We start from the raw sequence: 62,416 nt of genomic DNA, 5'->3' as shown, positions 1-62,416 counted from the left end.
GTCCTCCCGTCCACCTGTCAGCGCTGGCTTCAGCGCTGAGAGATGGGCGGGAGGATGGGCGTGCATATGTAATGAGCGGGCCCACGTGGTCACGAGCAGGCTGCTATAGTAGCCTGCTCGTGTCCCCGATGACCTGCTCCACCACAGCACCCTCGTTCCCGGCCGTAGCCCTATAGTCAGACCATAAGACGCACCCCCAACTTTCCCCCAACATTTGGGGGGAAAAAAGTGCGTCTTATGGTCCGAAAAATACGGTATACTGTGCCATAGTAAGTAACTTTATTAAATAGAAGGTGATGGTAAAAAAAAAAAAAAACACTCAAGTTAAATTACAAGTGAGACAGGTGTGACAGCAATATAATTATAAATAAGTGCAACTGCTGGGCAGAAGATGAGTATATGATATCTATCAAGATCAAATTGCTCAAATAGGTACTAAGCCATGTAAATACAATAACAGGCAATGATCAAAAACACCATGCTCATTAACAAAAATAGGTTATCAAGTGTACATAACATTGTCAATAGAAGTACAGTGTAAATCAAGCACTGTCACCACCGAATCACAGACCCCAACGTACGTTTTGCTTTAGATAAGTAGATTCACTGCCGTGGCAATTCTTCATCACGGAGCGGAACATTCACTGCACATTGTGCACAAGTTTTTATAGCCCTCTTTTTTTTTTTTTTTTTTTGGAGCGTTTCTGCTTGAATTTGTGTGCAGGACGTCAGAATAGCCTCCCAGAGCTGCTAATGTGATGTGAACTGACTCTCACCCTCAGATCTTTTGCTTGAAGATACTCCAATGGTTCTCAGTACGGTTGAAGTCATTGGAGACTCGTGGCCACACCATGAGTTTCTCTCCTTTTATGCCCATAGCAGCTAGTTATTATAGCCAGTATTCTTTGCAGCATGACAAGGTTCATTATTATGTATGAAGTTGATTTTTCTCTCTGATGGCGCAGTTTTTTTTTTTTTATTTTATTTTTATTTTTGACCATGGAAGAAAACGTTGTCATTTTCGTACCTACAGGGGCCTAACAGCTCCTATAACTCCCGCCCAAAATGTGACTCCGCCACCTCCTTACTGACATCACAGCCTTGATGGGGCATGGTGACCATCCACCAACCATCCACTACTCCATCCATCTGGACCATCCAGTGTTACATGGCACTCATCAATAAAGACAGTTTTCAAATAGTCTTCACTGAACTTTTTAACGTTTATTGGCAGTAGATGGATCGTTTTTCTTTCCCATATTGCCTGAAACCTGTGGCGTGCTTAATCCTTTCATGACCTTGCCATTTTCCTTATTTTTTTTTTTTTTTTTTTCTTTTCTGTTCTTAAATGTTATATTGGAGGCACTGCATAGTTTTACTGATCAGTTAGGTGTCTGTGTCCTGAGACCCATATTGATGGCTTATAGCAGAGCAGTGTACAATCTAAGTAGTAAGTCTCTGCATCTGTACACTGCATTGTAAGAGTGAATGTACAGACCCAAAATTGGTTTTCTGCGCGCTAGTCTTGATTAGGTCGCGTGCTGGCGCCAGATGCTCATGATCCATGAAGATGCCATGACTCTGGAACGTCTGTGTGGCGTACACATCTGTGCCAAGTCAGAAAAATCACTCCGGTCAGGTACTGGAGTTAAATTTCTGGCGTTTGAAACGCCACAGCTCGATATCAGTTAATGAGCTGTCACCCTGCTCCAGCTCCCCCTAAACTACTTCACGAAAACCCCATAGTGACTCCCGGGGTAACTTAACATGAAATAAACGCTTAAAATATCATAACTTATAGATAAAATCCAAATCCTTTATTGAAAAACAAATAATTTTATCCAAACAGAAGAATACACCACAGAGGAATAGGTATTATACTCATATTTAAAACGCTCAAGGTTAGCCAAGGAATAGTTTGCCAAAATTTTAGAAAGACAAATTTATAGAAAAAACAAAAAATACAACAATACGAAAACGTTCACAGTATAATATATTGTCACACAGTTGATAATATTATTGCAATTGTTTGCATAATTTTTATCATGTAAAGCTAAAGTAAATAAGTGCCAGCCACAATATTATAAATACATTTCATAAATACACTATCAATTGCTGTATAAATATATGTAAATATAAATACAAATTATCAATGCATAATCTTCAGTGTTGGACCAAAATATTTTTTTATAAAGTGACCGCTTTCTATCTTTAATCAAAGTGTATAGATATACATATAACTACACTGTGAACATTATAAAGTTAAACAATACTATCTAAATAACTGTTGATACAATTTTCTTATTGGACCTAATAGGAGACCTGCATGGATATGTTCACCCTCAATAAACTTCAATGGCCGCTGCACATGCAAAGCGTTACACCGATCAGCTGGTGGGCGAACACCGCCTCAACAGCTGACCTGTCTAGTGAAGAGCATAGGCACAAAAATCGCACCATATTGCAGTGCTCCTAATCAGTCCAGTTGTAATGATTAAGTATCAAAGAAAAAAACAGCAAGCCACCATGCAGCATCCCATTATAGATTAGTATAAGGCTAATTCAATCAAAGGGCATATTTACCTGAGCGAGGGTTAAACCTTTCAAGACCCCCTGACGTACGTTTTTCGCCTGCATTTTCAAGAGGGGCGTGTCCAGGTGGGAGGATGCTGCCTCAAATATACAGGTATGCCGCCAATGACATGAGCATGTTGCAAATACGGGGCGTATCAAAGTGTCCGAGATATATCTGGGCTCCCTTAGCGCATGACTGTTACCGCCTACCTCACAAAGTGAACCTCCTGGTACTTCTCTATGTACAATGTCTGTAGACAGTGAGGTACTAATCAGAGGGGTCATGGTCACACTAGTTTAGACTGGGCAATGATGATCTCAGATGATAAAACCTGCAATAGGTAAACGCTACACAGCGTAATAAATGACCTATTGTGTGTCACAGCCTCCATCTTCTGCTATCTTCAGATTACATGGCAAAAACCTGCGGACAGATTTCTTTTAAGGCTATGTTCACACATTGTGTTTTTGCCAGTGGCTTTATGCAAATAAATGCAGATAAAAACTTTTCTACCCGCAAAAGCAAAGATTCCAGAAATCTCATGTACTCGCAGACACACACTTGGTTTTTTTTTTGTTTTGTTTTTTTTGTTCATTTCTCACTGAAATGAAAAACTGCGGTGTTTTTGCTATGTCTTTGTGAACATAGCCTAAAGTAGCATAAATGCAAATGTAGGAAATCACTCTTTGCATTATAGTATTAAACATATATAAGAAAAATGTCGTTTTATACAGTGCTGTGTACGTTTTAGGTAAATGTGGGAAAAATCCTGTTAGAAAATGCTTTAAAAAATAGAAATGTTAAAAAAAAAAAACAATTCATAAAAAGGTGAACAAACTAGAGAAATGTAAATCCAATATTTGATGTGACCGACCTTTGCCTTCAAAACCGCATCAACTCTTAGGTACACCCACAAAGTCAGATTTTGTCAGATTATAGTCAGGTATATGAATAACCACTTATATCAAACAAGTGATAATGACCATCCTTTTCATATGTGGGTTCACACAGTCAGTGACTGAAACAGAAACAGCTGTGTTGGAGGTTCAGGTGGGTGACTGCAAAAGTGTTTTCCAAGGTGAGGTTGTGGAAGATGGTTTCATATCGCAATTCATACAGCATGGCAAGACACAAGGTAGGGTACAGAAAAATGGTAGTATGTGCTGTGAACGGTAAATTTCAAATGCTTAACTATAACAGAAGGACATTTGTGTGCCAAATACCTGCAGACACTCCTGATTGTACTGCTCTGCATCCAACCATGAAGCATGGGGAAAGTTCATAGCAAGTTTGTGGCTGCATTTCTGCAAGTGGTGTTGAGGATTTGTTTAATACTGAGAAATATGAGGGGCGATCCAAAAGTAATGATAATCCATAATAAACAATGAATATATTAAAAAAAAATAATTTATTTTTCAACATAGTCTCCTAACAAGTCGATACATTTAGTCCATCTCTTTTCTAAACTTAGAATTCCCTTCGAAAAAAATTCTTGATCTTGACCCTCAAAAAAAGCGGTTATCACGTCGCTATTGTCGTCAAATTTCTTGCCCCGGAGGTGTTCCTTGAGGCGAGGAAAGAGAAGTCACTGGGGGCTAGATCTGGTGAATGGGTGGGTGTTCTACCAGTTCAAAACCCGCTTCTTGAATGGTTGCCATGGCAACTGCAGCTTTGTGAGCCGGCGCGTTATCTTGGTGAAACAGCACTCCAGCCCGCAGTTTGCCGCGCCTTTTCTCCTTGATAGCCTCCCGCAATCTTCTGATTTGTTCTGCGTAGTAGGAGCCCGTAATAGTGGCTCCCTTCTCCAAATAGTCCACCATAATAATTCCTTCAGCGTCCCAAAAAACGGACGCCATAACCTTCCCCGCTGAGCTTGACACTTTGAATTTCTTCGGCGTCTGTTCGTCGGCTCGTTTCCATGTCATCGATTGTTGTTTAGTTTCGGGATCAAAGTGGTGGATCCAGGTCTCGTCCATGGTCAAAAAAGTGACAAAAAATTCTCCTTGTCTGCTTGGAACTTTTCGAGATTTGCTATTGAAATGTCAACTCGTTTCTTCTTTTGCTCGTCAGTTAACATTTTTGGCACCCAACGCGCGGAGACCTTTCTCATATGCAATTCTTTTGCAAGGATTCTTTGAACCATATGAGATCCCTGTGACCTCAGCTACATGTCTGATAGTCACTCTTCGATCTGCCAATACAACTTCTTCAACTTTGTATACGTTTTCTTCATTGTGGGGCGTGGATGGGCGTCCTTCACGATGTTCATCTTCCGTCGATGTTCTTCCCAGCTTAAATTCCTTCGCCCAGTATGCAACTGTGGAATATAGAGAAGAGTCCCCCAATGTTTCCACCAAGTCACTGTGTATGTCTTAGGTAGTCATTTTTTTCAAGTAGAGGTATTTGATGACAGCTCTGAGCTCGTTTTTTTCCATTTTGATGTTCACTCCTCGGCAGTTCATATTCAAATGAATGTAGCTCCCGGGAATCGTGGCCTATTTAAGTGATTTTTTTTTTTTTTTTTTTTTTTTTTTTTATTCCTCCCCCCCGGACTAGTGGGTACCTAAGAGAGAAGAAAACATTTTATTTTAATTTCTGTGTGCAATAGAAATAACCGATTATCATTTACTTTTGGATCGCCCCTCGTATAAGCAGATACTTATCCATTATGGAAAATCATCAAGGAGGTGACCACTTGGCTGCAAAGATATAGCTACTGTTATTAATGGTTATCTTGAAAAGTAAAGAACAGAGTCCTGGAAGTGATGATTTGGCCCCCACACAACCCTAATCTCAGCATCAAGTTTCTCTGGGATTACATGAGACAGAAGGATTTACATAATCCACATCCACGCACAATCTCTCCCAAGATGTTTGACAGAACGCCTCTGCCGAGTTACTTGAAAAATTGTGCGTGTACCTAGTAGAACTGATGCTGTTTTGTTTAGAAATTGCACGGTCACAGTAAATATTGATTTGATTAAGATTTCTCTTGTATTGATTTACTTTTTACTTTTCTAAAAAAATTGCTTTTAACACTAGATAGACATACAGTACAGACTAAAAGTTTGGACACACCTTCTCATTCAAAGTTTTCTTTATTTTCATGACTCTAAAAATTGTAGATTCACATTGAAGGCATCAAAACTATGAATTAAAACATGTGGAATTAAATACTTTAAGGTTCTTCAAAGTAGCCACCTTTTGCTTTGATTACTGCTTTGCACACTCTTGGCATTCTCTTGATGAGCTTCAAGATGTAGCCACCGGAAATGGGTTTTCCAACAGTCTTGAAGGAGTTCCCAGAGATGCTTAGCACTTGTTGGCCCTTTTGCCTTCACTCTGCGGTCCAGCTCACCCCAAACCATCTCGATTGGGTTCAGGTCTGGTGACTGTGGAGACCAGGTCATCTGGCGTAGCACCCCATCACTCTCCTTCTTAGTCAAATAGCCCTTACACAGCCTGGAGGTGTGTTTGGGGGTCAAAGTAGTAATGCAAGCAAAAAGTTGTTTCACACTTTAAGTATTTCATTCCACATGAGTTAATTCATAGTTTTGAGGTCTTCAATGTGAATCTACAATTTTCAAAGTCATGAAAATAAAGAAAACTCTTTAAATGAGGTGTGTCCAAACTTTTGGTCTGTACTATATATAGACTATATTATATATTTTTTTTGTAATGCATTCTTTCTTGGCAGTGGTTTTATTTAATTTTTTTTCTTTTTTTTTCTACCACCACAACCACCTAAAACACTTACACAGTTCTGTATGTCTCTTAGAATCACCACCATCCAATGTCTGTATAATGTAGTTTTCACATGCTGCTCTGTTGTCATTAGGCATAAAGACTGCATTTTAGCTGTCAGGTTATAATTTTGTCAGATACCAGGACTGACACAGTGGTGTGCAAAAGTTTGGGCACCCCTGGTCAAAATGCTGTTGTGAACAGATAAGCATGTTGAAGATGGTCTCTCTCTAAAAGGCATAAAATTAAAGATGACACATTTCCTTTTCTATTTTAAACAAAAATAATCGTTCCCATTTTGAAATTAACAAAAAGGGAAAATTGGCTAATGCAAAAGTTTGTGCACCCTGCATGGTTAGTACCTAGTAGAATTCCCTTTGGCAAGTACCACCACTTGTAAATATGTTTTATAGCAACCAAAAGTCTTTCAATTCTTGTTTGGGGTATTTTCATGCAGTACAGTGAGATTCCTGGGTCGTCTTGCATGCACTGCTCTTTTGAGGTCTAGCCACAGATTTTCAATAATGATCAGATCATGGGACTGTGCGGACTATTGCAAAACCCTTCAGCTTGTTGTCTTTCGTGGATTTTGGCATCTGTTTATGATCATTCTCCATTTGTAGAAGCCATCCTCTTTTAATCTTCAGCTTTTTTTTTTACAGATGGTGTTATGTTTGCATCAATAATTTGTTAAAATTTGAATCAATTCTTCCCTCTACCCGTGAAATGTTCTCTGCCATTAACTGCAACACAACCCCAAAGCATGATTGATCCAGCCCCATGCTTAAAAAGAACTTGTCACCAGGTTTTTCCATTATGACCTGCGGCCACCACCAGTGAGCTCTTATATACAGCATTCTGGAATACTGTATATAAGAGCCCATGCTGCTGTGTATAACGTAAAAATAACCATTATTATACTTTCGTAGGGGTTTGGCTGGTCTGATGGGTGTTGCTGCTCTGTCCGGCGCCTCCTCAGTCTTGTGTGATCGCCGTCCTCCTGCCCAGCCCTGTGTGCCTGACGCGTCTTTTACACACCATTACCTTCATTGCACTCCCGCACATACGCACTTTGATCTGCCCTGTTGAGGGCATCACCTTCTAGGTGAGTATATTAAGGGTGTTTTTTACGTTCTGCAGTGCGGCCTGGGCACTTATATACAGTGTTTTAGAATGCTGTATATAAGGACTCACTGGTAGTGGCCACAGGTCATAAGGGAAAAACCTGGTGACAGGTTCCCTTTAATGGTTGGGGTTATGTTCTCTTCCTGAAGTTCTGTGCCCTTTTTTCCCCCACAAATACCTCTTGATCATTGTGGCCAAAGAGTTTTATTTTAACCTCCTCGGTCCACAGGACTTGTTTCCAAAATGCATCAGGCTTGTTTAGATGTTCTTTTGCATTCTGACATTAAATTTTATGATGAGGATACAGGATAGGGTTTCTTTGGATGACTCTTCCAAGAAGTCCTATTTGTGCAGGGGTATCCGAACAGTATACCACAATTCCAGAGTCTGACAAATCTTCCTGAAGGTCTTTTGTAGTCAAGCAGGAGTTCTGATTTGCCTCTAGCAATCCTAAAAGCTGTTCTCACAGAAATTTTTCTGTAAAATAGCTGAAGTTGAAAATAGAATGGATTCTACAAATGGATAATTATCCTAAACAGGTCAAAAGCCACAATACCTCAAAAGATGCAAGCTGAAGGTTTTAAATGGCCTTCAGTCCTCTATTCTGAAAATCTGTGGCTAGACCTCAAAGGAGCAGTGCATGCAAGACAACCCAGGATCTCCCTGAACTGGATGACAAACAAGAATTGAAAGTCTCTTGGCTGGCTACAAAAAAGCATTTACAAACCTACCAGAGGGGGTGCTAACTCTCACTATTGTTCAATTGTTATTTTCTATATTTTTTACTAATGAATAAGCAAAGTTTGTTACCAAATGTGGCACTTGAACTGCATGTGTTCTTATTTTTAGTCTCGGCCCTCTTGTAAGTAAAGTAAAAGAATATCAAGTTGAGACTATTGTGGACACTCTCTGCACTAATATGTTGTCTGACAAGGAACAGCTACGTGATATATCGAGCATTGGACTGAAAACTGTAATTGGAGAGCTTCCGCCAGCTTCTAGTGGTGAGTTAGGGAGCATTCCCCTTACAATGAATGCTCAGCAGGCAGTTACTGATATTCTTTAGAAAATATGATTTGTTAGAATGGGAAAGTGCAGTTCATTACAACACAACGCGTCTGCTGTCTCTGTAATGGAGCCTGATTGCCATACTAGAATGTGCTTTAGTTACAATGAAGTTTCATGTTGAATGGCAAGTAAAGATCTTCAAAGCCATTGATACAGAAATAATATTGAATAATGGTATCCCTTTTTAGTTATACGAAGAATAACATTTGCTGAAACCAGTATACCACTTGTGATTAAATAGTGAGGCACCTCATTAAAGAGGTGGTTCAATACTTATTTTTCCAACCTCATCGATATAATGTTGAGCAACAAGGCTTCTCAGATACCTTGTGTTGCCAATAGTGCCTGTGAGCAGCGCTATTGCAGTCCGCTCACCCCCTTCTCGTGACCCCTGATGTTCTGTGACGTCAGGTCAACTTCCAGCTCACCTGACCTCTCCGCAGCCAGCCCCAATCTCTGTGAGTGACTGGTCTGTGAGCGGCGTTTCACCGCTTGTTAAAGCCCAGCATCTCCCTGCTCTCTCCTTCACTTCTGAGTGCCGCAAGCAGGATCGATGCAGGTCTGTAAGGCCCAGTGCCCACACTGCGGATTTTGATGTGGATTTTGACTTTTGATTTTCAGAAATCTGCAGCAAAATCTACATGTCCATTGTGAAGCCAGCAAAGTCTATGAGAATTCAGAAGTGCTGTGCCCATGTTGAGTATTTTTTCCCTTGCGTATTTGGTGCAGATTTTTTTTTTTTATCTGCACCAAATACGCAAGGGGAAAATAAGCAACGTGGGTACAGCACTTCTGAATTCTCATAGACTTTGCTGGCATCACAATGGACATGCAGATTTTGCTGCAGATTTCTGAAACTATGCATCAAAACTACACCGCGTGGGCACTGGGCCGTGATGAGCAGTGCAACGCTACCCACAACCCAGTCACTCGGAGACTGGGGCCGGCCACGGTGATGTCAGGTCAACTGGAAGTCGACGTGACATCTCCAGACTTCAGAGGTCACGGAGCCCGGGGGATCACGAGAAGGGGAGGAGCGGACTGCAATAGCGCCGCTCTCAGGCACTATTGCCAACACAAGGTATTTGAGAGAAGCCTTGTTTCTCAACATTATATCGATGTAGTTTGGAAAAACAAGTAGTGAACCACCTCTTGAAGACTTCACTGCTTAAGGGATCAGGTTTTTCTGAGACCCAACGTGTGCTGGGCTTGGGGGCTGGTGTACGTTTCTGGAGTAACATTACTTAATGATGTATCTTATGATGAATTTGACAGGCTGGCATGAATACACCAACCCCGTCCATGCTACGCCCATAATGGCATAGCCGGCTGTTATGGACGTGTAAACGCCAAGTCTCAATAATTTTGTACAGCTGTTCAATTGTGCAAAAATATTGTGACTTATTAAAGGTGTATACAATACATTTCTGGTGTAAGAGACTTCACCCCCAGAGTGTTTATCATTTTAAAGGAAATCTGTCAGTAACATGATCAGGCTCAACCTCAAAACTAAATAAAGGAAAGGGTGTAAATAGCGTTAAAATGATTATTTTTATTCAATAATTTAAAATAAGTATTCTTTACAAGTCCATATAAATAAAAAGCAGAAAAAAAGTCCCATAAATTATAGCAGCGGTTTTACTAGGAAAATTAAAGTGCATGGTGCCAAGATCACTTATTAAACTAAATATCTATCCATAATATATGACAAAGTGTACAGTGCAAGATTAAGTATCCAAATCATATGGTATATATGAGAGAGATTATGGTATAATGATCCTATGTAGTAAAATATGATTAACGTTTGTTTGATTTACAAGGAGAATTATACCTTAAGTGGTCTGTAAAGGCTCCAAAGTACACCACAATGCCCCGACGCGCGTTTCAGCGATTTACACAATCCTTTCCTTCATTTATTTGATCCTCACTGATTTTTATCTGAAGGCATTTTTGATATTTATTGAAATTTAATGGTGATCTTTATACGGAAATTTTGATTATCAACCTCAAAACTGTATATACGGACCTATAGGTTTTTAAATGTAAATCAGTTGGCTTGCAGGTCTTTATATCTTTTATACACAGCTGCATTCCCAATTTATTAGCGTTTTCATATGCAAATAAGTTCCTAAGTGCTCTGTGTGACAAAGCACTTATGAAACCTCTTTCCTGACCTTTTCTCTGCCCAGCATCAGTCGCTAGCTTGATCGCTCACGGTCTTTGTGATTTCTGGCCCCAATCAAGGAGGCTGGTGCTGTGCTGGGAAACAACCTTGTAAGGAAGAAGTTAGTTCTCACTCCCACAACACTTAGGGTACTTTCACACTTCCGTTTTTTTTTTGGCGCAATCCACTGTCTTGGGAATCAGCGGAATCCGTTAACGGATTCCGCTGTTTCCCATAGACTTCCATTGATGACGAATTGTGTCAAAAGTACCTGCGGTGCTTCCGTTGGCCGACGCTCCGTTGCTTCCACCGAGCGGAAGCAACGCTGAATGTAACGTTATTTGCTTGCATCAAAATGACGCCGACCAGTGGATTTCGTTGCTTCCGTTAAAATTTATAATTGCTCCCTATGGTAGCGGATTCCGTTACAAAGTGCTTTACAACGGAATCCGCTGCTGGATTCCGCTAATTTCTACTGAACATGCCCAGAATGAAAAAAATGAAAAAAAAAACAGAGCCGACGAATTCTGTTAGACGGACGCCAAACTGATGCAACGGGTCCGTTATTTCACAGGAATCAGCAAACTGATTTTTGTGAAATAACGGATGCGTTGCATCCGTTACACAACAAAAATAACGGATGCGTCAAAACGACGCTGCAATGGACCCAGCGGATTTCGCACAACGCAAGTGTGAAACTAGCCTTAGGCTGTGTGCCCACGGGCAGGTACGTCCACAGGTTTCCCGCAGCTGATCCCCGGAATCCGCAGCTATCCATTGCTGTGGGATTCCAGCGAAATAGCTCCGGTAAACCTGCGGACATTCATGGCACTTACCTGCGGAAGTCCCGGCCTCTAACTCCATGGTGGAGAGGTGGGATTTCTGCAGGTATTTCCGCAGGAATAATTGACATGCAGTTACATGCGGCTTCGGGACATTCGCAGCATGTTCCGCAGCCGCATACACCGCAGCATGGATACAGACACTCCCCATGTCCCATAGGATAACATGGGGAGTGTGTGTACTTGCTGAAACCTGCGGATTTATCTATAAAGTCAAGATAAATCCGCAGGTTTTCCATCGCAAAATCTGCGCGTACATTTTCCCATGGGCACATAGCTTTAATGCCTAGTTTATATATGCACTGATGCAACTAATAAGATATAAAGAAGGTGACGCAATTACATTTCAAAGACCTGCATACACATACATGTGGTTGGGCAGGGATGGTGACTCATTGATCTCACTGACAGATTCCCTTCTAATTCCCATAAATAAAAATAAAAATGTGCAAATTACTGCAGTTACCTTTTTTTTTTTCCCTTGAGTTTTAGACGTTAGTTTTAGCCAGTCTTACTAACCTGCTAACGATTGCCTTATACCTGGATTGCTAATAATTCCCCCCAAAATAGATCTTTTCCGACCTCTATCTTTTAGTTGTTACTTTAAGAAAATAAGATACTCTGATAACTGTCTTTTTAAACTACAGGTTCTGCTTTGGCTGCAAATGTTTGCAAGAAAATTACTGGTCGTCTCACAAGTGCTATTGCAAAGCAGGAGGATGTGTCCGTGCAGCTGGAAGCCCTGGACATCATGGCTGATATGCTGAGCAGGTACAACTTACCTTGGCCACTCTTTATACTGGGGTGAATCACTGGAAAGTATTGCCATAGATTACATTTTACATACCAAATGGTTGATATTTGGGTTTCTTTCTTCAGACAGGGCGGTTTGCTTGTTAATTTCCATCCTTCAATTCTGAGCTGTTTGCTTCCACAATTAACAAGCCCAAGACTGGCTGTAAGGAAAAGAACCATCATTGCACTTGGCCATCTGGTTATGAGTTGTGGGAACATTGTATTCATTGATCTCATTGAGCACCTCTTGACGGAGCTTTCTAAAAATGATTCCATGTCTACCACTAGGACCTACATACAGTGCATTGCTGCCATCAGTAGGCAGGCCGGTCACAGGATTGGTAAGTAGAAGACTGTAATATTGGTATGCTCTTCATGTATGTTTTCAGTATATCACAGCATCTATATATGTCATAAAATTCTTGTTGCAGGGGAATATTTGGAGAAGATAATTCCACTTGTGGTTAAATTTTGTAACATTGATGATGATGAACTAAGAGAATACTGCATACAGGCTTTTGAATCATTTGTTAGAAGGTAGGTTAAAATGTTTCTGTTGACTCCTACCTACGCATGAAGCCGGATGTAGCCTGTGTTCAGCTCACATTATGGTTCTATGTTTGGCTAAAGCTCTTGGTATATTAGCCATGTGGATTCCTAAAGGCTCTGTTAGCCAATGGAGGCTAAGAGTGTCATTTTGGCCTTTGTCCAGATTGAATTACAGTGGAACCTCGCTTAGGCTACTTTCACACCTCCGGTTTCTGCAATGCGGCACAATACGGCACTCTGCAGAAAAACCGCAACCGTTTTTTTTTTGCCGCTGGTTGCGTTTTTTTTTGCATAGACTTACATTAGTGCCGTATTGTGCCGCAGGGGCTTGCGTTCGGTCCGGTTTTTGCCGCATGTGGCAGATTTAGCCGATGCGGCGGCCGGATAGAACGTTCCCTGCAACGTTTTTTGCTCCGGCAAAAATAGCCGCATCACGCCGCATCCGGCCGCTGCGGCGCATTTTCAATGCATGCCTATGGACGCCGGATGCGGGAAAAAACGCATCCGGCCGCCGCATGCAGTTTTTTCCACTGCGCATGCTCAGTAGCGTGCCGCAACCGGAAAAAAAACGGACCGGCCGCATGTAAAAACTTATGCAAAGGATGCGGTGTTTTTGCCGCATCCGTTGCATAGGTTTCACAGCCGGATTGAGCCGCACGGCTCAAACCGAATGTGTGAAAGTAGCCTTAACGAGTAAGGCTGCTTTCAAACTACGTCTTTTTAACATGCGTCCTGAACGTTTTTTTAACGCAGAAACGGATCCAGTGCAAATGCGTTTTCATTTCAATGCATTTGCAATGGACTCGCGTTAACATGCGTTCACCTGCGTTTGCGTGCGTTATAGTGAGGATCCAGCGAGTTGCAGTTTTTTAACATCTTTCAAAAACGCTACTTGTAGCGTTTTTGAGCTGTGTCCAACTTCTGCAAATTGCTGGATCCTGACTAAACAGCATGCAAACGCATGTGAACGCTGGCATGCTGGTAGGCAGGATCCTGCTTGCTCTACTGAGCATGCCCAGAAGCCAGCCTCCGTGATCAGTCTATCTCTCTCCTCCCTCTGTCTCTCTCCCCCTCTCTCTCTCTGTCTCTCCCCCTCCCTCTCCCCCACCTGAGAGCTGCGGACACTCGTAACCAAGGTAAATATCGGGTAACCACTTATCTTAGTTACTCGATGTTTACGTTGGTAACGTGTGCAGGGAGCCCGGCTCATAGCAGCTGCAGACGCTTGTAACCAAAGTAAATATCGGGTATCCAAGCAAGTTACCCGATGCTTACCTTGGTTACGAGCCTCGCAGCTGTCAGATGCCGGCTCCCAGTCTGGCACGTTTAGTTCCCCTTACTCCCGATCACATGACTCCAATGCCCGCCCCTAAACATCCAGTGACAGGATCCTGCAAAATAAGACATGCGTTTGCATGCATTTTTTGCTGTAAAAGCAGGATCCGCTTTTGCAGCAAAAAACCGTTCAGGACGCATGTTAAAAAGACGTAGTGTGAAAGCAGCCTTACCCACTTAACGAGAATTCCGCTTAAAAAGCAAAGCTTTCTGTAAATTTGTAACTCTGTTTACGAGAAAGCTTTGCTGTACGAGCAAAATACTCACCGCACACACTTCCAGTTCCATACATCCACCGCGCTCTGACCCGGTCTTGCAGTCCACACAAACACACACAAACAAACACGCACGCACGCACACACATACAGTATTATGCTCACCTTACCTCCCGTTCCATCGCCGGCCTGATGGTTCTTGTAGTCCGCTGGTACAACGCGAAGAGGGAGGAATCCTCGCGGCGAACTACAAGACCCAGGAGGCCGGCGATGGAACGGAAGGTAAGGTGAGCATAATGTGTGTTTGTGTATACTTGTGTGGAATGGTACAATAGGGGACCAGGATGGGACATTTAACAAGTTGTGTAAGGAATTGTCTGCATTGCAATGATTTCCTATGGGAAATCTTGCTTTGCTGAATGAGTAACTTGGTTAACAAGCACAGTCCCAGAACGGATTGTTCTCGTTAACCAAGGTTCCACTGTATTAGTATATCTACAGCCTTTCGTTGGGAATGTAAATCAGGAGCTTCTTCCAGCATTATACACACGCTCAAAATGTAATGTGGACATAGTGTACTGCCAATGTGCATATCTTCAGTACAGTTCATGCTGAAAATTAATCCACTTTTAGAAAAATAAAGTAGTAGGTTGAAAATGTAAAGAGAACCCATCACCATGAAAACACCATCTGATCTTCAGACTCCATGTTATAGAGCAGGGGGAGCTGAGTAGATTGATGGATGGTTTGTGGGAAAAGATTCAGTATAATCTTGATTTCATCGTCAAACCTCTGCTCTTCTTGGGACTTTGTCCGATCAGTGACTGACAGCTGCCATTGAAAAAGTATGTATAAAGAGATGGCTAACAGTCAATTATGGGACTGCCCACCAAACCAAAAGTCCCAGAAAGAGTAGAGCATTTTAATTCCTAAAACACAGGTTTGTCTGTTACATGGTTTTGTGAATAAAACCAAACCTATTATTCCACTCAGGTTCTCTGCTCTATAACAGGCTGCACGCAGATCAAACTGAATTTTCATGGTCACAGATTCACCCTGAGTGTCCTGGAGAAAGGACAAGTTTTTTTTTTTTTTTTCCTTCCCCCACTGCTGAAGTGGCGCTTTAAATGTAAACCCCTTTAACGCCTCCAGTCCTACGGTGCCATTTTGCACCTGTAGTTTGACTGGCCAGACATCGGCTGTTACGTCACATCACGTCACAGGTGCTCAATGCAAGTCTGAGAGCCAGAACGAGGCTCCAATAGAGATGCTTTGAAGAGTGACCTCTGGCTACTTCCATAAAACACTGGAGCTGCCATCAGGTTACCTTTCAGCAGAGACCGATCACCCCCGGAAAAGGATGAAGGCGGCTGAAGGTGAGTAGAAGACAGGGCTTGGGGGACTTAGATTTAAAGCACCATTGCAGCGGTGCAGTAAAAAAAAAAAAAAACTGCTGCAATGGTGCTTTTAAGTGAAGCTTAAGGATATTAGATGACTCAGACACATTAGTGTTCCTTGAATCCCTGTGTCATAAGAGGAGCTGCTGATAAGTCTTTGGCTTTACCCAGAAGGAAACGAGATAGGATGATGAATCTTTACATTTATTCCACATAGTCTCCACTGATGTCAACACACTTCTTACATCGGTATTCCAAGTTATGTAAGCCTAGCAAAAAGACAGATTTCGGTTGTGCCTCAAACCAAGCATCCGTAGCAGTCATGGCATCAGAAATGGTGTGAAATGTGGTACCGTTGAAGGGTTTCTTCAGGTTTGGAAACAGTTGAAAGCCGGAGCGAGCTAGGTCTGATGAATAAGGTGGGTGGTCAATCAGCTTGAAGCCCAAGTCTACCAGTTTTGCCGTGGTCACTTGTGCAGTGTGACCGGAGGCGTTGTCTTGCAGGAACAAGATTCCTTTGGACAGCTTGCTGCACTTTTTGGCCTTTAGAACTGCCTTCAATTGTTCCAAAAGTTCAATGTAATACCTTGCATTGATGGTGGAACCCTTTTGAAGGTAGTCCACTAGCAGCACGCCCTCCTTATTCCAGAACACAGACGCCATCACCTTAGTGGCTGATTTTTGCACCCTGAACTTCTTTGGATGAGGAGAACCACTGTGCCTCCTCTCTTTTGACTGCTCCTTGTTTTCAGGGTCATACAAATTAATTCAGGTCTTATCCATAGTAACCAGTCGATCCAGGAAGTTCTTATCAGTCCGGAAATGCTGACAAATGGACCGGGAAGTTCTCACTCGCATGCTTCTCTGATCTTGTCAAACATTTGGGGACCCACTTTGCAGATAGCTTCCTCATGTCTAAATGTTCATGGATGACACAAACATGTTCACGCGAAATCCCCATGAGGTCTGCTATTGCTTTAGCTGAAATTCATCGGTTCTCCAGTATGAGGTTGTGCACAGCATTGAAGATCTCCGGAACAACCACCCCTCTCGATCGTCCAGGACGTTCCTCATCATTGATGCTGAAGTGGCCTGTTTTATATTTGGCAACCCAGTTACTGTGGAATATGAAGGGCTTAAAAAATATGCAATTTTTGACTCTGACATGCTTTCTTTTCATGCACTTTCAACATTATGGTCATACATCAGCTGAGGGGCTCAGAAAAAAGATAAATGAATTACAAACATTCCTGTCAGAACAAGCTCTGTGGCTGATTCTCAGTCAACTTGCAACAGAGGCTATATTACCTGCCGCCATGAAAATACAGTCCAATCTGCAGGTGCCAGTTTATAGAGTAGGGGAAGCGGAGCAGATTGCTATGGTTTTGTGGGAAAACATTCAGAATGTGATTTAATCCTTAAAGGCAATGTGTCACCAGGTTTTTTTTTTTTTTCCACCTAATCCGAGAGCAGCATAATGTTGGGACAGAGATCCTTATTACAGCAGTGTCACTTATTGGGCTGCTTAATGTAGTTTTGATAATCTGCTGATTAATCAGTGATTTTTATCATTATAGGGCTGCTTGGCGTGCTGCCAGGTAGTCCAGCATATTCATGAGGTCTGTCATTGCTAGATCTGCAGTAGAGAAAACATTGATGACCGCAAACAGCTCAAGTAAGTGACACATCGCTGGAATCAGGGTCTCTGTCTCTACATTATGCTGCTCTCAGATGAGGGAGGAAAAGCCTGGTGACAGATTCCTTTTAAACCTTTGTTCTTTCTGGAAGTTTTTGAACAGTGGATGGTCCTATTAGTGACACAGCTTTCTCGATATGTACACTCGTACAAGGAAAGCTGTCAGTCACTGATAGGACCGCCCACTGGACCAAATTGCCCAGGACTAACAGGAATTTAAATGAATGATTTATTAAATCACAGATTATACTGAGTCTTTAATAAAACTATATCAATCTACTCAGCCCCCCCACTCTAAACTGGTGTTTGCAGATTAAACTGTATTTGTATGCTGACCGCTTACTCGGGCCCCATTATACCCCATGCTACCATTATACTCTTCCTAACAAACGCATTTTAGTGTCTTCTAGATTACTGTATATACCAAAAATAATTTCATTAGCTGCGGTTGTCATATGCTAATTAGTGGGTGACTAGTAATGGGGGTGTTTTTCCCAGATCAATCGTCCCACAAATTATCGTGTGTTTGTGTAACATTATTTGCAAGGGCAACATCACCGCCGGCTATTTACAAATCTCTGCCTCCCGATCCATGACCAGGCTTACTTCGTACCCCAGCTTTATCTGTGCATGTCCATAGAATCACTGGTGACACAGAACTTGGCCAGCAATTACCACCGCCTCTGCAAATCCTGCGGCTGGCTGTTATGTCACTGCTACCTCCTTCCCTTGGCATTGTTGCTGTACCAGTGATGTTTGGGCCCAAACACCTGGCTTAATGCGCATGCAATTGAGGCAGAGATTTGGTTACATTGCTTTTACAAGACATGCTACATGCGCCCATGGGGGTGTGAGAACATGATTAGGATGACTGGCCTGGATAAACCAGTGCCAAATCTTCTGTAGTTTAACATTGGAGGTCTAAAAGAGGTGGCCCTCTAGTGGATCTCCAGGCCTGTAATGTCCTATAGTATCTAGAAAGAGATTGCAGTCATCAGCACAGAATGACACTGCATCTTAATCTTTCTTACAGGTGCCCCAAGGAAGTGTATCCACATGTTTCCACTATCATAAATATCTGTCTCAAGTACTTGACTTATGATCCAAATTACAACTATGATGATGAAGATGAAGATGAAAATGCGATGGATGCTGATGGTGTCGATGATGACGATCAAGGTATTGTGAACAAGTGATGTAAAGGTTATCCAAAATTTAAACTCCCTGCAGATCTACAAAAAACACTGACTGGAATTTCTTCATATGGTTTTTTTATGTATGAAGTGTGAACTGTTATAATGCACTGACCAGCCAAGTATAAATGAAGATTTGTGCTTGGTTTGACTTTTCATCAAGAGACTAACAAATTTCTGTGTGGCCACAGGTAGTGATGACGAGTACAGCGATGATGATGATATGAGTTGGAAGGTGCGCCGTGCAGCTGCTAAGTGCCTGGATGCCGTGGTCAGCACTCGCCATGAGATGCTGCCTGAGTTCTACAAGACGGTGTCTCCAGCACTAATAGCCAGGTTCAAGGAACGTGAAGAGAATGTTAAGGCTGATGTGTTCCATGCATATCTATCACTTCTGAAGCAAACCAGGCCTGTACAAAGCTGGCTTTGTGACCCAGATGCAATGGAGCAGGGAGAGACACCCTTGACTATGCTGCAGAGCCAGGTTGGTGACTTTATCACCTATTTTATGTAATTAATTTTATTGTATTTTGTTTTGGGTTTTTTTTTTGTTTTTGTTTTTATGTAACAGGGAAAGGTAAAAAATTAAAAGCATGTTAGGGATTTGTATTACTTTACCATCAGGCATGTAGGAATGTTATTGCACATTTGGAGGGTAGTCACCAAGCATTACATCAACTATTAAGCGCCCAGACCCTACTCTAATTGGACTCTGGCTTGATCTTTGCTTGGTTTTCTGCAGTTGCAAGTCCTCACCCAATATGTGAACGATCATGACTGTTCCTGAAGGTATTGAAAGTATCTGACTCCCTCGTAACTACACTAAGTACAAAGCTAAAATGAGTAAAGACCCCTTCATACCTGCTAATTAGCATTATGTACGTTTTTTACAAACTCATTCCCATTTATTGACCAGAGTGATCAATCACAAGCAAAACTCCAGTCTTTGGGTGATTGGATTGTTATCTATGTATATAAACCATCTTTATTGGCAGCACAGCGCCCTGTGCAACCTGCCCATAACATGTGCGGTATACATACAGAATGATCGTATTATTGTTTGGCTCACCGGCCTGTGATAGGCTAAAGGAAAACTGACTTGAATATTGTCGATCAGCGCTTGTTAATGGCCAGTGTGAGTGGGTCATAAAACAAAGATTAAATAAAAGTAACAAAAAAAATTCAATTCGTGTCAATGATCCAGGAGTCCAGTAGTGTAAACAAAGATCCGTTCAATAATAGTAGAGCGGATTTTGAGTAATTGTCTGTCCAGGCGAGCTCTATTCCCTCTGCTTATGCCGCTCTTATTTACCTTTTATGGTAAGTGCTGCAAATGAGGCTTTCCAAGAGTTCTGTAGAGTCTGGGTTGAGGGGAACTCGGTAAGGCTATTGGGGATTATCTTGGAAAGCGGAAGTGTTTACATTCTGCTCTCCATGAGGTTTTTTTGCCTTAGAAATGCTGCTAGATATCTTAAATCATCGTTCCTTGGCTTATAGTACACTCCTCCATAATGAACCTAATTTTCTTACATTAGCAAAGGTTCCTATGACTTCACAGTAGTGCTGTGCCCTCCTTTCCACTGTTGTGATCTGGCCATATAGTCCAGTCACATGGTGAATAGACACATTAGTTGAGCCATGTAGTTAAATCATCAAACCTTTTATGGGGTGCCTTATCTTGTAGTTAAAAATGCACACGTGCTGACCATGCACTTAGCTTTGTCCCTGTATGCAGATTGTCAACTGCACAAAAGTACGCCCCAAAAACATTTGACTCCTATCAACAGGACACGTCTAATGTTTCTGTGCACCGTGTGACTAGTAAACATGGTGGGGTTTTGTGACTGTTAAAGTAGTCAAAGCATACACTTTCAGCAGTAAATTTCATAGATCCTTATGAAGGGAAATGCCTGTTGAGGGGAAAATCTTTTTTTGAGAATTGACCATTTAAAATTTCTTTAAGGAAATATCTTACTGTCTGAGCTTTTGACCATGTAAATAGTCATTATAAATCCTTTTGTGTATGTAGGTACCTAACATTGTTAAGGCGCTGCATAAACAGATGAAGGAAAAGAGTGTGAAGACGCGGCAGTGTTGTTTTAATATGCTGACTGAGTTAGTAAATGTTCTACCTGGGGCCCTGACACAACATGTTCCTGTTCTTGTGCCAGGTACGTGAGCATTTCCTTCTGATATCTTTGTGACGCCCAGGCTACAAAATATTTAGCGTGGACTGAACCGATTTTTATTATTTATTTTTTTTTTTTCTTGCAGGCATTATCTTTTCATTAAATGACAAGTCAAGCTCCTCTAACCTGAAAATAGATGCTTTGTCATGTTTGTATGTAATCCTCTGCAATCATTCTCCTCAAGTCTTCCACCCACATGTCCAAGCCTTGGTGGCACCTGTAGTGATCTGTGTTGGAGATCCATTTTACAAAATCACATCTGAAGCCCTGTTAGTTGCTCAGCAGCTTGTAAAAGTCATTAGACCACTGGATCAACCTTCTTCCTTCGATGCAAACCCATACATAAAAGATTTGTTTACATGTACAATCAAGAGGTTGAAAGCTGCAGATATTGATCAAGAAGTAAAAGAACGTGCAATCTCCTGCATGGGTCAAATAATATGCAGCCTGGGAGATAATTTGGGAAGTGATCTCCCCAGTACCCTTCAAATCTTCCTTGAGAGACTGAAGAACGAAATCACTCGGCTTACTACAGTGAAAGCTCTAACATTAATAGCTGGATCTCCATTGAAAATAGATCTGAGGCCAATCTTAGGAGAAGGAGTGCCTATCCTGGCCTCATTTCTCCGGAAGAATCAGAGGGCGTTAAAACTGGGCACTCTTTCTGCTCTAGATATCTTGATAAAAAATTATAGTGACAGCCTGACTGCAGCAATGATTGATGCAGTGCTGGATGAGCTTCCGCCTCTCATTAGTGAAAGTGATATGCACGTGTCTCAGATGGCAATAAGCTTTCTGACCACATTAGCTAAAGTTTATCCATCTTCTCTGTCAAAGATTAGTGGCTCTATCCTTAATGAACTAATTGGGCTCGTGAGGTCGCCATTACTTCAAGGAGGAGCTCTCAGCGCAATGTTAGAGTTTTTCCAAGCCTTAGTCGTGACATCAACTGCAAGTTTGGGCTACATGGATTTACTGCGCATGTTGACCGGTCCGGTATATGCCCAGAGCACTTCTCTCACCCACAAGCAGTCGTACTATTCTATTGCCAAATGCGTAGCAGCACTCACTCGGGCATGCCCAAAAGAGGGACCAGCTGTCGTTGGTCAGTTTATCCAGGACGTCAAAAACTCTAGGTCTACAGACTCAATTCGCCTCTTGGCTTTGCTTTCTTTAGGTGAAGTTGGACATCATATTGATCTGAGTGGACAGATAGAGTTAAAATCTGTTATATTAGAGGCTTTTTCCTCTCCTAGTGAAGAAGTAAAATCTGCAGCATCTTACGCACTTGGAAGTATCAGTGTAGGCAACCTACCAGAATATCTGCCATTTGTCTTACAAGAGATTACTAGTCAGCCCAAAAGGCAGTACCTTCTGCTTCATTCCTTAAAAGAAATAATAAGCTCCGCATCAGTAGTGGGCCTTAAGCCATATGTGGAAAATATCTGGTCTTTACTCCTTAAACACTCTGAATGTGCTGAGGAAGGAACCAGGAATGTTGTCGCTGAATGCTTGGGCAAGCTGACATTGATAGATCCAGAGACGCTCCTACCACGGCTCAAAGGATACTTGGCTGCAGGTATGTGTATAAATAGGCATATAGCATGCGGCGTCACACCGCTCTACATAATCAGTTATATTAATGCAGTTACTGCTTCATTGTGAGTGGCTTCTTTTAAGTACCACCAGGGATTTTCTTAAAGCAACACTCCAGTGTTTTTGTTTTGTTTTTTTCTTTCACTGCTGGAGAGGTGCTTTAAATGTAAAGTCCTGCCCCCGTCTTATATTACCCTACTTGAACTATTTCCAGCGTCACTCCGGTTGTTCTCCTGTGATTTGTGACCTGCCAGCAGCTCCAGTGTTTCATGTAGCGCGACGTAGGTCACAACTCAATGTAAGGTCTTACATTTTCCATGTGTAAACACGAATGTATGACCATGCCCATTGTTCTTATGGGGTGTACACAAGTTCATGTCTCTAGTATGGGTGAAAATGGACGTGACACAGATGTGTGATGGAGGCCCAGCTCTGAGATCCTTATTTTGGCTCTCAGACTTGTATTGAGAACATATTTTGCCTTTTGTCCTTTTTAAATAGGCACTGCCAGCCTGGAATGTTAGGACATATTGCCAGTATACGGCATAACTTTTTGTTCATTTGGGGTCTAATCTTCAAAGCCTCTGCCAAACAAAGGGACAGAAGTTTTAGGCATTTGCAGTGCACAATAGCTAGCCAATCGTGTCAACTGTCCCATTTTGATAGTTTAGTCCCACAGGCTCATTCATTGACCTATAAACTAACAAACTGAGCTTTATTCATCCTTCTTGGATCCAATGCTGCCACTTGCTGCCTCTTTGGTCTTTTGATTTGGCTACAACAGTGACGTCACTTTGACAGCGCTGCAGCTAATTGCTGAGCTCAGAGGCCTATATTATTATTATTATTATTATTATTATTATTATTATTATTATTGCGCCATTTATTCCATGGCGCTTTTCAAGTTAAAGAGGGTTTACGTACAACAATCATTAACAGTGCAAAACAGACTGGTATAGGAGGAGAGAGGACCCTGCCCGCGAGGGCTCAGTCTACAGGGAATGGGTGATGGTGAGGGTGAGGACAGAGCTGGTTGCGCAGTGGTGTACTGGATTGAGGGTTATTGTAGGTTGTAGGCTTGTTGGAAGTGATGGGTCTTGAGGTTCCTCTTGAAGCTTTCCACGGTAGGGGAGACATCTACATAGATTTAACTGCTGAGCTCAGTGACTGACTGCAACCCTGTAGATGTCATCCCTACTTCTACTGGTCAAGTGCATTTGTGGTGATAAGGTAGTTTTGGATCCGGGAGGGGAATTAAAGCTCAGTATGTTATTTTAGGACAACTCCTTTTAAAAGCAACCATATAAGCCTTTCATTAGAAGGACTGCAGAAGTCATCTGTACCCTCAACACTTTTAGAAGTGATGGCATAAGAAAAAAGTAGGACAGATGCATTTTTTTTTTTATTTTAATGGGTTTATCAAGTTATCTAAAGTTAGCCATGAACAGATGCAACTTCATACTGAGTATGAGAACAGTTGCTCAAAAAATGACTGACTTGTGGTGATCCTGCACCAACACATTATTGAGCCTACAACTTTGGCATGATACTTGTTTGGGAATTTGTTGCCTCCGCCACTGTAAGCCAAATCAGGCAGGAGAGTATGCCTGGACAACCCCTTTGCAGATTTAAAACCCTCATTTTGTTTTCTTTTCTAATTCTAGGTTCGTCATATGCACGGAGCTCTGTAGTAACAGCTGTTAAGTTTACAATTTCTGATCATCCTCAGCCCATTGATCCACTGCTGAAGAATTGTATTGGTAAGCTAAACATACTGATGAAGGCACTCTCTGTATGTTTAATAGTCAAGGAGGCGAAGTTAATTCATGCAGGAGTGTGTATTTGTCTAATTCACAGAATATTCATAATTACATCTTTTTCACATCCCTACTCCCTACAGTTAGAAATTAAATTCTTTAATTTTATTATATCAACACTTTTTTTTTTTTTTTTTTTCTCTCCAATAGGCGATTTTTTGAAGACTTTGGAGGATCCAGACTTAAATGTGAGACGAGTAGCCCTAGTGACATTTAACTCTGCTGCACACAACAAGCCATCATTAATTCGAGACTTGCTTGATTCTGTGCTTCCTCATCTTTACAATGAAACAAAAGTCAGAAAAGAACTTATACGAGAGGTTGGTGAAAGACATTCTGACTTTTCGACAAATATTTTCTTTGTCGCTCCATTGGGAGACCCAGACAATTGGGTGTATAGCTATTGCCTCTGGAGGCCACACAAAGTATTACACTTAAAAGTGTAAGGCCCCTCCCCTTCTGGCTATACACCCCCAGTGGGATCACTGGCTCACCAGTTTTGTGCTTTGTGCGAAGGAGGCAACACATCCACGCATAGCTCCACTTTTTAGTCAGCAGCAGCTGCTGACTATGTCGGATGGAAGAAAAGAGGACACATATAGTGTCCCCAGCATGCTCCCTTCTCACCCCACTGTATGTCGGAGGTGTTTGTAAGGTTGAGGTACCCATTGCGGGTACGGCGGCAGGAGCCCACATGCTGATTCCTTCCCCATCCCTTTTTACAGGGCTCTGGGTGAAGTGGGATTTACCGGTCTCCAGGCACTGAGACCGTGCTCCATCTACAGCCCCTGGAGAAGATGCTGGATGGAGCGGAGTACATCAGGGACATGGCCCTGCTTCCTCAAGGTACTCTGTGTCCCCGTGCATTTGGCGCTCACACCGCAGCATGCTGGGTGTTGTAGTGCGCCGGGGGACATCAGCGCTGCGGCGCCTGTGCCATGGCCTCATTCAGCTTTGCTGAAGCAGGCTCACTTATGGGAATTGGTCGCGCCGGCCGCTGGGACTGCGGCGCGGCTGGCACTTGTAGTGCGCCGGGGACTTCAGCGCGGCCTGCGCTTTTACGGCGGCCGTGCTGATAACTAGAGTCCCCGGCTTTTGCGGCCTGCTTCCGTTCGTTCCCGCCCCCAGACCTGCCAGTCAGGAGAGGGGCGGGACGCTGGCCACTTCCAGGAATCGGTCGCGCCGGCCGCTGGCAGCGGCGCGGCTGGCACTTGTGGTGCGCCGGGGACTTCAGCGCGGCCCGCGCTTTTACGGCGGCCGCGCTGATAACTAGAGTCCCCGGCTTTTGCGGCCTGCTTCCGTTCGTTCCCGCCCCCAGACCTGCCAGTCAGGAGAGGGGCGGGACGCTGGCCACTTCTATGAATCGGTCGCGCCGGCCGCTGGAACTGCGGCGCGGCTGGCACTTGTGGTGCGCCGGGGACTTCAGCGCGGCCCGCGCTTTTACGGCGGCCGCGCTGTTAACTCGAGTCCCCGGCTTCTGGGCCTAGTCTCCCTTCGTTACCGCCCACAGCCCTGACAGTCAGGGTAGGGGCGTGACGCTGCATAGAGCAGAGCTGAGAGCTGGAGTATGTTTTGCATACTCCACCCCTCTCACTGTGTGCACTGTGAATCCGGATTCCCGCACTTTCTCAGGCACGCCCACGGCTTCCTTCTCTACAAGGACACCGGCAGCCATTAGTGTCAGTTTCTGTACGATACAGAGACAAGTGTGGAAGACCCTGGCATTCTGATAGTCACACAATCGCTGTAACAGGCGTTAAGCAGCACCTGTGGTGCTAACCCCACTAGTGCAGAAGTGCACTTATAGATATGCTTGTACTATATACATTGCACTGTTTGGTCGCACGTTGTATATACCCTCCTGGATTATGCGGAGGAGTTATCAGCATATTCTCTGTGTAAAACAAAGGTGCAGAACCACATGTTTTTCTATACAGCTGGTACAGCATGTACGGCTATACGGCCGGCAAGTACATAGACTCCCATTGTATGCACTAATGGCCAGGGGATGAGGACGGTGTCTGCAGTATTTACTGACAGTTTTTCTGAGACTATGGCTATGATACTAGAAGCCTAGCAGTCCGGACATGTCTCTCACAATATGGGCACTGTTGAATCATTGATCCATGGCCCCCCTCAGTGTGAAGAACTAACAGCTCCGGGAATGTCACACGCATCCCAGAGTCACGGCTCTGCACGGACGTCAGTCCCAGACAGCCTAAGTGGGCTCGCTATGAGCGGCCTCGGTTTCATCAGGGTCCTAACAGAAGGACTCGCTGTGTAATGAGGCGGAAGTAGCGGCTCAGGATTCTGATCCTGAGACCGCTCTCAATCTGGATACACCTGATTGTGACGCCATAGTAAATAATCTTATAGCGTCCATCTATAGAATGTGGGTTATTTCTCACAGCTCCTCCAGTGGAGGAGTCAGCTTCACGTATTTTTCTGGACCACTCTACCTTCAGAGAGCCAGTCCAGGAACACCACGCTTATCCAGATATGCGCTTCTCCAAACGGCTTAGGATACACGTTATCCCTGTCCCCTGACTTGGTCAAGGACTGGACCCAATGTCCCGAGCGGCATCCTCCAATCTCCAGGCTTGTAGCTAGATCCATAGTTGCAGTGGGAGATGGAACTGCAAACTCAAAGATGCCACTGACAGACAGATGGATCTCTGGTCGAAAGCCATCTATGAGGCTGTCGGCGCACCGTTGGCTCCGGCATTCTCTCCCTTGGGGCACTCCAAGCTATTTCAGCTTGTCTTACACAGATTGACACGGTTACACGTACATCTGTGCCGCAGGTGGCATCCTTAACCTCTCAAATGTCTGCATTTGTTTCTTACGCGATTCAGGTTGTCCTGGACTCTGCGACCCGTGCGGCGGTAGCCTCCGCTACTCCGTGTTTTTAAGCAGAGCCTGGTCTGCTCGTTAAGTGAATGGAAGGCAGATTCTGCTTCCAAAAAAAGGTTGCCTAACCAGTTGCCTTTTTCTGCTGACCGACTGTTTGGTGAGCGTTGGATGTAACCATCAAACAGTCCAGGGGTAAGGATTCATCCTTTCCTCAGCCCGGACACAACAAACCCCAACAGAGCAAGAGGCAGTCGGGGTTTTCGGCCTTTTCGAGGCTCGGGCAGGTCCCATTTTTCCTCGTCCAATGTGGACTCAAAAGGATCAGAGGAGCTAAGATTCTTAGCGGGCTCAGTCTCGCCCAAAAAAGCGACAGTCTGAAAACCCGCTTCCAGGGCGGCTTCCTCATGACTTGCGGCCTCGATCGGTAGCAGGCTCTCCCGCCTTGGCGATATTTAGCTGCCATAGGTCAATGACCATTGAGTGTGAGACATTCTGTCTCACGGGTACAGGATAGAGCTCACTTCTCGTCCTCCAACTCGATTCTTCAGAATTTCTCCACCTCCCGGCCGGGCCGCTGATCTTCTGCAAACAGGGTGCACTCTATAGGCAGAAAGAGTGATGACCCCCGTTCCTCTTCAGGAACAAGGTCACGGTTTTTACCCCAAATTCTTTGCGGTACCTATAACAACGGGCCGTTCCGTCCCGTTCTGGATCTAAAAATGCTCAGCAAGCTCGTGGACACCAGGCGGTTCCGGATGGAATCCTTCCGCCATGTCATCGCCTCAAGGTCCCAAGGATATTTCCTAGCATCATTAGGCATCAAGGATGCTTATCCACACGTGTCGATTGATCCAGAGCACTAGCGTTTCTACGCTTCGTTATAGGAGACGAACACCCTCTGTTCGTAGCTCTACCTTCCGGCTAGCGACAGTCCAACTGGTCTTCGCCAAGGTCAGGGCAGCAGTAGTCACAGTCCTGCACTCTCAGGGTCACTCTGTGGTCCCGTATTTAGACGATCTACTTGTCAAGGCACTCTCTTAGGAAACATGCCAACACTGCCCGAACGTTGCGCTAGAGACTCTCTAGAGTTTTGGGTGGATCATCAACTTTTTAAAGTCAGATCCGACCCCGACCCTATCGATAACATATCTAGGCATAGAGTTTCTTACTCTCTCAGCGATAGTGAAGCTGCCGCTAGACAAACAGCATTCACTACGGGCTGCAAGCTCTTCTTTAAGAACCAGTCGCACACATTGAGACGCCTCATGCACTTCCTACGTAAGATGGTAGCAATGGAGGCAGTTCCTTTCGCGCAGTTTTACTGCGTCCACTACAATGGGACATTCTCCGCCAATGGGACGAGGAGTCGACGTCCCTCAACAGAGTCGTCGTTCTTTCTCAGGCGGCCAAGGAATCTCTACGGTGGTGGCTTCTTCTCACCTCTTGGTCAAAAAGAAGGTCCTTCCTATCCCCGTCCTGGGCGATAGTTACGACAGACGCGAGTCTATCAGGGTGGGGAGCAGTTTTTCTCCACTACAGCGCTCAGGGTACGCGGACTCAGCAAGAGTCCACTCTTCAGATCAATGTTCTTGAACACAGAGCAGTGTATCTTGCCCTACAATCCTTCCAACAGCGGCTGGAAAGCAAGCATATCCGACTTCAGTCGGACAGCTCCACAGCGGTGGCATACATCAACCACCAAGGAAGAACGCGCAACCGGCAAGCCTTCCAGGAAGTCCGGCAGGTTCTGATGTGGGTGGAAGACACGGCATCCACCATATCCACAATTCACATCCCAAGTGTGGAAACTAGGAAGCTGACTTCCTAAGTCGCTGAGGTGTGGCCGAAAGAGTATGGTCTCCTCACCCGGACGGGTTTCAGGAGATCTGGCGCCGCTGACAGAGGCCGGACGTCGATCTAATGGCGTCACGGCACAACAACAATGTGCCAGCTTCATGGCACGGTTTCACAATCATCGAGCTCTGGCGGCAAACGCCTTAGTTCAGCATTGGTCGCAGTTCCAGCTACCTCAGGTGCCACCTCTGGCATTGTTGCCCAGAGTACTGCGCTAGATCAAGACCGACTGCGGCCGCGCCATCCTCGTCGCTACAAATTGGCCGAGGATGTTGTGGTACTCGGTTCTGTGGTGCCTCACGGTAGGCTAACCGGGGGCACTACCAGACCAATCAGACTGGCTGTCTCAAGGGCCATTCTTCCATTTGAATTCTACGGCCCTCAACCGGATGGTGTGGCATTGAGTCCTGGAACCTAGTGTCGTCAGGATTACCTCAGGACGTGGTTGCCACCATGACACAGGCTAGCATACCAACGTCCGCCAAGATTGACCACAGGACGTGGAAGATGTTCTTATCTCGGTGCTCGGCGCAGGGTGTTTCTCCCTGGCCGGTTGCATCGTCTATGTTTCCTTCCTTCCTGCAATCTAGGTAGGAAAATGGGTTGTCGCTCAGTTCCCTTTAGGGACAAGTCTCAGCGCTATCTGTATTTTTTCAGAAACGACGACTTCCTCAGGTACGCACGTTCCTACGGGGAGTTTGTCTTCTCAGCACTCCGTACAAGCGGCCGTTAGAGCCCTGAGATCTGAACAAGGTTCTAATTGCTCTCCAGATGCCGCCTTTCGAGCCTTTGAAGGATGTCTCCCTTCCCGTTTTTCACGGGAAGTGGCCTTCTAGTAACGGTCTCGTCTCTTAGGAGAGTTTCCGAGCTAGCAACGCTCTCATACAAACTCCCTTCCTGGTCCTTCACCAGGACAGGGTAGTTTTGCGTCCGGTTCCGGAATTTCTCCCTAAGGTGGTATCCCATTTTCATATCAATCAGGATATCACCTCACCTTCTTTGTGTCCTCGTCCAGTCCATCAATTTCAGAAAGATTTGCATCTGTTGGTTCTGGTGAGAGCACTCAGGTTCTACTTCCCGCATGGCGCTCCTGCGCCACCCGGATGCACTCTTTGTCCTTGTCGCTGGTCGGCGTAAACAGTCGCAAGCTTCCAGATCCACCCTTGCTCGGGGGCTCGAGGAACCAATTCTTGAAACCTACAGTTCTACTGGGCTTCTGGTTCTCTCAAGGCCGAAGGCCCATTCTACCAGAGCCGTGGGTGCATCCTGGGCATTACGGCACCAGGCTACGGCTCAGCAGGTGTGTCAGGCACCCACCTGGTCGAGTCTACTTACTTTTACCAAGCATTATCAGATGCATACCTACGCTTCGGCAGACGCCAGCCTAGGTAGATAAGTCATTCAGGCGGCGGTTGGCCACCTGTAGGAGAGGGCCGTTTGACGGCCCTATCATGAGGTATTCTTTTACCCACCCAGGGATTGCTTTTGGACATCCCAATTGTCTGGGTCTCCCAATGGAGCGACAAAGAAGAAGGGAATTTTGTTTACTTACCGTAAATTCCTTTTCTTCTAGCTCCAATTGGGAGACCCAGCACCCGCCCTGTTTTCTCGGGGTTTTTCTGTTTTTTCGGGTACACATGTTGTTCATGTGGTATGGTTCAGTTCTCCGATGTTTCCTCGGATTGAATTGGTCTTTAAACCAGTTATTGGCTTTCCTCCTTCTTGCTTTGGCACTAAAACTGGTGAGCCAGTGATCCCACTGGGGGTGTATAGCCAGAAGGGGAGGGGCCTTACACTTTTAAGTGTAATACTTTGTGTGGCCTCCAGAGGCAATAGCTATACACCCAATTGTCTGGGTCTCCCAATTGGAGCTAGAAGAAAAGGAATTTACGGTAAGTAAACAAAATTCCCTTCTTTTCCATCTATGTTCTAGCATATTTTATTTTTTTTAGGTGGAAATGGGTCCCTTCAAACACACAGTCGATGATGGACTAGACATCCGGAAAGCGGCCTTTGAGTGTATGTACACTCTTCTTGACAGTTGTCTGGACAGACTGGACATCTTTGAATTCTTAAACCATGTGGAGGATGGCTTAAAGGATCATTATGACATTAAGGTAACGTTAGACTAGATTTCTTTAAGTGAAGTTAGACTTTACACCATTTTATTTTGTCCTGCGAATCTGAGTCCGTATACTTCTCTGGACAAATCCTCTTGCGTGAGCACAGCAGTTGTTTCTCCTCTTCTGAACGATTGGTAGGGGTCTCGACCTGGATTCCAACCGTTCTGCAGGACATTTACACACAGTATATAAAGTGCAGTTACATTTTCTAATTACTGCTGATTACTACTATTGTTTAAACCTTTACTATGCAAGTTGAATTCAGAATCTATTAGTGAAATAGTCTTATTTTTGTTCTCTTGTACAGATGCTGACATTTTTAATGTTGGTAAGATTGTCTACCTTATGTCCGAGTGCTGTACTTCAGAGGCTGGATAGATTGGTAGAACCCTTGCGTGCCACCTGTACAACCAAGGTATCTTACTTTGTTCTCTTCTGATGTATTTTGGACCAGTTCCCTATTAGACTATTTTCACACTTGTTTATTTTGTTCAGTATTTTAGATCAGATTTTGTAAGCCAAAAGAGGGCTTGACCAAAGACTGAGAAAAGGTATAATGGAACATTTGCACCTCTTCTGATTTTGGCTTACAAAAACTAATACAAAACACTGATAAAATTGTTGTAATTTAAGAGTAGTCTCCTGCATTTCAAGGAACCATTAAATACAACCTATACAGCCTCCATTTCTTCTGACAAGTTTTGAATAAATCGACAACTGGGGGCTACAGTTCCCAATGTCAGAGGTGTGTTACAGTCCAATCACATGGGCCAGTGGCTGACTGTAGTGCACAGGGACACACTGCCAACTCGTCACACCCAGTTGTCTATGTACTCATATGCTTTTCTATGAAGCATGATGAACAACACAATAAATGCTCTGGAATTATTCAGTGATGGAAATACATTTTAAAAATGTTTAACTAAAATGTTAAACCTCTAAAAGTAATTCAATCACTGCAACCAATATCCTTTTTATTAAGTGATGAGTACTTTTCTAATTGCTTTAAAGGGGCTGTCCACTACTAGGGACAACCCCTTCTCATTCCTCATGTTTAGCCCCATAAAAAAAGCAGCTTATACTCCCCTCCTGTGCCTGTGTGGTGCCAGCAGCCATGTTCTTGGGGCTCCTGTGAGGTTGCTATTTCACCCAAGCCTTGTGCCCAATGATCGACGACTTCTCTCTTCTGCCTTTGGACGTGTGAGTAATCTACAGGAAGTGAGCGGCCAGCCACAGCTTTCATTTCCTGTTGATTACTCATACGTCCAAAGGCAGGGGAGAGAAGCCGGCGGTGATTGGGCATGGTGATTGCTTGACACCACTAGAACAGTGCCAGCACTGGAAGGGAGTATAGGCTTTTTTTATTTTAAAGGGACAAACCATGGGGAATAAGGGGTTGTGCTAGTAGTGGACAATCCCTATAAACAGATCCCTCTGAAAACCTTGGCTTAAAGAAGCATGTTCACAATTTTTTTTTTTTTTAAATTTCCTAAACCTGTGTAAATGCGTATGCAGTGTAGGACACTTGTATTGACATACTCAAATTGCAGTCTTCCCCGGTTTTGGTCCTACTTTCCCTTACATGTCCGATCACACTGGGATTTGTGAGCTGGAAGTTGCTTCTCAAATGTAAGTGTACAGAGCATAAGTGTGATCTGGAAAAATGGAATGTCAGTCACATGAGTGAGAAGAAAACTGGAGCTGCACTGGAAACCATGAAGATGGCAAGCTTTGTTAACACACTTGCACTACATAACACACATTTTAGATTGGTTTAGGGAATACCTTTGTTTTGAAGGGCTTCTAAGACCTTATTTTGCATTAATATATATCTAAATCCAGTCCTACCTGCAATATCATATATTTACAATTTGTGATATGAAATGTGGGTTTTGTGTATACAAAAAAGAGAATCGAAGTAGGTGCACTTTGCAGTTAAGGCTTAAATAAAGCCTCATTCACAAATCAGTATAAAACACTTAACGTTTTGCATGGTCAGTGGTGAAGGTACGTATATGCGCGAATGTGTTGTCCCTTTGCTAGCCGTGTGACATTCGGATAGCACACACAGCATGAGCTGGTATATTTACCTGTGTCTGGCACTGCTGTTACTTCTGGGTCTGCGGTGAGTGCAGTGAATATGCAAGGAGCATATTGAGCGGGTCTTGAAGCAACAGCAGCACCTGTAAGGAAAGTCTAAAAATTCTTTTATTTTTTTATGTCACCTGTGTTTTCTCTGGTACGTGTCACACGGATCACCTCAGTGTGCAGTCCGTGTGACACCTGTGCCGCTGGCAGATAACTGACATAGTCCATGTCATAACATGGATGTGTGTGCAGACCCGTTGATTTTAGTGGGTCTATGTGTGTCTGTGTCTCATGTGTGAAAACTGATGTCAGATGTACCAGAGACACGGATTTGTGAAGGATGCCTAGAGCATAGACCACTTGATTGACACACTATCCTGTAGGAGGCCACATTGTAGCTGTGTGGGCTATGGTAGGTAAGCTCACTGTTTAGCTTATTTCATAAGGGACATTACGGTATGGTAAAGCTTTGATAATTTATTTATATATATTTTTTTTTAATCTGCAGGTAAAGGCAAACTCTGTGAAACAAGAATTTGAGAAACAAGATGAACTAAAGCGTTCAGCAATGAGAGCCGTGGCAGCACTTTTAACCATTCCTGAAGCAGAAAAGAGCCCTTTAATGAGTGAATTCCAGTCCCAGATCAGCTCAAACCCTGAACTTGCCACAATTTTTGAAAGTATTCAGAAAGATACTTCATCTGCCAACATGGAGTCAATGGACACAACTTAAATATTCCTTAAGTGGGACCATGATATTGAACCATATAGTGCACTGAAATTGACAGGTTCTGAATAAGGCAAACGATTGAAATCTTGCGTATCAAGCTTCACAATGTTCCACATTCTATAAGGAGGGGGTTTGGCTTAATTCCATTGTTGCTTTTTGTAGCCTTTATTCCAAGACTGTTTCCATAATAAAGAAGTTATTGGTTTAGCCATTTTAATGATGGTTATAAGTTAGAATATATTATGTATGGGAATACCTTCCAGCATCCATTTCCCCTCTATTGTTTAGGATTAAAACTGTTAAAACGGACCATAAACATATTTTTACTCCAATTTTGTCTCTGGTTTCAGAGCTTAAAACATTAGGGTTATTTTTGGGGGGGGGATTTCTTTTGTTCCTTCTGCTTCATAAAAGGCTTCTTCTGGCTTGCAGATGAATTTCTTCGTAATATTTATTACATCAGACATAAATGAGAAGTTCCCTTTTAAATTTGTGGTAGAACTGTATCCTTAATCTGCACTTAGATTGCATGACTGGGTTCACACATGCAGTATATGATGTCTGTAAGAGAGCATGCATTTCTACAGAAGCTGCAGATTGTTTTCCATGCAGTTTTATCGTCACCGATTTGACAAGCATTTAAGTGTACTATAACATTGTCCTAGCGTCTTCAATGCAGGCTCCTGATGCTCCACATAACCTATTTCATCAAGGTTTTTAGAAGTGGTGTGAAAATATAGCCTTGGCTGAAGTTGGCCAATGCCAACAAATAAAAACCCGAATCAAATATTATAGAAGTGAAGATAATAATTGACGTTTTGGAAATAAAACAAAATGTTCATACTACATACCTGGGAACATCAATAAATAACTGGCTTATGTGCTCTTTTCATTTTGCATTTGTGTTTCACAACTTTTCAGTTCTATACATTGTGACCATGTAACATAAGAAGGAACATAAAAAGTTCTCCATATAAACAAGGGGATAAGTCTATATTCACTTTTGTAATTGCTCCTATGAGCAAAATAACAAGCAGAGAAACTAAATTTAACTAGTGGACAATTTTACTAGTGAAATGAATAGTATAGCTCCTCGTGTAACAATGTTACCAATCTTATAGTAAATTCGGTGTGCCAGTGCTGAGAAATCAAGCTGTGAAACCACAAATGTACTTCGAGACTGATTTGCATGTGGCTTTAAAGCTTGATTTCTCAGCACTTGCACTTTGGATTACTGAACTAGTATCATGTTTGTTGTACTAGAACCTCGACAGCCATACCTAGTTTTATTGGTAAAATCTGTCTGGCAAGATTCATTACTAGTGATGAGCGAGTGTGCTCATTACTCCATCTAGCATTGGATTTTAAGGCCCTGTGCGCACGCTGCGGTTTTGCTGCATGAATTGCTGCAGATATTGTTCATAACCTTTCTGCAGTCATTCCCCAGCAAAACCTATGGTAAAAATGGTGTGCGCACACTGCGTTTTTTTCCCCCCCACAGGTTTTGCTGCAGAATTTCTGCAGAAAAAAGAATGAGCATATCACTTTTCTGCAGGTACCTGTGGTTTTTGCCACAGATAATGGTAAAAACCACAGGGACCAACCCGCAGTAAAACGCCCACATTTTTGCCGCGGGTGCTGTATTCTGCCAGAGGGTGCGGATTTTTCTTAAGAAAAGTCCATTTGCTAGTGCGCACATAGCCTTAAACTGTTCCAGTTTCCCATTGACTTCCATTATACTAGGTACTCGAGACGCACTCGAAAACCCTGATGCTCGATTGAGTAACTATTCATTATGTAACCAAAATCAGTGGCACTTGACAGACCCCAGTCCAGTATCTATCATGTCCATTACAGGAAAAAATGACTCAGTATATTGCAGTATTTTGGGCTGAACCCACAAAGGAGGCTCCAAACAGCCTCAAGTGCAAATGTGAACATACCAAAGCTGTAATACCAGACAACTGTAGGCAAGTGGGATGGGAGAACAAAATTTTTTTTTTTTTTCTTTACTTTTGAACTGCAATGTAAAGGTTGGTACAGATTTTGTATCTATTAACTAAACATGCAATACTTCTAGGAGAGAATACCTCTGGTATATTAAGAGACTATTCCAAAACCTTGTATGCAATCTCAAAAATACCTACATTTATCTCATGTTGGGTATTTTTAAAAAAAATATATAATTTCAAGGAATGGTTTAAAAAAAAATCATTTGACTCTACCATTTGATCACTGTACATATTACATTTACTTTAAAGCAATCTGGCTTTAAAATGTATCCGAAGTACCAGAAAGCCAGTAGCACGTGTCTACTGTTCAATACTGATTTCCATGTACCTTAAGTGATACTGGTATTTACTCTGAATTTGCTGTATGACTTGGGTCAGATGTTTTATCATAACCACTTCTAACAGTTACTTCTGTAAATGAGATCCCGCTCAGAATTGTAGTTCTCCCACTATTAAAGGTGTATCTGTATTCGGTTTCTCTCTTTCTTATAGGACAGAGAAAAGACTTGCAGACCTGATTTATAAAAACCTACAATACACCTGCTATTACTGAACTTGTATTGAGTAATTGTGGGGCTCCCATTTGTGCACGGCACAAAATTCAAGAGACATTGCAGAAAATGCAGAAGATCTTTCCTAGCCGTTTCATGAAGCACAAGACTTGGCATAGTGTTCCGGTGCATGGGTAATTGATTTTAGATTAGATTGCAGAAGGAGGCTCTAAGGCTACATGCGCATGCTGCGGTTTTTTGCTGCGTTTTTGGCTGCAGTTTTGTCAGAACTTTTTCTGACATTTGACTTCCCAGCAAGGTCTGAGAAGTCAGATTTACTATGCGCACATTGTAGTTTGTCAGCGTTTTGTCAAAAGTTTGTGACAAAAAAATGCAGCATGTTCATTCTTCCTGCGTTTTTGTCAACATTTGTCACAAAAACGCAGCAAAAATGCATGTTGTGAAAAACGCACCGAAAACGCACCTACAATTACAAGCATTTTTTGTGACATTTCCAGGCTCTCTTGATAAGGTGCAGTTTTGGCTGCAGTTTTGGTTGCAGTTTGTGAACACAAAAAGATGCAGCGTGCTCATGTAGCCTAAACCTATGGTACATGTTCATCTGAGTGGTTTTTAAATGTTTTTAAAAATCCTAGATGTCTGCAACATGTTTTGTGTAAATATTACGTGGGCCCAAGAACAATGATATTCTTTGCTCAAATAACGATACATTTTCCTAAACCGCCTATTAAATGACTGCCAATTAGTGGTCATTTAACCTTTTTGCACCAGAGCCTGTTTTTGCCTTCATGACCGGGCCAAATTTTTCATTTGACCAGTGTCACTTTGACAGGTTATAACTCTGGAACACTTCAATGGATCCTTGTGGTTCTGAGATTTTTTTTTCTTTTCCCCATGACCTAGCGGTGAAATTAAGACTATTGTGAAGTACAGTGAAATTAACACACTTGTGAAGTATAGTATCTTATTGCTTTGTGTAAATATTGGAAATTTGGTAATTTTCAAATTTTGAATTTTTATTCCCTTTAAACTAGTTATATCAGACAAGATGGTTAGGAAATATTTCCCACATGTCTACTTTACATCAGCAGAATTTTTTTGAAAATAGATTTTTTTTTTATTAGGAAGTTAGAAGGGTTCAAAGTTTATTGGCAATTACTCGTTATTCCAACAAAATTTACAAAACAATCTTTTTAGGGACCACATCACATTTGAAGTGACTGGGAGCACAAGGTGGCAGAAAATACCCAAAATGATACCATTCTAAAGACTGCACCCTTCAAACTACTCAAAAACACATCCAAAAAGTTTATTAACCCTTTAGGGGCTTCACAGGACCTAAAGCAATGTGGAAGAAAAAAAAAAAAGATAACTTTTACTTTTTCCCACACAAATGTTAGCCTCACATTTTACGTTTTCACAAGGGTAACAGGAGAAAATGCACTGTACAAGTTAGTTGCTCTTTGATTTTTGATACTCTAAATGTGGTGGAAATCTACTGTTTGTGCGCATGGCAGTGATAGTAAGGGAAGGCGTGCCGTTTGAATTGTAGAAAGCAAAATTAAGAATAGATTGTGGACACAATGTCGCATTTGGAGAGCTATGTGTTTTTGTGGGGAAAGTTGACGTTTCTTTTGGCACATAAAAATGTTTGGTCGTGGGTTTTTTTTTTATTATACTTAGTAGGTAGAATTAACATGAAACAGCACTTCAGATTTTTTTATTTTTTTTTTATTAATTTTACTTTGTCCCTATATAGGACTTTAATTTTTCTTAGTCTGATGACTGGTCTAAGGCATAGCCAGGCCCTTTTGCAGAGTTAGAGGGGGTGCTACTGCAAAAAATAAAAAAGGAAGCCTGATAGCAGTATGTGCAGTAGTCTTGTTATCTTAAAGAACCATATTAGCAATTTTTGGTTGCGAGTTAATATGCTTTTCATTTTTTTTCTCCATGCTATGCACACTACTATGTTGCTATACTTTGCGCTACAATAATGCAGGTTCTATCAAGATAATGGTGGAGAAAACCTTGGTGGCCATATCTAGGTTTGCACAAGAACTATATTTCTACAGAGCGTTTGTCTATCAAATCACTGTAGCTGGAGATCAAGCTGAAGGCTGTTAAACCCTAATACTGCAAGTTAAAGCAAGATAACAGTGGAGAAGACCCTAGTGGACCTATCTAGGCTTGAAAATGATAAATCTTCCTACTAAGCATTCATCCATCAAGTCAAGTTGCCATGGTTTGACACTGAGCTGAAGGCTGGTAAATAATAATGATAATGCAGGTTCAATCAAAATAACGGTGGAAAAAGAACCTATTCACCTATCTAAGATCGATCTTCCTACAGAGTGTTAGTTTATCAAGTCGCCATGGCTTGAGATCGAGCTGAAAGCTGTTAAATTATAATAATAATAATGCAGGTTCAATCAAGATAATGACACGCCCGCCCCAGGGCTTTAGGCGATACTCGGAACCGGGCCGCACTAGTCCGGGGATGTCAGTGGTGGCGGGGCCTGACTCAATGACCCTGGTGGTGTCTTTAAATAAAGGGGATGATGATTATATTACAGTGGAATAAAGTTTGTGACGCCACCTGTGGTTTTGTGGCTATGTGGACTGCGCTGCGTGTTTCCCGGGGCAGGTGGTGATGCCGCAGCTGAGGTATTATTGCTCACCACAGGTAGAGTGAGGCCCCGAGATAACCGTTGATTAAATGAAAGGTACATGAGGGCAGGCTGTGACGTAGGAGAAATGGAGACGACACCGTGGCTTTGCAATAACAGTCTTTTACTCACTGTACCGATTCTCAGTTAACAGCCAGATTAGTTCACTACGATATGCTGGGATCCTCAGAGATGGGCAACCACCGATCCTGAATAAGTCTGAGGCAAGTACCGGTTCTCCTTTTTGTTTGCTTTTCCTGGCCGTCTCTCTGCGCTGACTTTCTCCCTCCTGTCCTGCGCCTCCGCACACAGTACCCTGAGCCACGGGCTGCGGACTAGCAATCGGACATCTGCTTGCCTGGCTCCCTCTGGGGACCTTCAAAGTAATTTCTGCCTGCCTGGCTCCCTGGTCCTCTGGCCCCCTTCCAGCAGATTTGTGTGCTGCTTGTGGCGCAAAGGTGCGTACTGACACCATGGCCTCCGGTGTTACAAGGAAGTCCTAAAGTATCGTCCTAGCCTAGGGACCAGGACCCCATTTGCGACTAATCCCTTCACTTCGAGCTACTGTCTGGGAAACGTGACTATAGGGGTATCTGACACACTACCCCTAAGTCACTGGGATCCTTTCTTCCATCTCCTCAGAGTTGATCAGGACCCCTGGGGTCCTCATCCCTGGTTGGTGTCCTGACTGATTCTGCTAACTGCCAATTTTCAAACTTGGCTCTGCCCATTTTACCTCAGAAAGATCACCCACTAAGCTCCACCCCCTGGATCGTTCTAGAGACCGTGCCAAAACCAGACAACTGGTCGCTAAGCATTAATGGGACCCACCCCGGCCCTGATCTAATGTGGGAGCTAATAATTGGATGTCTGCAGGTTTTTGGTGCGTGAACCGATAGATGGCCTTTTTCTTACCCAGGATGGGGCACCAAACCTCTGACTGAGGTGCAGTACCTCTGTGGTGATGGTAGCCTCAGGGGTGCCACACTAATGGTGTAGAAGACCCTGATTGACCTATCAATGCTTGCTCAAGATCAATATCCCTACAGAGCATTCATCCAACAAGTCGCCATGGCTCGAGATCAAGCTGAAATCTGTTAAATTATTATTATAATAATTTATAATATTATAATTATAATATTGCAGGTTCAATCAAGATAACACTGGAGAAGACCCTAGTGGACCTATCTAGCATTGCACAAGATTGATTTCCTACAGAGCTTTCATCCATCTAGTCGCCATGGCTCGAGATCAAGCTAAAGGCCGTTAAATAATAAAAAAAATGCAGTTTAATGCATTATTTACTTATACCTGTAGTTAGATATTCCTAAGAAAGAACATTTGCCAGCAGTCAATAAGCTTTAATCTGCCACATCTACTGAGTGACTGGCTGCTTATTGATTGATTGCACAAAGTTATAGGAAATCCTTGCCTAAAACAATTTACTGTCTAAAATGAATTAATTGCCATCCATTAAATTAATTATACCGAACAGGCATTTCCTTAGATTAAGCACAGAAACTACACTTGGCTTCGCCGATGTAGTGTATGATATTTAGCCAAAGGTAAATTATCTAGTGAAGGAGAAAAGCCCTGTAGGGTAAGTTCACATATAGACGATTTGCTGCATACTCTTCTGTGTCATCTATATGTAGATTTTACTTTTTACATTGCAAAGGGTGAATTTCCTGATGAGTTCCTCACTTATTTGGGCAGAAATTTTCAGGAACCCGGATAGCTTGGTTGAAATCTTATTAATTTTAACTAGTACTGTATTATATTGCATATTCCTCACACCGAAATCTGTGGAAAAAAAACTCCACACCAAATATTTATTTATATATATATATATATATATATACACAGTTAGGTCCAGAAATATTTGGACAGTGACACAAGTTTTGTTATTTTAGCTGTTTACAAAAACATGTTCAGAAATACAATTATATATATAATATGAGCTGAAAGTGCACACTCCCAGCTGCAATATGAGAGTTTTCACATCCAAATCGGAGAAAGGGTTTAGGAATCATAGCTCTGTAATGCATAGCCTCCTCTTTTTCAAGGGACCAAAAGTAATTGGACAAGGGACTCTAAGGGCTGCAATTAACTCTGAAGGTGTCTCCCTCGTTAACCTGTAATCAATGAAGTAGTTAAAAGGTCTGGGGTTGATTACAGGTGTGTGGTTTTGCATTTGGAAGCTGTTGCTGTGACCAGACAACATGTGGTCTAAGGAACTCTCAATTGAGGTGAAGCAGAACATCCTGAGGCTGAAAAAAAAGAAAAAATCCATCAGAGAGATAGCAGACATGCTTGGAGTAGCAAAAACAACAGTCGGGTACATTCTGAGAAAAAAGGAATTGACTGGTGAGCTTGGGAACTCAAAAAGGCCTGGGCGTCCACGGATGACAACAGTGGTGGATGATCGCCGCATACTTTCTTTGGTGAAGAAGAACCCGTTCACAACATCAACTGAAGTCCAGAACACTCTCAGTGAAGTAGGTGTATCTGTCTCTAAGTCAACAGTAAAGAGAAGACTCCATGAAAGTAAATACAAAGGGTTCACATCTAGATGCAAACCATTCATCAATTCCAAAAATAGACAGGCCAGAGTTAAATTTGCTGAAAAACACCTCATGAAGCCAGCTCAGTTCTGGGATAAGTATTCTATGGACAGATGAGACCAAGATCAACCTGTACCAGAATGATGGGAAGAAAAAAGTTTGGAGAAGAAAGGGAACGGCACATGATCCAAGGCACACCACATCCTCTGTAAAACATGGTGGAGGCAACGTGATGGCATGGGCATGCATGGCTTTCAATGGCACTGGGTCACTTGTGTTTATTGATGACATAACAGCAGACAAGAGTAGCTGGATGAATTCTGAAGTGTACCAGGATATACTTTCAGCCCAGATTCAGCCAAATGCCGCAAAGTTGATCGGACGGCGCTTCATAGTACAGATGGACAATGACCCCAAGCATACAGCCAAAGCTACCCAGGAGTTCATGAGTGCAAAAAAGTGGAACATTCTGCAATGGCCAAGTCAATCACCAGATCTTAACCCAATTGAGCATGCATTTCACTTGCTCAAATCCAGACTTAAGACGGAAAGACCCACAAACAAGCAAGACCTGAAGGCTGCGGCTGTAAAGGCCTGGCAAAGCATTAAGAAGGAGGAAACCCAGCGTTTGGTGATGTCCATGGGTTCCAGACTTAAGGCAGTGATTGCCTCCAAAGGATTCGCAACAAAATATTGAAAATAAAAATATTTTTTTTGGGTTTGGTTTATTTGTCCAATTACTTTTGACCTCCTAAAATGTGGAGTGTTTGTAAAGAAATGTGTACAATTCCTACAATTTCTATCAGATATTTTTGTTCAAACCTTCAAATTAAACGTTACAATCTGCACTTGAATTCTGTTGTAGAGGTTTCATTTCAAATCCAATGTGGTGGCATGCAGAGCCCAACTCGCGAAGATTGTGTCACTGTCCAAATATTTCTGGACCTAACTGTATATATATATATATATATATATATATTTATTTATTGATATGCAAATCCGTAAAGGAAAGGACACAGAGACAGCTCTCTGCACGCTGTGTTGGCACCCCCCCACACAATAGGACTAAGGGCTTGAGAAAAAAGGGACTTAAAGTGCCAAGTAACATAAAAAATGGAGCCCAAATCATATTTCATGCATATGAAATAAGTTTTATTAGCGAGAAGAAATACACAGGGGTCACAGGTTGATATATAAAAATATCTATAAATATCATGGGATCAGTGAAAAGTAATGAGGAGAAAGAAAAAGGCACAGAAATTCCCTTTCAAGTTGGTAAAAAAAAGTGTTAGGGGATGTGCGCACGTGTGCGTATTGCATGCAGTTACGCTGCGTTCTGCACCGCAGCATAACTGCATGCGTCCTGCGTCCCCTGCACAATCTATGGAGATTGTGCAGGAGCCGTGCGCACGTGGCCTATTAGAACGCAGCGATTCGGCTGCTGCCCGAATCGCTGCGTTCTAAGAAGTGACATGTCACTTCTTTCGTGCGATTTGCATGCTGTCTATAGGAAGAGGCAGCATGCGCTTCAGAACGGAGCTTTTCAGCTGCGCTCTGAAGCGCACCTTTTAGGTGCGGTGCAGAGCGCACACGTGCGCACATAGCCTTAGTACTCATATGATAGACCTGAATGGGTTAAACCTAATGAAGGTGTGGAAGTGCATCCCATGAGAGTCTTCATATAAAGTGCATAAGTGCTTTAATTCAGGGATAAAAAGTAACTCCAAAAGGTTGGAGAAAACTAAAACCACACAGAGTAATACTTACCCATTAGGTACTTATTAAAGGTGAATGAACGCTCCCCTACACGTCTTGCTAGGGCTTCATAAGGAAGATAATATATATATATATATATATATGTATGTATATATATATATATATATATATATATATATATGTATATATATATATATATATATATACATATATATATATATATATATATATAAAATGAACATATAGTTAAGTGATCATAAACCTTGGCTATCTGTTGGCCATACACAAGCTCGATTATCTCATAAGCATGGAAGGCAAGAATAGAGTTGTGTATTTCCTACAACCAAAAATCCAGCAGTGTTGGATTTTCTCAAGATGCATTTTTGATGCAATAAATTATTGGACGTAGTGGTCAGAATGTAAGACATCTTTAGTATCGTACTACACATACCGCTGTACAGCCCATTCCTAATAGAGCGGGGAAGCATAGAAGTCACAGTGGCTGCTTTAGTCAGTGGGATACAGGTACCTGAAGTATTTTCAAATCAACAAGTATTAAGATAAAAGTACACTCATACATAGTGTGGGTACCAATATAGAATATACATGGATGAACACTTTGGAGGTATCAGGTATATACTGTATCACTTGTAGGTTCCAATGTGTATAATGGAAAAAGAAAATATATCACTAGTGTTGAACGAGTAGTTGACTGTTCGTACTCACTATTCTGTTAGCGAGTACTGGCCGCTACTCGCATATTTGTTACAAGTAGTGGGCGCAATGTAAGTCAATGGGAAATTCTAAGTAGCGAGTAACCCGAAAGCTGTACTATTTGCTACTTGAACGAAAAGTACGGCTTTCGGGTTACTCGCTACTCAGCGAGTATTTCCCATTGACTTACATTGCGCCCGCTTCTCGTATCGAATATGCAAGTAGCGGACAGTTCTTGCTAAGAGCATAGTTAGTTGATGACCATAGTTGATGGTTGCTTACTCACCCCAGTCTCACAAGCTCATTGCCTTGGAGTAACCCTCGACTCTGCTCTATCCTTCAAGCCACACATCCAAGCCCTCTTCAACTCATGCCGATTACAACTCAAAAATATCTCCCGGATCCGTGCTTTCCTTAACCAAGAATCTGCAAAAACATTAGTGCATGCCCTCATCATCTCCCGCCTCGACTACTGCAACCTCCTGCTCTGTGGCCTCCCTTCCAACACTCTTGCACCCCTCCAATCTATCCTAAACTCTGCGGCCCACTTAATCCACCTCTCCCCTCGCTACTCCCCAGCCTCACCACTCTGCCAATCCTTTCACTGGCTTCCCATCGCCCAACGACTGCAGTTCAAAACATTAACCATGACATACAAAGCCATGCACAACCTGTCTCCTCCCTACATCTGTGACCTAGTCTCCCGGTACCTACCTGCACGCAACCTCAGTTCCTCACAAGATCTCCTCTGCTCCTCTCTTATCTCCTCTTCCCACAATCGCGTACAAGATTTCTCCCGTGCATCCCCCATACTCTGGAATGCTCTACCTCAGCACATCAGACTCTCCACTACCGTGGAAAGCTTCAAAAGGAACCTCAAGACCCACCTCTTCCAACAAGCCTACAACCTACAATAGCCCTCAGTCCAGTAGACCACTGCGCAACCAGCTCTGTCCTCACCTATTGTACCATCACCCATTCCCTGTAGACTGTGAGCCCTCGCAGGCCGGGTCCTCTCTCCTCCTATACCAGTCTGTTTTGTACTGTTAATGATTGTTGTACGTATACCCTCTCTCACTTGTAAAGCGCCATGGAATAAATGGCGCTATAATAATAAATAATAATAATAATAATAGTATAGTCAACTACTCGTTGAACACTATATATAACGTATGCATGTATTGCCTCCTAGTGGCCACTAAATAGATGACAGCCTGTAACTTTTTAGCAGTCAACTATTTCACAGCAATATCTTTCTGCTTTTTTATAGCAAATTTCACCATGTAAAAATGAACATTTGGTAAATAATTCTAAAAATGTTTTTCTTTTGCAGGTATAGTTTGAAAAAAAAATCCCAAAACAATAGGCAAAGTGGATTCACTGTGATATGCAGAATGAGATCGGCGGTACATGACACAGAAGGAAAAAACACCAAAGGAGAATTCTTGTGCCGTGCAATACAGTGTCAACTCTGTTATGTTGGTGGCTTTTTCACATGAACGGCTCTTTTCAGGTCTTTCCACTACATTTCTAAAGCATTAAGGTCAGGACTATGACTTGGACGCTACAGAACTATGACTTATTTAACCCCTTCACACCCCAGGGCCTGGTTTTCACCTTCCTGATCAGGCCATTTTTTAAAATTCTGACCAGTGACGCCATCTGAGGTTACAACTCTTGGATGCTTCAACAGATCCCAGTGATTCTCAGATTGATTTTTCATGACATATTGTACTTCATGTTAGTATTGGACGATATTTTTTGTTCTTATTTGTGAAAATAATGGAAAATTTTGCAATATTCAAACATTAAATTTTATGTCCTGAAACCAGTCATGTCACACAAAATAGTTAATAAATAACATTTCCTACATGTCTACTTTACATCAGCACAATTTTTAAAACATATTTTTTTTTTACAAAACCATTTTTTATGGCCACATCACATTTGAAGCGACTGTGAGGGACCTTGTGACAGATAATACCCAAAAGTGACGCCATTCGAAAAACTGCACCCCTCAAAGTGCTCAAAACCACATGCAAGACGTTTTTAAACCCTTCAGGTATTTCACACGAACTAAAGTAATGTGGAAGAAAAAAATGAACATTTTATTTTTTTCCCCACAAGAATATTTTACTTAAGCCCCAAATTTTAACAGGAGAAAATGCACAGTACAGTTTTATGTGCAATTTGTCCTGAGTACGCCAGTACTCCATAAGTGGTGGAAGACTACTATTTTGGCGCACAGCAGGGCTCAGAAAGGAAGGAGGCCATTTGACTTTTGGAACAAAAACTTGACTGGAATCTTAGAGGATGCCATGTCACTAAACCTTTCAAGGAATTTATTCAGATGTTTGGTGAGTACCTTGAACCCCCAGGTTCTTCACAGAATTTTATAATATTCAGAAGTGAAAATAAAAACATACATTTTTACCAAAAATATGTTGCTTTTGCCCCAAATGTTTCATTTTCATAAGGGTAACAGGAGAAAATACACTGTACAATTTGCTTTGAAATTTCTCGTGAGTATGGCGATCCTCCATATGTAATGCAAAACTACTGTTTAAGAGCATGACAGAGCTCAGACGGGAAGGAACGCCATATTGGAGTGCACCTTTAGTTAGAATGATATCCGGGTGCCACGTCACATTGGTAGAGCCCTTGACATGTCAGAATAGCAGACCCCCACAAATGACCCCATTTTGCAAATGATACCAATCAATGAACTGATCTGGTGGTGCAATGAGCATATTGATATCACAGGTATGTCCCTGAATTTTATACCATTGGGTGGTGAAGAAAGAATAATTACAATTTTTTCACTAAAATGTTGTTTTAGCCCAAAACGTTTATAAGCGCTAATAAGAATAAAATGGACAATACAGTTTGTTGTGTCATTTTCCCTGAGTGTGCCAACATCCTCCATGCGATCGGGAATTACTTTTGAGATACAGTGTAAAGCTGAGAAGGGAAGGAGCGCAATATTGGACTTCAGGTTTTGCAGTAATGATTTGTGGGTGCCATGTCACATTGGTAGAGCCCCTGAGGTGCCAGAACAGCAGAAATTCCCTATAAGTGATTTCATTTTACATACTGCACCCCTCAATGAATTAATCTAGGTGTGCAGTGAGCAAATTGACACCACAGGTGTGTCACAAAAATTTACATATTTTATATATTGGGTGGCAAAGAAAAAATAATTACATCTTTACCACTAAATCTTCATTTTTACTTCTAAAATGTTTTATCCCTAGATTCACAATTTACACATGGGGAATAGGTAAAAAGGGTACCATAATGTGTTACACAATTTCTCATGAACGTGGCAATACCCCATGGGGCTCAGGAGGATCAGTGCCATTTGATTTTTGGAGCACAGATTTTCCTAAAATAGTTTGTAGAGGACCTAAGTGCTAGAACAACAGAAACCCCCTCAAGGCTGGACTCAGAAAAGCGTATGGCATCCGAAGCGACATGTTGATGACTCCCGGCTCAGGGTCTGCTGCGAGCGTGAGCCGAGTGTTATGCGACTATGACCCGATCCTGCAATCAGGTCACAGCTGTGAAGCTGAGGACGGGCGCTGCGGAGGAGAGGGAGGGGTTAATTCCCCCCCATCTCCTCCATTGTCAGCCTGTGCGTATATTGCACTGCACTGGGATAACATCCGAGTGCAGTCCGATGTATCTCTCGCACCCATTCACTTGAATGGGTGTGAGGGATGTGGCTCTAGCAGAAAATCGCAGCATGCTGACGCTTTTCTCGTATCCAGAATCTGGATACGAGAAAAGCTGACTAACTGCTCTCCCTCATTGACTAACATAGGTCCGAGTGCAATGCGAGATTGTCTCGCATTGCACTCGTCCAATTTTCACGCTCGTGTGAGCGTACCCTTAGTGACCACATTTGGGAAATTAAAACCCTCTGGAAATCATCTACCGGTGTATTGACAATGTAATCTCTGGAAAACACCCATGGTGTCAAACGCAGTGAATGTTGCAGAGTTATAAATTGCAAATGTCTTTGTAGTGCCCATACATTATGCCTAACTTGTGCTTGTGGAGACACACACCTTATAAATTAAGTGGGCTCTCCTCACTACACCAATGCCGAACATGTGGTTGCTAACTGTGGTTTAGGCACATTGTGGTGCTCAGAAGGAAGTGGGGCATTTAGATTTGAGAGCACACATTTTGCTGGTTTTCTTTTTGGGGAACCATAGTCCTTTTCCAGAGCCGTTGTGCTACCAGTAATGAGGAAGCCCCCTATATTTTCTTTAACAGAGGACATGAGTGGGGACCTGTGTTTGTGTGTAGTGAGTTGAATGCTGTTTGGTGGCAATTTGAGGTATAGAACATTTTGGATAATTTCACATTTATCCTGTGCCCTATGCTGAGTACTTTCATCAGGGTTTCCATCAACATTTCCAAATTACTTGATTCAGTTGAAACCGCCGACGGATCCATTCACTAATTAGTTAGCAGTATTACTCTGGACTCTGTTTGGCCTATGTATGTCGGTATCATTCTTTCCACTTGTAAAAAGGCGTGTGAAAAAAACAGTCTCCGAGAGACTACAAGCCAGACAGGCATTCAAAGTGACATCCTCTGGTTCATTAACAGGGAATTTTCCATTGGGAATTTTGCCTGAATTTCAATTTTCAGAGATTTACATATAAATCCCGATATAAGTGCTTAGCCAGGGGTGCAGTAGAAATGTAAGCCGTGCCACATACTGAGATTTTTTGGGAGGCAAAATTAAAAAAAATGAATAGCATTTGAAGAATTGTTTTTATTACTATTTTTTACTCCGTTCACCTTGTGGTGTAAGTGATAGGGCGGCTTTATTCCTCAAGTCAGTACGGTTAGAGCAATACCAGTTTTATATATATATATGTTTCTTTGTCGCTCTATTGGGAGACCCAGACAATTGGGTGTATAGCTACTGCCTCCGGAGGCCACACAAAGTATTACACTTAAAAGTGTAAGGCCCCTCCCCTTCTGCCTATACACCCCTCGTGGGATCACGAGCTCCTCAGTTTTCATGCTTTGTGCGAAGGAGGCACACATACATGCATAGCTCCACTGTTTAGTCAGCAGCAGCTGCTGACTATGTCGGTTGGAAGAAAAGAGAGCCCATACTAGGGCCCCCAGCATGCTCCCTTCTCACCCCACTTTTTGTCGGCGGTGTTTGTTAAGGTTGAGGTACCCATTGCGGGTACGGAGGCTGGAGCCCACATGCTGCTTTCCTTCCCCATCCCCTTAGGGCTCTGGGTGAAGTGGGATCCTATCGGTCTCCAGGCACTGAGGCCGTGCTCCATCCACAGCCCCTGGGAATCTGCTGGACATGGAGCGGAGTATCTTCAGGGACATGGCCCTGCTACGTTGAGGTACTCTGTGTCCCCGTGGGGACCGCGCACAGACACACGGCAGCACTGCTGGGTGTGTTAGTGCGCCAGGGACGGCGGCGCTGCCCGCACTGGTGCCATCGCACACTACAGCGTAGCTGGGTGTGTTAGAGTATTGGGGGACTACCGCGCTAACCGCCGCTGCCATTTTATCTCAGGCGCGGCTGGGACTTGTGGTGCGCCGGGGACTTCCGCGCCGACCAGGGCTTATATGCCGGCCGCGCTTATCACTCTAGTCCCCGGCTTGTGCGGCCTAGTCTCACTTCGTTACCGCCCACAGGCCTGCCAGTCAGGGTATGGGCGTGACGCTGCACAGCACGGCAGCGCTGAGAGCTGGAGTATGCTTTGCATACTCCACCCCTCTCACTGTGTACACTGTGAAACCGGATTCCCGCACTTTCTAGGGCACGCCCACGGCCTCCTCCTCTACACAGGACGCCGGCAGCCATTCATGTCAGTTTTTTTCTGTGGCTGAGAAAAGAGACAAGTTTGGGAAGACCCTGGCAGGGATTCTGATGGTCACACAACCGCTGTGAGCGGGCGGTAAGCAGCACCTGTGGTGCTGACCCCACTAGTGCCGAAGTGCACATATAGATATATGCTTGTACGCTATACATTGCACTGTTCGGTCGCACTTTTGTATTTTGGCTATATACCCTCCTTGATTGTTCGGGGGAGATAACAGCATATCGTCTGGGTAAAACAAGGGTGCAGAAGCACATGTTTTCTATGCAGCCTGTACAGCATGTACGGCTATACTGCCGGCAGGTTACACGGACCCCCATTGTATGCAATGCTCGGCCCCTGTGACACATACTCAGCCGGAGTCTCTGCTAATGGTCCAGGTGATGGGGACGGAGTTTGCAGTATTTACTGACAGACTTTCTGAGCCTATGGCTATGATACTAGAAGCCTTGCAGTCCAGACAAGTCTCTCAGACCATGGGCACTGTTGATTCATTGCCCCCTGGTCCCCTCCCCCCCCCCCCCCCCCCCGTTGGTGCAACAAGGTGCTCCGGGAGTGTCTCATGGATCCCAAAGTGAGGGGTCTGACTCGGACCGCAGTCCCAGACCCCCTAAGCGACCTCGCTGGGAGCATCCCTCGACATCACCGCATGATTCAGGGTCTCAGCATGGGGACTCTCTCTATGATGAGACGGAGGTATCTGATCAGGATTCTGATCCTGAGAACGTTCTCTACCTGGATACTCCTGATTGTGACACCGTAGTGAACGATCTTACGGCGTCCATCAATCAAATGTTGTTTTTTTCTCCCTCAGCCCCTACGCCTGAGGAGTCAGCTTCTCAGCAGGAGAAGTTCCGTTTCAGGTTCCCCAAGCGTACATTGAGTACGTTTTCTGGATCACTCTGACTTCAGGGAAGCAGTCCAGAACCACCAGGCTTGTCCAGATATCCTTTTTTCCAAGCGACTTAAGGATACACGTTATCCCTTCCCTTTTGACGTTGTCAAGGGCTGGGTTCAGTGTTTCAATGTGGACCCTCCTATCTCCAGCGGCTTAATCCTTAGTTGCAGTGGAAGATATGGTTTCACTCAAAGATGCCGCTGACAGACAGATGGAGCTCTGGTTGAAATCCATCTATGAAGCTATTGGCGCGTCTTTTGCTCCAGCTTTCGCAGCAGTCTGGGCGCTCCAAGCGGTCTCAGCGGCTCAAGCGCAAATTGAGGCAGTCACACGTACGTCTGCGCCGCAGACTGCGTCTTTACCTTCTCCAACGTCAGCGTTTGCGTCATACGCCATTAATGCTGTCCTGGACTCGGCGAGCCGGAAGGCACTTGCGTCCGACAATTCAGTGGTAATACGCAGAGCCTTGGGGTTGCGGGAATGGAAGACAGATTCTGCTTCCAAAGAAGTGCTTCACCAGTTTGCCAATCTCCGGCGACCGCTGGTTTAGTGAGCGTCTGGATGAAATCATCAAACAATCCAAGGGAAAGGATACATCCTTTCCTCAGGCTAAACCGAACAGACCCCAACAGAGGAGGGGACAGTCGAGGTTTCGGTCCTTGCGGGGCGCGGGCAGGTTCAATTCTCCTCGTCCAAAAGGCCTCAGAAAGATCAGACGTATTCCGATTCATGGCGGCCTAAATCACGTCCTAAAAAGACCGCCGGAGGTAAAAACCGCCACCAAGGCGGCTTCCTCATGACTTTCGGTCTCCTCACACCGCATCCTCGGTCGGTGGCAGGCTCTCCCGCTGTTGCGACACCTGGCTGCCACAGGTAAAAGACCGTTGGGTGAGAGACATTCCGTCTCACGGTTACAGGATAGAGTTCTACTCTCGTCCTCCGACTCGATTCTTCAGAACATCTCCGTCCCCCGAGAGAGCCAAGGCTCTCAGGCAGGCGGTGTGCACTCTGCAGGCAGAAGGAGTGGTGGTCCCGGTTCCTTTTCAGCAACAGGGGCACGGTGTTTACTCCAATGTGTTTGTGGTCCCAAAATATGACGGGTTTTTCCGTCCGGGCAACAGACACGTAAAAACCAGGCGGTTTCGGATGGAATCCCTCCGCTCCGTCATCGCCTCAATGTCTCAAGGAGATTTCCTAGCATCAATAGACATCAAGGATGCTTATCTCCACGTGCCGATTGCTCCAGAGCACCAGCGTTTTCTACGCTTCGTTATAGGAGGCGAACACCTTCAGTTCGTAGCTCTCCCTTTCGGGCTGGCGACAGCCCCACGGGTCTTCACCAAGGTCATGGCAGCAGTAGTAGCAGTCCTGCACTCGCAAGGTCACTCTGTGATCCCGTATTTGGACGATCTACTTGTCAAGGCACCCTCTCAAGAGGCATGCCAACACAGCCTGAACGTTGCGCTGGAGACTCTCCAGAGTTTCGGGTGGATCGTTAACTTTTCAAAGTCAAATCTAACCCCGACCCAATAGCTAACATATCTTGGCATGGAGTTTCAAACTCTCTCACCGATAGTGAAGATTCCGCTGGACAAACAGCGTTCTCTACAGACAGGGGTGTGATCTCTCCTTCAAGGCCAGTCGCACCCCTTGAGACGCCTCATGCACTTCCTAGGGAAGATGGTAGCAGCAATGGAGGCAGTCCCTTTCGCGCAGTTTCACTGCGTCCACTACAATGGGACATTCTTCGCCAATGGGACGGGAAGTCGACGTCCCTCGACAGAGACGTCTCCCTTTCTCAGGTGGCCAAGGAATCTCTTCGGTGGTGGCTTCTTCCCACCTCATTGTCAAAAGGAAAGTCGTTCCTACCCCCATCCTGGGCGGTAGTCACGACAGACGCGAGTCTATCGGGGTGGGGAGCAGTGTTTCTCCACCACAGGGCTCAAGATACGTGGACTCAGGAAGAGTCCATCCTTCAGATCAATGTTCTGGAAATCAGAGCAGTGTATCTTGCCCTACAAGCCTTCCAGCAGTGGCTGGAAGGCAAGCAGATCCGAATTCAGTCGGACAACTCCACAGCGGTGGCATACATCAACCACCAAGGAGGAACACGCAGTCGGCAAGCCTTCCAGGAAGTCCGGCGGATTATGACGTGGGTGGAAGACACGGCTTCCACCATATCCGCAGTTCACAGCCCAGGCGTGGAAAACTGGGAAGCAGACTTCCTCAGTCGCCAGGGCATGGACGCAGGGGAATGGTCCCTTCACCCGGACGTGTTTCAGGAGATCTGTCGCCGCTGGGGGATGCCGGACGTCGACCTGATGGCGTCACGGCACAACAACAAGGTCCCGGTTTTCATGGCACGGTCTCACGATCACCGAGCTCTGGCGGCAGATGCCTTAGTTCAAGATTGGTCGCAGTTCCGGCTACCTTATGTGTTCCCACCTCTGGCATTGTTGCCCAGAGTGCTCCGCAAAATCAGGTCCGACTGCCGCCGCGCCATTCTCGTCGCTCCAGACTGGCCAAGGAGGTCGTGGTACCCGGATCTGTGGCACCTCACGGTAAGCCAACCGTGGGCACTACCAGACCGACCAGACTTGCTGTCTCAAGGGCCGTTTTTCCATCTGAATTCTGCGGCCCTGAACCTGACTGTGTGGCCATTGAGTCCTGGATCCTAGCGTCTTCAGGATTATCTCAAGAAGTTATTGCCACCATGAGACAGGCTAGAAAACCATCCTCCGCCAAGATCTACCACAGGACGTGGAAGATATTCTTATCTTGGTGCTCTGCTCAGGGAGTTTCGCCCTGGCCATTTGCATTGCCTACTTTTCTTTCCTTCCTGCAATCCGGTTTGGAAAAAGGTTTGTCGCTCAGCTCCCTTAAAGGACAAGTCTCAGCGCTATCTGTCTTTTTTCAGAAACGACTAGCGCGACTTCCTCAGGTACGCACGTTCCTGCAAGGGGTTTGTCATATCGTCCCTCCTTACAAGCGGCCGTTAGAGACCTGGGATCTGAACAGGGTTCTAATTGCTCTCAAGAAGCCGCCTTTCGAGCCTATGAGGGATGTTTCCCTTTCTCGTCTTTCACAGAAAGTGGCCTTTCTAGTAGCGGTCACGTCTCTTCGGAGAGTGTCCGAGCTAGCAGCGCTGTCATGCAAATCTCCCTTCCTGGCGTTTCACCAGGACAAGGTGGTTCTGCGTCCGATTCCGGAGTTCCTCCCTAAGGTGGTATCCCCCTTTCATCTCAATTTGTGTCCTCATCCAGTTCATCAATTTGAAAAGGGTTTGCATTTATTGGATCTGGTGAGAGCACTCAGGATCTACTTTTCCCGCACGGCGCCCCTGCGCCGCTCGGATGCATTCTTTGTCCTTGTCGCTGGTCAGCGTAAAGGGTCGCAAGCTTCCAAATCCACCCTGGCTCGGTGGATCAAGGAACCAATTCTTGAAACCTACCGTTCTGCTGGGCTTCCGGTCCCCTCAGGGCTGAAGGCCCATTCTACCAGAGCCGTGGGTGCGTCCAGGGCATTACGGCACCAGGCTACGGCTCAGCAGGTGTGCCAGGCCGCTACCTGGTCGAGTCTGCACACTTTTACCAAGCATTATCAGGTGCATACCTATGCTTCGGCGGATGCCAGCATAGGCAGATGAGTCCTTCAGGCGGCGGTTGCCCACCTGTAGGAAGGGGCCGTTTTACGGCTCTATTACGAGGTATTATTTTACCCACCCAGGGATTGCTTTTGGACATCCCAATTGTCTGGGTCTCCCAATAGAGCGACAAAGAAGAAGGGAATTTTGTTTACTTACCGTAAATTCCTTTTCTTCTAGCTCTAATTGGGAGACCCAGCACCCGCCCCTGTTTTTTTGTATACACATGTTGTTCATGTTGAATGGTTGCAGTTCTCCGATATTTCTTCGGATTGAATTTGCTTAAACCAGTTTATTGGCTTTCCTCCTTCTTGCTTTTGCACTAAAACTGAGGAGCTCGTGATCCCACGAGGGGTGTATAGGCAGAAGGGGAGGGGCCTTACACTTTTAAGTGTAATACTTTGTGTGGCCTCCGGAGGCAGTAGCTATACACCCAATTGTCTGGGTCTCCCAATTAGAGCTAGAAGAAAAGGAATTTACGGTAAGTAAACAAAATTCCCTTCTTTTGAGGTGTGCTTACTTTCACAATAAAAAACTCTTTTTTTATACCAGAAAAAGGTTTTTTACTTCACTGTTTTTTGAAGGCTATTCCGCTTTTTGTGAGGCAGAATCAATTAGAAACAGCAATTCAGGAATTTATTTATTTATTTATTTAGTTGGGTTTTTTTGTTGTTTTTTTTTAAGCTGTTTACCATGTTATAAAAGTGATAAAAGTGTGTAGTTTTCAGGTCAGTACAATTACAGCGATACAGCATTTATATATTTTTTTAATGTTTTGCCGCTTTTACAGCATAAAAACTATTTTATAGAAAAAAAACTAGTTTTGCATTGCTGTGTTCTGATATACAGCTTTTTAATTTTTTTGCTGATGAAGCTGTATAGCAGCTTGTTTTTTTAAAAAATCCTCAAAACTTAGTTTTGAGATCATGAGGAGAATTTGGATGAATTTTTCCTCCAAGAACTCAGTGTAAGTTGGATGTGTTCCCATTTATTTATTTATTTATTTATTTATTTAGCAGAAACTGATCAGAAACTCTCCAAATCCTTCTCAAGTACTCAAAACCTGGTCCTGCTGAAGTAATAATGTAAGTACCCCTTTACATTTTTTTTGCGACCCTTTGGATTGGTTCAGTATGAAAATGTGGCCCTTTGACCAAAAAAATGTTGTGCACCCCTTTAGTTGTGCAGCACCTTCATGTTCAGGAAATTTTCCTTTTAATCACTTTTATTTTTCACTCCCTTTCTTTCAGGGGTGGGATTCAAATTTTTAACATTAAGTTAATTGTTTGTTTTTGTAAACCATACCCATAAAACCACACCTATTTGGATGCCACTTTCACGCACACTTTTTCAACCACAATATACAAGTTACGGTGACTAAAAATAAAGAGACTTTACCCTTCTTACCCTCCCAATACCTTCACTGATAGTCTCATTGCTGTTGAGTATCAGTTGTTCCAGTCAAACTGTCAGCCACTTCTTTGCTTTACTAAAGGAACCCTGCTCAAATTGGAAAGGACCTCCTTCTATGGCATGTGGTGGATCAGGAATCCATACCAAGAGTAAATGTAAATGAAGCAGTTCAAATCTAATATATAAAGCTCAGTGTATGTATGTGTGTATATATGTGTGTGTATGTCCGCTAAAGGAATCCACACCGTCGCATTTACAATCACGAAATTTAGCACAGACGCCCCATGTGACCCAGGGAACGTCATAGACTATGTTTTGACAGGAAAATTTAACCCCACGCTTTACAGTTATTCACCAAAATCCTGTCTCCATTTAACTGAATAGAGGTGGGATTTATAGGCTATTAATAGCAACTGTCAGTGGTTGCTATAGGAACAAAATAAACTGTTAGTATAAAAAGCTTATGTGTGAAGTAATATGATGTCGGTGGTGAGACAGACAGAGAGAGACAGACGTGGAAAGAGACAGATGAGCAAAGAGACAGATGAGCAAAGAGACAGATGAGCAAAGAGACAGACGGGCAAAGAGACAGACGGGCAAAGAGACAGACGGGCAAAGAGACAGATGGGCAAAGAGATAGACGGGCAAAGAGACAGACGGGCAGAGAGACAGCCCTGGATAGAGACAGGCCTGGAAAGAGACAGATGGGCAAAGAGACAGCCCTGGAAAGACAGCCCTGAAAAGAGACAGACGGGAAAAGAGACAGCCAGGCAAAGAGACAGACAGACAAAGAGACAGACAGGCAAAGAGACAGAAGGGCAAAGAGACAGACGGGCAAAGAGACAGACGGGCAAAGAGATAGACGGGCAAAGAGATAGACGGGAAAAGAGACAGCCCTGGAAAGAGACAGCTGGGCAAAGAGACAGCCGGGCAAAGAGACAGCTTGGCAAAGAGACAGCCGGGCAAAGAGACAGATGAGCAAAGAGACAGACTGGCAAAGAGATAGAAGGGCAAAGAGACAGACGGGCAAAGGGACAGACTGGCAAAGAGATAGACGGGCAAAGAGACAGCCCCGGAAAGAGACTGCCCTGGAAAGAGACAGATGGGCAAAGAGACAGCCCTTGAAAAAGACAGCCCTGGAAAGAGACAGCCCTAAAAAGAGACAGATGGGCAAAGAGACAGCCCTGGAAAGAGACAGCCCTGGAAAGAGACAGCCCTGGAAAGAGACAGCCGGGCAAAGAGACAGCCGGGCAAAGAGACAGCTAGGCAAAGAGACAGATGAGAAAAGAGACAGACTGGCAAAGAGATAGAAAGGCAAAGAGACAGACGGGCAAAGGGACAGACTGGCAAAGAGATAGACGGGCAAAGAGACAGCCCCGGAAAGAGACTGCCCTGGAAAGAGACAGATGGGCAAAGAGACAGCCCTTGAAAAAGACAGCCCTGGAAAGAGAGAGCCCTAAAAAGAGACAGATGGGCAAAGAGACAGCCCTGGAAAGAGACAGTCCTGAAAAGAGACAGCCCTGAAAAGAGACAGCCCTGAAAAGAGACAGCCGGGCAAAGAGACAGCCGGGCAAAGAGACAGACGGGTCAGGAGACAGACGGGCAAAGAGACAGACGGGCAAAGAGACAACCCTGGAAAGAGACAGACGGGCAAAGAGACAGACGAGCAAAGAGATAGACGTGCAAAGAGACAGCCCTGGAAAAAGACAGATGGGCAAAGAGACAACTCTGGAAAGAGACAGACGGGCAAAGAGACAGCCCTGGAAAGAGACAGATGGGCAAAGAGACAACCCTGGAAAGAGACAGACGGGCAAAGAGACAGCCCTGGAAAGAGACAGATGGGCAAAGAGACAACCCTGGAAAGAGACAGACGGGCAAAGAGACAACCCTGGAAAGAGACAGACCTGGAAAGAGACAGACAAAGACAGACGGGGAAAGAGACAGATGGGGAAATAGAGAGACAGACAGATACACACACACACACAGACAGACACAGAGATAGAGAGACAGACAGACACAGATAGACTGATACAAATACAGACAGAGAGATAGAAACAGACAGACAGAGACATAGACACAAACAGACAAAGTAAGACACAGAGAGACAGACAGACAGCGACACACAGACAGAGACTGGGAGAGAGACAGAGAGACGGTTACTATCCCGTTGCCCAGGTACTACAGCTAGTGTTTTAATAAGATCCAACAAAGGCCGAGACCATATGGTGGTGGGCTGAGGGGTTTCTTTGTGAGAAGGGGTGTGGAGGACATACCTTGATGGCGGAAGGAACATATGATAGACACGGTTTGATTTATGGGTAGACAGGGAGGCACATTATGGGAAGTGAGGACAAAGTAGCTACAGTACTAGGAGCAGCTAGTGAACAGTGACCCTAGTAATACAACAGACAGCGGTGTACTAGATATATAGTGAGGCTGGGGGGCTTCTTTAGTCATGCTCACCTAATTCTGAGGCAATGCATATGTCCTAGCCTCAAAGCCTGTAAATTGGTGGAAAGAATGATTCCGCCCTCCCACCCATTTACCCACTTAAGGACTGAGGAATTGTTTTTGCACTTTCGATATTCCCTCCCCTTCTTCTAAGAGCAGTAACTCCCTTCCTTTCCCCCACTAAAAAAGGTTTGTTTTTTGTGGAACTAGTTGTACTTTTGAATGGCATCATTAATTTTATGATACAGATTACTGATAAATGGGAAGAAAATTTCAAGTGAAGTGAAATCTAATATATTTCACTACTAACATTTAAGCAGAGCCTGGATGCCTTTCTTGAAAAATGTAATATTACCAGTTATGTATATTAGATTTTATGACAGGGTGTTGATCCAGGGAACTAGTCTGATTGCCGTATGTGGAGTCAGAAATTAATTTTTTTTCCCATTGGAAATTGTTTGCCACATTGTTTTTTTTTTTTTGCCTTCCTCTGGATCAACATGTTAGGCTACGGGTTGAACTAGATGGACTTAGAGTCTCCCTTCAACCTTAAAAACTATGATACTATGATACTATGATATAAAGCTGAATGTGTGTGTGTGTATGTATGTGTGTATGTCCGGGATTGGCATCTGCACCGTCGCAGCTCAAGCCACAAAATTTTGTACACTCACACTTCTGGACCCCGAGAGCGTCATAGGCTATGTTTTGAGGGGAAATTTTAACCCCGCTCTTTACAGTTATTCACCAAAAAACCTGCCTCCATTAAAGTGAATGGAGCTGGGAGCCACAGTGCAGCCAGAACTTCAGAAGAATGCGCAGCCACGCCCTTATATGGAATGTCGGCGTGTCAAAATGCAGCCAGGGAAAGAGACAGACACAGACAGGGAAAGAGGCAGACACAGACAGGGTAAGAAACAGACATAGACAGGCTAAGAGACAGACACAAAGAGACAGACAAAGAGACAGACTGACAGGGAAAGAGACAGACAGGGAAAGAGAGAGACAGGGAAAGAGACAGACACAGACAGGTAAAGAGACAGACACAGACAAAGAGACAGACACAGGGAAATAGACAGACAGGGAAAGACAGGTAAAGAGACAGACAAAGAGACAGACACAGGGAAAGAGACAGAGGGAAAGAGGGAAAGAGACAGACAGGGAAAGAGAGGGAAAGAGAGGGAAAGAGACAGAGAGGGAAAGAGACAGACAGGGAAAGAGACAGACAGGGAAAGTGACAGAGATAGATAGACAGACAGGGAAAGAGATAGATAAACAGACAGGGAAAGAAGACAGGGAAAGAGACACAGACAAAGAGATAGAGAGAGAGACAGAGAGATATATACAGAGGAGGAGACAGACAGAGAATGGGAGAGAAACAGAGAGACAGTTACTATCCCGGGCGTTAATACATTTATTTATACATTCTGTCCCCGGAATGTTAATACATTCTATTTTGTTAACAACAGTTAATAACCTGGGCGAAGCCGGGTAGTACAGGGAGATATTTATTGTTGGTAAATCACATAAAATACCAATAATACTGTACATTTACATTGGTGTGATAACATAGAAAAGTGGAGAAGTTCATGAGGTATGAATACTTATTCAAGGCACTGTCCATGCCCATCGATCAGAACGCCCGCTGTTACTGATGTCACAATATCCGAGTTCTAGAATGATATGATGATGTCACACAAGTTATGACATCACAATGGGAAGAGCTGATAAAAGTTCCGCTATCGGCCTCCTCCTCCTTTGAGGGTGATAGAAGTTGAGGAGTGAGGATATTTTTTGCAAATCTGATTGAGACCAACAAAGAGATAGAGAGAGAGAGACAGAGAGATATATACAGAGGGGGAGACAGACATTATAATTATTTCTATCTATTTGTTTTGTGGTTTTTGTGTGCAGAATACATTTTTGTTAATACATTCTATTTTGTTAACAGCAGTTATTAACCCGGGCGAAGCCGGGTAGTACAGCTAGTTGTGAATAAAACGCAATTCCACAATTTTGGGTGCATTCATTATGCAGTCAAAATGACCTGTAAATATGATTCTCCAGGTCAGTACCATTACAACGATATTAAACTTTCACTATTGCAGATGTGAGACTAGAGCTCTCACCGGCCTGATCACTAGCGAGGGTGAGTTTTATTCAAGCAAGGGCTTAGGCACGTGCTTTCACATGGGGTGAAAGAACCAGTATAGGGACATCAGGGAGTACAGCCACAGGTGACTGCAGGTGGTAACCTCGCTCTCCTCTTCTTAACGCCAGGGCCTTCTGTTGTATTGTGGCCCCTGTGAACCCTGTGTGTTGCAGCACCTGCTGGGGGTTTCCTGGTACCTGGCAAAATCTGGTTTTTCAGTCCGTGACATATGGGTATGAAAGGACGAAATAGTGTTCCAGCAGGACGACAACTCAAAGCATATGTCAAAATTGGAGAAGAAATGGGTCAATGACAATGAAGTAGAGGTGCTGGATAGGCCCACACAGTCCTAAAGGCCCCATTACACGCAACGACATCGCTAATAAGATGTCACTGGGGTCATGGAATTCGTGACGCACATCCGGCCTCGTTAGCGACGTCGTTGTGTGTGACACGTACGAGCAACCGCTAACGATCCAAAATACTCACCACATCGTTGATCGTTGACACGTCGTTCATTTTCAAAATGTCGTTGATCTTCTGGGTTGCAGGTTGTTCATCATTCCTGAGGCAGCACACATTGCTACGTGTGAAACCCCGGGAACGACGAACAACAGCGTACCTGCGTCCTCCGGCAACGAGGTGGGAGTGACATTCATGTGGCTGCTCTCCGCCCCTCCGCTTCTATTGGTTGCCTGCTGTGTAACATCGCTGTGACACTGCACAAACCGCCCCCTTAGAAAAGAGGTTGTTCGCCGGCCACAGCGACGTCGTTAGGCAGGTAAGTACGTGTGATGTGTACCTCCGATATTGTTCGCCACGGGCAGCAATTTGCCCGTGACGCACAAACCACGGGGGCGGGTGCGATCGCTAGCGACATCGCTAGCGATGTCGCAGCGTGTAAAGCGCCCTTAAGACCTCAAACCAATCGAACACTTGTGGGTAAAATTGAAGAAAAAACCTGTATACGTATTCAAGTGAGTCAACCAGTATATAGACCTGGGATCAAAGTTCAGTTGAGATATGCTTGAAACTGATCGAGAGCATGCCCAGAAGGATTCAGACAGTGTTGAAATCCAAAAGTGGATTTATAAAATACGTACAAAATAATGAAAATTCAAATTCAGACTTTTATAAGCAAAACAGTAACAATGGAGTGACATGACAAGAATCTGCAAACTAATCATATGCTAAATAGTTGCACGTCAAATTTATGCATGAGATAGCCAAGATGATATAAAATTAAGGTAGTCTCATGCTCAAAGCTGTAGTGGATGGTGAGATATGGAGCCTCAAAGTGAAAAGTTCAAAACATTGTTACCCTTTTGCTTGTCACTGTATCTCTTTCATCTGGTGTCTTTCCCTCCTCCTTCAAATGCTCCAGCATACACCCATTTAAATAAATAACACTGTCAACCAAACCTGCGCAGCTACACACTGACCTGTGTCTAATCTTCCATTCATTTCTAAACTTCTGGAACAGTCCCATCTAATCCACTATCTTTCAGATAACTCCCTTCTTCACTAGAGATAAGAGAAGCTGAGGGTTGGTGTTCAGTGTTCGAACCAAACATAGACTTTACAAAAAGTCTGGGCTTGGAGTTTGGGTGCTTTATGGATCATTATGCTCGGGTTCGCTTTGGTGCTTAGCCCCGGGTGAGCCGCTTGCAGAGTTTAAACAGCATGCAATGGGGGTAACAACAGCATGATTGGATATAGTGTACACCAAACAAAAAAAGGAAAAACCCTGCCCACCCTCCCCTGGAAGTGTTCTGTTTATGGCTGACTGCATCTAGGCAGACCCAAACTGCCCAATTTGTGACTTCCATTGGGGTTCAGGTCAAGTTTATGTCCCAA

General features: G+C 43.9%; 1 protein-coding gene across 1 annotated transcript; it reads left to right on the top strand.

The window, feature by feature from the left end:
- The first annotated feature begins 8,297 nt into the window (after window positions 1–8,297).
- Window positions 8,298–36,429, top strand: CAND1 (cullin associated and neddylation dissociated 1). The gene is made up of 13 exons (XM_075344831.1): window positions 8,298–8,448; window positions 12,166–12,289; window positions 12,398–12,654; window positions 12,745–12,850; window positions 18,539–18,684; window positions 18,890–19,182; window positions 20,728–20,869; window positions 20,973–22,466; window positions 24,148–24,243; window positions 24,451–24,620; window positions 30,960–31,124; window positions 31,438–31,545; window positions 33,727–36,429. The coding sequence occupies exons 1-13, from the start codon at window positions 8,364–8,366 to the stop codon at window positions 33,949–33,951; spliced, it is 3,411 nt and encodes a 1,136-aa protein (XP_075200946.1). The 5' UTR covers window positions 8,298–8,363; the 3' UTR covers window positions 33,952–36,429.
- The last annotated feature ends 25,987 nt before the right edge of the window (window positions 36,430–62,416 follow it).

The sequence above is a fragment of the Anomaloglossus baeobatrachus genome, chromosome 4 (assembly GCF_048569485.1).
Source record: "Anomaloglossus baeobatrachus isolate aAnoBae1 chromosome 4, aAnoBae1.hap1, whole genome shotgun sequence".
NCBI lineage: Eukaryota > Metazoa > Chordata > Amphibia > Anura > Aromobatidae > Anomaloglossus > Anomaloglossus baeobatrachus.
Note: the sequence above shows the minus strand (reverse complement) of the source record. Positions and strands in the feature narration are given on the sequence as shown.

Bases quoted from the DNA above. Each gene is read 5' to 3' on its own strand.
- CAND1 (XM_075344831.1), top strand. From the start codon at position 8,364: ATGTTGTCTGACAAGGAACAGCTACGTGATATATCGAGCATTGGACTG. The intron at 20,870-20,972 runs GTACGTGAGCAT...TTTTTCTTGCAG, and splicing joins TGTTCCTGTTCTTGTGCCAG to GCATTATCTTTTCATTAAAT. The intron at 22,467-24,147 runs GTATGTGTATAA...TTCTAATTCTAG, and splicing joins CAAAGGATACTTGGCTGCAG to GTTCGTCATATGCACGGAGC.